The sequence below is a fragment of the Nannobrachium achirus genome (genome assembly GCF_963921795.1).
Source record: "Nannobrachium achirus genome assembly, chromosome: 23".
NCBI lineage: Eukaryota > Metazoa > Chordata > Actinopteri > Myctophiformes > Myctophidae > Nannobrachium > Nannobrachium achirus.
This window is the reverse complement of record NC_137830.1, coordinates 22,930,757-23,002,845: the sequence shown is the minus strand read 5'-3', so window position 1 is coordinate 23,002,845 and position 72,089 is coordinate 22,930,757. Positions and strand designations below refer to the sequence as shown.

The window sequence follows — 72,089 nt, the reverse complement described above, 5'->3', positions numbered from 1 at the left end:
ACCCCATTTCTAGTAATCACACCATGCAATAATGAGAATCCTAAACCAGTTTGCTAAAAAAAGAACAGATCTATAAGCTAACAACAGTAACACTGCATTTTACCTTCTTTCAAGTAATGTTGGGGGGTTGCTCTCGGGCACAAACCTCTTATCTCCATATTTAAACAGTTTTTTGTTTGTAAGTTTAAACCCTACTTTATACTACAGTGTAGTACAAAAGAATAAAAAGTAACTGGCAAAAGTGCTGGATGATTACAATTCAGGCATTTAGCAGATTTTAATCCAAAGCGATTTACAATAAGCAGGTAATATATCAATATAATAGGATAATGTCAGTACATCAACAACAATATAACAAATGCATAGGAATATCAATCTAGAAAAACAATAACATTTAGACCACGCACCTAATCAGTAAAAAAAAAAAAAAAACAATGCGATCTAGCTTCATGTATGGTCAATGAGGGAAGGGGAGTGTTACAGTACTGCTATGTGTTTTAGTGGAGTTATGTGGATTCAGTTTGTTTATGAGTTTGTCTGAATAAAATATATTCTAGTGATTCACACACTTCACAGTTGTAAGTACCCAACGTTTGGTTGCCTACACTAGGAATCAGAGGGTATTATCATCATCATCATCATCATCATTTATTATAGCTCACGTTACATCATAATTACTGTGCAGCCACTGGGGGAGGGGTTGTTTGTCGATTCATATACATTATAATACAGTCCCCTCTGTTGACTTTTATCTCACCACTTGTGGGTGCCCCGCACATTTACATTAATGTTGGAACCGCAATGCTGTTACAGGCTAAAGAGTAGCATCGCTAGCAATAACAATAGCCTAAAGGTAGTCCTACCTCTTGAAAGAATACACCTTGATATGAAGCCTCTCCACCCATTAGATGGATGATTCTAAAGACAAGAGATGACAACACAATAAGTGTTACAAACATGAATCAAGTTGCAACCTTTGCTTGTACATTATACATTATGTTTCGTAGAGTGGCATTTTAATTCCAAACATACAGTACATACCTATGTTCTGCTTCTTTTTACAAGGCAGCAGTTGTCCATTCACCGTATTTGGGGGAATACAGATGGAACCGCGTTCTCCTTTATTGTGGTCTTTGTTTTCTTAGCTTTGCATTGTGTCCATCAATCCTGCCATTACATCTCTGTGCAGCAGCACCCGGGGCTCGCTCCGTCGCTCGGCTTCATTCAATCATCACACCACGGTAAAACAACAATGCCATGTTGTTTCACCGACACAGTTGCACACGTTTCAAAACTTCTACAACTGCTCAGCATCACTGCGGTCATAACATCCCATCTTCTTACTACGTGACTTCCAACCAACAGCAACAGCACAAACAAACTAAAACAGCAACGCAGCGAGGATGTTATCATGGTTACGCTGTTAGCTTAGCTTTGGCTCTCGTCTCTCTCCAAGCGCTGCTTGCGCAAAGGATTATGGGTGCTGTAGGAGGTGCTGTAGGAAGTGAGGTCATAGCTTCGCGTTTCCAAAAAAATGTAAATGTACATCCAAAATAAAATTCTTTTTTGTTTTCCAAGTTCGAATATCATATTATGGGATTACAAAAGCCCTTGAAAACGACCGGAGCTCCCCTTTAAGTACAGTACTTAAGTAAATGTACTTAGTTACTTTACACCACTGATTTTCGATATGTTCACCAAAAGGCCCTTTTAGAAATGTCAGCCCCCGCCTCTCTAACATTCTCTGCACGTTCCTGCTTGACATGGCAAAATGTTACTACTGGCAGTGGTAACCAGTGGTGGAAAAAGTATTCAAATGTTTTACCTAAGTAAAAGTATCAATAATGCGAGGTAGAAATACTCTGAAATTACTCTGTAACAGTAGTCTGGAATGGAATTCAACTTCTTCAAGTACCAAACGTAGAAAGTAGATCTGCTATTTTCAAAAAATGTAATACATTTTATACATTTGAAAACTTGTGACATTCTGCTTGTACAAGCTCACAATGTGTCGCACCTCGCCCGCTTTGTGGGCTTGTAGATGGGCTATTTTCAAACGGCCGACATGTATATACTGCAGGGTTGAAGTGGTTAATGTAAGTTTCGTAATAATAATCCAAATCTACAAATTAACTAGTAACTAAAGTTGTCAAATAATTGTAGTTGAGTAACTAGTACAATATTTTCCTCAGTGGCGTAGAATTAAAAGTATTAAAAATTTAAAGTAAAGTAAAAAGTAAAACAATCCTCAAGTTTGTACTTACTGTATGTACAGTATTGAATACATGTACTTAGTTACTTTCCACCATACATTATTGGTGCATGGCGGCACATCGTCACAAGAATTTTATAATGCCACTATCCATCTTTTGTCGTTGGTCGTTTTGCTATCGCGGCCCCTTTACTCATGTCGCCTCTCTGCTGTTTCTCAGGCCCTTCTGGTCAGGTCGCGCCCAAGCACCTTGTGGGCAGTGTGTTATGTGCAGAAAATGTACTTTGTAATCAGTGGTGGAAAAAGTACTCACATTTTGTACTTAAAGGGGGCGTGACACAGCCAAAACAGCTAATTATGGCTATCAAATTAGCAATTTTTTTTAATGATGTCATGTACCCCCATGTTAAATTACCCAATCAAATTAATTTATTGTAGTTACTGTACTGAAAGTAGTACTTTCTGTACAGTAACGGCAATACATTAATTTGATTGGGCTAATATGGGGGGAGGGGCGGAGACTCGCGGAGTCGAGTATCCATATCATTATCTTTTGAAACTGCCCCAAAAAAAGCTGTCCGAGGTGTGTTTCCGACTTTCTAAACCAACTTTAAAACTATCAGTTCTAGGGGTAAAAAATATATAGCATTCGCTATAAAATCAATGGTTAGACCGATAAAAAAGTACATGTCTTCTTCAAAAAAGGTGTCAAAAAAGGTGTACGAGGATCAACACGCTTCTCCCCGTCTATGAGACGGTTTTGTCGGCCATACCCTGCTGTCTCTTACCCTAACCTGACTGGAGCACCCGGGACACCGGAGCAAGCGTAGAACGACGAGGGTCCAGCGATCTCCTCCTCCTCCTCCTCCGCAGAGGAGGTCCGTGGCTCATACACTCTGTGTGTGTGTGTGTAGCCTGTGTGTGTGTGCTTTCGCGCGTGTGTGTGTACACACAATAGCTCTTGCAAATAGCCGTGCGGTGCAGTTCTAGCCGGGCTACACGCTAACAACAAGGCATCTCGTTGTGCGCGGCACCGCACGACGGACGAAGTATACATTGCGCGGCACCGCACGACGGACGAAGTATACATTCACTACTAACTGATACGGCCCCGCCTCCTTTTCAGACTGTTTGAAGAAACACCACGTGACCTACTGTATCATAATGTTAAATTTCGGCCGGTGTCGCCACTCCTTTAAGTAAAAGTATCAATAATGCCCTGTAGATGGACTCCGTTAGGGTGCCCACACACCAAAATATGGTCGGCAGCAGATAAACTCTTTTGGTGCGCGGATCGTCAAGTCCCTCCCAGTGTTGTTTTTGACAGCAAATTTTGATTTAGTTTTAGTCATAATTTAGTCACCTGAAAAGTTTTTGTTTTAGTCTAATTTTAGTCGACTAAGTATCATAAGATTTTAGGCGACTAAATCTACAGTTGATTTAGTCAACTGAAATGCATTTTGGCAGGCCTTGATGACATTGTAATGGCTGATTTTACACTTGGTTGCATGCTGAAAATAGCCGATCTACAAGCTCACAACGTGTCACGCTGTGACGCGTTGTGAGCTTGTAGATCTGCTATCTGCGGCGCGCAGCTTGTAGATCTGCTATCTGCGGCGCGCAGATATCCTCCACTGACATGAAACCGCCCCTTTCTCATTGAAATGCATTGGCGGAACACAGATTCCACTCTCATAGGTATTTTGGTGTGTGGGCACCCTTACAAGTAAATGTCCAGAATTCAAAATGTAATTAAGTAAAAGTATGAAAGTATTTGCGTCAACATGTACTTAAAGTACCAAAACAAAATGTTTGAAAATAGCATAGCAATAGCTATTTTCAAATAGCCACGGTATAAAATAGAGCTAAAGCGGGTTAATGTGTGTTTTATATATTAAAATGTACACCTGCAAAGTAACTAGTAACTAAAGTTTTCAAATAAATGTAGTGGAGTAAAAGTACAATATTTGAATCCAAGATGTAGAGGAGTAGAAGTAAAAGTATTGGAAATTGGAAATACTCAAGTAAAGTACAAATACCGCAACATTGTCCTTAAGTACAGTATTTAAATGAATGTACTTAGTTACTTTCCACCACTGTTTGTAATCCAGACGTATTTTTAAAAATCAGGTACATTTGCATACTCTCAGTTCTATTGCTCAAGTACAAATCTGACTGAGCAACTTTCACTTGTAGTCGAGTAACATTTGACCAGGAGTATCCATATGGTGTCCACCACTGCTTATGTGGCTTTGACCAACTGCCAAAGTTGTCCCTTTCCCCTTCTCCCAGACCCAGGGGTGTCGCACCAAATTCTGGGCCCTGGGTACAAGGATTCATTGCGGGCCCCCCATGAATGTTCTTCATATGGTGGAGGGGGGTTTTACCCATTTAGACTGGGAACGCATTATTACGCATTATTTTGTGCTTTAACTGAAAAATCGTGAAGATTTGTGCAAGTCTTTGAATATTTCAATTCCTTCTGAGGTTTTTGGAAAAACCTATGTTTTCTATGTCAGTGGCGCTCAAACCTTTTCATGCGAAGAACCCCCAAAATGATATGTATTTGGCCACGGACCCCCATCTCAAAATATTTAGTTCCAGGGACGCCCCAGAAGCAAAATTTGAGAAAAAATACATAAAAAAAAAAAAACACATAGGCCTATATTCAAAGATTTGCACACATTTTCACGACTTTTCAAACATAGCAGATCTACAAGCTTGCAGAGCGCTGTGAGCATGTATATCTGCTATCTTTCAATATACAAAGTATAAAATATTTAAGGCCACTCCACCTTGGGCCCTAGTAACTCAGTCCCACTTTTCCCCCCCTTGTGACGCCCCTGCCCAGACCCCCAAACTCAGAAACCCACCCCCCCACCCAGCGGTAATAACTTTCTGATTCATATAACTCCTTGAAAGGAAGAGTGAAAGTTAACATAAGTGCACTACCCACCTATTACTGTTCAAAAAAAATAAAAAGAAATGTCACTGTCCATCGCGGGGTTCAAACTAAATCTGAAAACCCGAACCCTGGTGCAACGAATGCTTGTGACGCTGAAGGACAAACAGGACTGATCTTAAAATCGAGTGACCGAAGTTGTTCTCGACTTCAATCACCTTTGTGTGTGTCTACGTGTGTGTGTGTGTGTGTGTGTGTGCGCGCTCGTGCATGTGCGCATGTCTTTGCTTTTGGCTATCTTAACTATGAGGAGTGGACTCTGTCACCTCGTACAACCCCCCTCCATTGCCGACCCCCAGCCCCCACCCCACCCCATCCCGCCCCTCCCCTCGTCCTGTGCGCGCGCACGCACAGCGTCACGGACCCCGGCGAAGGAAGCGCGCCGTTCACACGCACCGTTCTCCCGTTTCATCATCAGCTGAGCTCTCTCTCCTCCACTCACAGCCCTCTCTCCTTCTCCCCCTCCCTCCCTCTTCTCTCTCTCTCTCTCTCTCTCTCTCTCTCTCTCTACTTTTTCAAACCCTTCTCTCTCCCTCTCTCTCTCTTCCCTCCCCTTCACTCCTCTCCCTCCCCTTTCTCTCTCAGTTTCACTCTCCCACATGCGAGAGGGTACGCTAGGACGCTGCTGCAGTTCTGAAAGAGAGAGAGAGAGAGAGAGAGAGAGAGAGAGAGAGAGGGGTAGAAAAAGAAAGGACGGGTTGGGTAGGAGGGGGGGGTGCACAGCGCTCTGCTGCTATTTCTACAGCCCGGGCCCTCCCCTTGGCTCGCTGTGTGCCAGAAGAGGGAGGTTTTTTTTACTACTGCCACAGTCCTGGGATTTTAACCCTGTCTCCTCCAGCCTCCCTTCTGCTCGGCAAGATCTATTCCTCAATATCTCCCTGCAACAAGTGGCTCCATCTGCCACCGCTTTTTTTCTTCGCATTTTTTTTCTTCTTCTCGATCTTTCCCCCGCGCCCCTTTCCCGGAGACACTTCTCTGGGAGCTTTTTTTTCTCTCGATAATCTACAGATATTTATGTGTGCATGAATGTTTCTTCTTGTCATTCGGGCCGAGTCGATCTTCCCGTGTCGATTTTCGGAGACTTTGAGTGTTTAAAAAAAAAGAAAATCTCAGGCGTTGGTCGGCAGCCCTAAAAATCGGCCGGGTAAGATCGGACGGTTTCGATTTGTTTCTCTCTCTCTCTCTGTGTGTATTTTTTACCCCCTTGTGTCTCCATAACGACGTTGAAGGCTTTTCTAAGATGCCGCCCCTTGACTCGTCGCCACGCTTCCCTTCTCTCCGGCAAAGTGACGAGCGTAGCCTCCCCTAGCCTTGTGCTCCAAAGGACGAAGACGAGACAGCGTGCTCTCAGCACGCTGTACGGCTGTGTCGCAGCTGTCTCCATTTCACGTTACCTGTTTCTCTATATGTGTGTGTGTGTGTGTGTGTGTTGTCTCGATTTCTGTCTCTCTCTTTCCCTAACAGCCCTGGGATTCACAGACGATTTCTCCGGCAGTTTGCCGTGTGTTCTCTTATCTCACCGTCTCCTCCCTAGCCTTCCCTTTGCTCTATCTGTCCCTCTTTTTGCGTTAATTCCCCCACCCTCTCTCGCTCATGTTCTCTCTCTCTCTCTCTCTCTCTCTCTATCTCTCTATCTCTCTCTCTCTCTCTCTCTCTCTCTCGTGGGCTGTCTCCAGTGAAAGGGGAGCAAGAGGGCGGTGGGGTTGCATGGCTGGTTCTGGGACAGGTGCCAATTCTAAACAAAAGACACAAAAAAGCCAAAAGAGTGAGAGATGATGCCTCTCAACCAAAAAGAGCGAGAGAGAGAGAGAGAGAGAGAGAGAGAGAGAGAGAGAGAGAGAGAGAAAATATGTTGCGTGTCGAAACTCAAGAAGTGATTTGCAGCGATTGTGTGTGTGTGTGTGTGTGTGTGTGTGTGTGTGTGTGTGTGTGTGTGTGTGTGTGTGTGTGTGTGTGTGTGTGTGTGTGTGTGTGTGTGTGTGTGTGTGTGTGTGTGTGTGTGTGTGTGTGTGTGCACGTGTGCGGGTTAAACTGAAATATGCAACAATGTTTCCTGTTGCTGGACTTTTTATTGCATGAGTGAGTAGTAGAGACTTTGAATTCTCTGCCTCTCTTTTTCTCTCTCTCTCTCTCTCTCTCGCACCCGTGAAGGCATTTCTGAGCTTGGAGCCGGGGAAAGAGAAGGAGGGGTGGGTTGGAGAGGACGGAGAGGGAGGTGTACAGTGGAGGGAGGAGGCGGGGGGGGGGGGGGGGGGGGCTCAAGGAGGTGGAGCCCCCCCCACCTCTCCGCCCCCTTCTGGTTCAGTCTTCTGCATTATTCATGTGCCCGGGCCCCGGTGCCGAGCTCTGACTGGCTGGCTGGGCTTAGCATTCACCCCACATTCAGTGGCCGTGTTTGCTAACATTCCTCATTCAAAGCCCTGTTAACTGCCAGACGGGAGGAACACGCGACACCATGGGAAACCCGCATGGCCTCCCTCCCCATTGTGGCGGGCCCTGACAGTCGGGGGGGGGGGGGGGGGGGGGTGTACAGGGAGAGGGAGAGAGAGAGAGAGAGAGAGAGAGAGAGAGAGAGACATGGGTTTGTGAAGGCGACAAGAACCGGCATTAGGGTTAGACGGGCTCGCTGAGAAGCCGGGGGGGTGGGGGGGTTCGGCACGGCAGGCAGGGAAGTGGGCTTGCATCAGCGACAGAATGTGTGGCACAGACTCGGGCAGACAGATGCCAAGTCAGACAAGGCGTTCTCGCAGACAGACAAGGAGGCTGGCAGATTCTGCAAGGCTCTGTGTGCTGTGCTTTTTGGTCCGGGGCACCCGCCTACTACACTCTGTGGAGCTGTGTGACTTACTGAGCGCTCTCTCTCTCTCTCTCTCTCTCTCTCTCTCTCTCTCTCTCTGCCCTTCTACACACAGAAAGACAATATATGGACATACCGTTTGGAAGTACTGATGGACCCAGTGCAACGGAAGGCCAGGATTCCTTTTTTTTACTTGGAAAAGCTGCCAGTTGAATGGGGTCTCGGAGGCGGGTAAGTCCCAGATTATGTGCGGGTTAAGTGTGGATTTTGTGTGCTGTGAGTTGTGCACACATGCATGTCCGTGTGTGTGTGTGTGTGTGTACGTGCATATGGAGGACGAGGGCAAAAGAGAGAGAGGGGCGCATGCATGCACTCAAACCGCAAAGCGATGCGCGACAACGAGAGAGTGTCCATGTTCGACTGGGGGCCCTGATACGTTACTGTGTGGACGTCACAGCGGGTGTAGCTTCATTTCATTCTGGGAACGCAGCCGCCCAGCATGAAGGGACTAAACTGTGTATCAGCAAACCAGTGTTTCCAAGTCTCGGCTAAAACAGGACTAATCCCCTCTTCCAAATACGTTTGTACCTGCAGTTTGGGCTGAAACTCGGCCTTGTGTGTGCGCTCGTGTGTGTGTGTGTGTGTGTGTGTGTGTGTGTGTGTGTGTGTGTGTGTGTGTGTGTGTGTGTGTGTGTGTGTGTGTGTGTGTGTGTGTGTGTGTGTGTGTGTTTGCCTGTGTGTGTCTGTGGGAGTGCGCATGTGTGTGAGGGTTTTGGAGGGAGCTTAGAGCTGCAAGTGCTGTAATTTTGGGATGGGAGCCAGACTAGGGCCTGCAACACAACGCCGTTTCCCCATTGCAAATACCACTGTCTCTTTCTCTCTCCCCTAAACCTGGGTCAGCCGGCAGAAAATCTATTCCAATGTCAACGTCGCTGAAGTAAACCGGTTTCACCGAAAGCATCGCAGGCTATATAAGAAAGAACTGAGTGAAATCCGTTGTTCGCAGACACTCGGCCATCGATGGCTTTCGGCATTAGTTGTCCTTTTGCAAGTACAGTCTCTCCTTCTCTTAATGGTCTAAAAGTAGTGGTACGTTTTAATGTCAACGACCACCGTATTGATATGCATTTGTCCGCGGACCCCGCATCTGAAAAAGATTTAGGGACAGGGACCCCCCATAAGAGAGAGAAGACTCGCCTGTGGGTCCCCGGACCCCATTTTGAGAACCGGGTTCTCTAAAGTGGATACAAAAAAATTAACCTTTCTAACCATCTACTGCACTACTACTGTCTCGAGCAAAGAATCACATTGACAACCGTCTCACACGTACGCCACGAGACCGATGTTAACCATTACAGACACTAAGGTTGCACTCCTTTTTGATTGTACCAATATGTCGTCGTGGTCGAGTGGAAACCTTGTAGGTCCAAAACCTTCCTTTTCTTTTTTTGAAAATAGCCGATCTAGGGGCGCCCGCTGGCCTGGTGGTCAAGGCGCGTACCATATACTAGGCTATGATGCCTGCTGGCGTCGCCGGTTCGATTCCCGATCCGGACGACCTTTGCCACATGTCATTCCCCATCTCTCTCCCCATTTCCTGTCAGTCTACTGTCCTATCGAATAAAGGCATAAAAAGCCCAAAAACAAAACTTTTTAAAAAAAAAAAAGAAAAAAAGAAAATAGCCGATCTACAAGCAAACTTGATTGTTTGCTTGTAAATCTGCTATTTTCACTACTTTTGTGCGACAATTTTGTATGATGTAGCAGGGCTTTAATTTACGAAAAAACATACAAATTTGAAACTTGGAGATACGAGGTTTCTGCCTGACAGTGACGATATACAATTCTCTCTTTCTCAATCTCTCTCTTTCTCTCTCTCTCTCTCTCTCTCTCTCTCTCTCCTCTCTCCCTCTCTCTCTCTCTCCCTCTATATACAGTATATATGTATATACCGGTATATATATATATATATATATATATATATATATATATATATATACACTCAAATGTATTGTTATATTCCCAATTTAATCACAAGTGTGCAACCGTGTTTAACCCATTAAGCCACAAGGGCCGATTCTACAAATGTCTTCTAAATCAGTACTTCTCACATCGCGATAGTGACGTGCCGCCAGCTTGTTGTATATCTGCTATTTTCGAATGGCCTATACCACTAAGATCTGAAATGACACGGATGCTGTGCCGGGTTTTAAGGGGTTGAAGGTTTTAACCAAACATAACCCTGGTCTTCGCACGCGTTTCAATCAACACGCAAGGTGTGAGCTGCTTTCATGTTTGCGTTATAATCTTCCAGAATGTTCACCGCAAACTCATCCACCTCGCCTCTACAGTATGTGACAAACAGTGTTTGCGTTCAACAGTTTATTTCTTTGCTTTTTTGAGCCATTGTGTTATCCAGTATGTATACAGTGGCACGCTGGGCACGTCGACCCCCCCACCCCCTTCCCCCCTGACCAATAGGTAGGAGTGGAGAGCAAGAGTGACTCATCCCAGAGATAGCTGTAGCCGTTCCGCCTACGTTCCGGCGTTCAACAGCCTATTCAGCCACCACACACACACACACACACACACACACACACACACACACACACACACACACACACACACACACACGCTCTCACACACACGCGCACGCGCGCACACACACAGTATGCACACCACAGGATCTGAGTAGAGTTCCACCGTTGATGACTTCTCCTGGGCGGAAAGCCCTGAAGTCGACTCTAGCTCCCCAGTGCCAAACAGAAAAGTGTCCCAAAGAGGCTGGAGGTGACGATATATTAAGTAATGTCATGGCAAACGCGCAGCTAATGTGTCTGTGTGTCTGTCACGTGGCGAGGACTGGTAAAATGGAGGATGTAATTCTATTCTATTCTATTCTATTCTATTCTACACAGTAAAATCGCTGTTAATTTATCATTTTGGAACTCTGAGCTTGTACAAATGGAACCAAATGGACCCGTAATGGTCCATTTGGTTCCATTTGCACACACTCAGAGTTTAATTAACAAAGAAGATATTATTGTGTTCTCGTTCTGCTCCGCTACGTTCTTGCTCCATCGCGTCGGAAACGCACGCAGATTGAAATGCACGATAATGTTTTGCGGGGCGCTTTATCGACCTTCATGCTAAGCATTTGAGGCATACGGCACTCAGGGGAGACGGAGGGAGACACCGCTTAAACCAAGCCTTTCTGAAAACCATGGAAAACTGTTGATTTCATTTGTACACTTTTTTCCCTCGTTGGGTACTCTACATACACTAGAGTACATGTACCTGTGTGTGTGTGTGTGTGTGTGTGTGTGTGTGTGTGTGTGTGTGTGTGTGTGTGTGTGTGTGTGTGTGTGTGTGTATATATATATATATATCCACGACTTTCCAACGCCCCATGGTGCATTGCGCAGACGCTGTACCGAGCTTCCGGCGCCGCAGCGAGTGAATTTACAAGCTCACAACGGTTGCATCTGCGACGCGACGTGAGCTTGTATGTCTGCTGTTAAACCGGAAGTGTGCAAACAGGTCCAAATAATCTCCAGTAAACTCCCGCGGAAACAGGTGGATATATATATCGTCACTGTCAGGCAGAAACCTTGTATCTCCAAGTTCCAAATGTGTACATTTTTTGCAAAGTAAAGCACTGCTTCATCACATAAGGCCGTCGCACAAAAGTAGTGAAAACAGCTGATCTACAAGCACACATGCCTTGCGTGCGAGGCGTTGTGTGCTTGTAGATCGGGTGTTTTCACTAGTTTAAATCATTTTAAAAATGATAAATATGAAACAAACGGTTTGGGACATACAGAGTTTCCACCCGACAATGATATATATACACACACAACACACACACACACACACACACACACACACACACACACACACACACACACACACACACACACACACACACACACACACACACACACACACAGTATATACCTACCCATACATATACTGTACATGTTTCAGACGGTGGCCTGCGTTGCTTGTAATGCTGTTTGAGAAAAGCGCATTTTAAACAAATGGAACTCCTACACAGTGGAGGAAGGCAACTGAGTACGTATACTCATGTACTGTTAAGTTAAGTTTATTTGGATGGGACAGTGCATATTAATGAATGTTGTAATGTTGTAAACAGATTTAGCAAGAATTTTAACTTCCATCCATAGTCCCCACGAGGGATGGGACGATATGAAAATGTCATATCACGATTATTGTGACAAAAGAAATCGCGATTTACGATATTATCGTAATAATCAAAATCCATTATCCTGGGGTGGAAAATTTGCCAAAACTAAAAAAGACATTTGATAGAGACTGAAAAAAGGCTGTATCAAGTGCATATACGGTATATTATAAGTACCTTTTACCAATTATTGAGGGTTTAAGTGGTACCGGATATGCAGCTCAGCAAATAAAAGGTGAATTGATCCCAGTGCATGACGGAGGACGATATCACGATAAATTAAATGTGTTTTTTATCACGATAAACGATAATATCGCGTATCGTCCCATCCCTAGTCCCCATGCAGAAAACAAGCAACATTACATAAAGGGCACATATAAACATTACTGAAAGGGTACAAACAGGTACTTTATTTTATTTGAGTATTTCCACATTTCAATACGTTAAACTTCCGCTCCACGACATCTCAGAGGCAAATGTTGTACTTTTCTTTTTACACCACTACATTTATTTGACAACTTTAGTTACTAGTCACTTTGTAGATTTGGATAGTCAATTAATAATTAATACAATTAATAACAGAATCTTCACAAAAATCTAAAAGTTGTAATAATAGCCGATCTACAAGTCCCGATGCAATGCATTGTGAACTTGTAGATCATCTAAGTTTGAAAAGGCTAAGTATATAATAGGGCTTAATTGGTTCATAATAATTATATATCAGTAACATAATTATGTAGCCGTACATGACTCAAAAATGGGAATTCTACATAAAGAGTATTTTTACTTTTGCTACTTTAAGTGTATTTTGATACTAAGACTTTTGCACTTTGTAAGTACTGGAACAAGGTGTTTTTACACTGTGGTATTGCTACTTTCCTAATAAAAAGGCATAGGATTGCTTTCCATGAGAACGTAAATCAGCCTCTCGGCTGTGATTTACTTTAGATAAGGCAAGGAGGGATGATTGTATGATGGAGAACTGAGTGTAGAGATTGGAGTGACCTTCAGACACTCGCACACACAGAGTACGTTTAAGTATTACAATTCTGAGGTACTTTTACTTGACTTGATTGATTGATTGAATATTTTATTAGACAAAAATGGAGAACAGTACAAGTATAGTCAATACAATAAAAAATGTAATACAGCAAAAGTATAGTTAAAGGAGCATCCAAAATCAGTCCTTTGTGTAACATTTTCAATACTTTATACTACCTCCACTACATCTCAGAGGCGAATATTATCCTTTTTACTCCACTACAATTATTTCAAAACCTTAGTTACGAATTACTTTGCAGATTTAGAATACTATTGCAAACCATACATTAACCAATTAAACTCTATTTTATACTTTGTCTAATCAAAAATAGCCGATGTGAGCGTAACGATCTGCTAATTTCAAAAGATTTTTTACAATTTTTGAAAACCTTTGAAAGCATGTGTGAAATGGAACATTCTGAGGTATTTCTACATTGCATCGCTTTTACTAAAGTAACACACACACACACACACACACACACACACACACACACACACACACACACACACACACACACACACACACACACACACACACACACACACACACACAAATACAGACCCACACAGTCACATAGAGGCAAATATCCAGACACATTTGATGGTGGGTGCCCCACAATGGACCCTGGCTCCTGAGATGAATGGGGTTCCCACGCCTCTCTCAAGGAGCGCAGGGCACTCCTCCCTCCTCCCCTGAGCACACACGCGCACACACACACACACACACACACACACACACACACACACACACACACACACACACACACACACACACACACACACACACACACACACACACACACACACACACACAGTTTTGGTCCCCCCACACAGTCCACAATTAATATCTGAACAAACTAAAAACGTGCTTTGGCTATGAGGGTAGAACATGTTTATTCTGTGTGTGTGTGTGTGTGTGTGTGTGTGTGTGTGTGTGTGTGTGTGTGTGTGTGTGTGTGTGTGTGTGTGTGTGTGTGTGTGTGTGTGTGTGTGCACGCGCGGGCATGCGTGCGTGTACATCTGTTATTGTTTTATGCCCCTATATACTATATATTTCCAAAATAACATAAATGTTCAATGCATAATAGATATTATAAGATTATTATTATTATTATTTTTTTTTTCAGAGCTCACTCACTTTCAAAATGACCCGGTCTATTTTCTATGGCCATACTGTACATAGAAATATATTTGAAGCTTTGTGCTGTAGGCATTATATTATTGTAAATAATTTAAATCATTAGTTAAACATTTACATTATGAACAGTAATAGAACCACAGTAGAGCCGTGTTATACAAAATGTAATGCCTCAACTCTTAGTTTAGTGCTTGTCAGGGTGGGGTGGGGAGGGGGGGTCCCCAGTTCAAATATGATTATTTTGTGGGTCGTGGCCTGAAAAGGTTGAGAACCACTGCTCTAGGTTGTACATCTGCCACAGTATTTGGCAGTAAAGAATTATTATATACATGGCTTAAGTGGTTGACTGCATGATCTAATGGTCCATTTTTATATTCTCTGAGTTAAATTAACTTTCCAGATTTGACGGTGCGGGACAAATTCTAATCATTCTTATAGAGCAACTTCTATTGTTTAAGTTTCTTGGTTTTGTTTGTTTGTTAGTTTTCCCCACCAACAAGACCTTTACAAATATGGACCAAATGGACCCTTACAGGCTCATTTGGTCGTATTTGTACATTCTCAGTCATATCAACAATTCAGATTTTTGCGGCTCGCTTCCAGCAGACCTTTCCTGGAGAATCATTGCATCAGCAGTCTCGTGGAAATCCTCTGTTCATTTGTACATTTGTAACTCTTGAGGGGCCGGTACAAGTAAGACCAAACGGAGCCACAGTGGTGCGTTTTAACACTCAGGGGTTTCAGTGTGCTGGCTCCTGGTGCATGGTAATACAGTTAGGGTAATTTGGGGTACAGTATTCAGAGCAGTGGTGATCACTTTAGCATATGGTACCTCCGCTCTAATGACACACTGAGGCAGACACACGGAAACTTACTGTACACCAGTCCACGTGGACACCTTGGCGCGCGTGCACGCATGTGTGTGTGTGTGTGTGTGTGTGTGTGTGTGTGTGTGTGTGTGTGTGTGTGTGTGTGTGTGTGTGTGTGTGTGTGTGTACGTGCTGTGTTTTTTCGGGGTGGCACATATTCTGTACGTGTGTTCTGTGGACATACTTGGACGAATGTATGGCAAAGCGTTGGTTTGTATGCAATATGTAATGCATTGTTTTTTATGTAAATGTTTTCATTAGCCAAACAGTTATATTTATTTGTCTTCATTCACAGGCTGATTGTTTGGGGACGATGCTGCAGTTCTTCTGGACATTCCTCGACTTGTCTGAAAGGTTAGTGTAACTATTGTATAGTTTTTTATTTCTAACCACTAATACTCTACCATAGTGTTGTTGTATATCAAATATTTCATTAGCCTTCTGGCTTTGATTTATCCCAGTCAAAATCTTTCCACTCTCTTTCTGCACACAAAATCTTAAGTATTAAGTATTTAATCTAACCATGTCGACCTTTACAAACTTGAGTAACCTTACAAATGTGTCTAACCAAATGGACCCTTGGTTAATTCAACAATCAAGATTTTACTGTGTGCTTTGCAGGCAAGATAGCACAAATAGAATACAATAGAACAGAATAGAACGCTTATCATCTGGAAACCAGAGTTGTCAGAAAATAAATAAAGTCCATTGTAATTCAGTGCACTTGTCAACATTCACACACACACACACACACACACACACACACACACACACACACACACACACACACACACACACACACACACACACACACACACACACACAAATTAACACTGTGCATTTGACCGTGTAAAACAACACATATAGCGGCCGATAATGAACTCCAGTCGAGTGTCACCTCAATTTGACGAACTTCAGCTTGTCAAACTGTCAATCCAGTTTGTCCCTGTCGAATGCCACCACACTCACGCCGTTCCCATGGCAGTATAGTGACACGTCCCATCAAAAGCCTCTCTGTTACATTTATACCCCCCCCCCTTTTTTTTTTCTCTTTCTTTTGGTGTGGTGTCATCTGAATCAGCAGAGTCTCTACTTCGGCTCAACAGATGATCTCCTCAAAGGAAATTAGTCGGAAAACGGGTGGAAGAAAAGCCTTGAGCCTAAAGGTCAAATGAAGATTAGCTAGAAACAGTACACGGGTACGCCGGCTGCCACCCGGAACCAAACAAAGGCAGCATTGTCATGGGGAGCCTAAAGCTCAGAGCGCGCACGCATTCGCACTCACTCACTCGCACGCACGCAAGCACGCACACACGCACACACACATACAAAGACATTGACACACAGTCCCTGTGAAAGTGCACTTGGGGAGACATGCCACCTGTTGGAGGATTTGGTCAACTACAGGCAGGATGAATTATTGAACATTTTGGTCTTCAAACACACAGAGATCGATCCTTTGTCCGTGTTTAGTTTGTGGATCTGCCAGAAATAGCAGGACCATAAGCTATTTTCAGGCACGCGGCAGTGTGTTGTATGCCGGCGTAAAAATTAGGTGCCGAGAGACAGACGTGCAGGTGCACTCGAGGTGTCTCTCTGCCACTCTCTGCCTCTGTGCACTCTCTTAAAGCTGCAGTCCGTCCATTTTATGTCCGTTGTCTCGCTCTCCCGACAGATGTCGAGATATCTGCAGTGATGTCCAAGTTCACAATTTAGTTCTTCAATAGGGGGTCCCGGGACCCAGAGTTACTACAGGGGGGGCCACTAAATCTTTTTGTGATTGGATTTTTTTTTCTTTGTTTACATTAACCACTGTAGAAGACCACCTGATTTAGCTAAGGTTCCATTTGGTTTCTAAAGATCAGTAATTTCGCTGGGGCTGGTGTATACAAAAACGCTGCTCTCCGCTTGTCCTCCCTTGATGAAGTCATGTGAGGACACATGTCCAGGGTGTCACACCAAATTCTGAGCCCTGGGTACAAGGATTCACTGCGGGCCCCCCATGAATGTTAACTATTGAAAAATAGCAGATATACAAGCTCACAGCGCGGCACTGAGTGCCGCGCTGCGAGCTTGTATATACTATTTTTTTTAAATCGTGAAAATGTGTGCAAGAAACCTATGTCAAGGACCCCCAAGATGATATGTATTTGGCCACGGACCCCGATCTCAAAATATTTAGTTCCAGGGACCCCCAGAAGCAAAATTTTAGTCAGAAATGTTCGCTTAAAAAAATACATATATTCAAAGATTTTCACACATTTTCACAACTTTTCAAAAATAGCAGATCTACAAGCTCGCAGCGCGGCACCGCGCTCGGTGCCGCGCTGTGAGCTTGTATATCTGCTATTTTTCAATAGGTAAAGTTATTAGGGCCCCTCCTCCACCTTGGGCCCCAGTAACTCAGTCCCACTTACCTACCCCTTGTGACGCCCCTGCACATGTCCATGGGTCATTCAGTGGCAGTAGGACGTCTGTCTGCCCCGTCCAAGATACTATTATTATCCTACCGCTGCTACGTGCAACACACCAGCAGCCGTCCTATTGTGAATCCTGAAACAGCTGAGTAGTTTGGATTCAAAATGACATATTCAAGATTCATTTATTTTGTCCCGAAGGAAATTTGTCTTGGACATGCAGGCTGCTACATAACATACAACAGGACAAGACAGACAGAAAGTAAATTACAATGAATAGTGCACAACACACAGTGCTGACATACAGGTCAAGTGCATACATTACACTACATTACACCAGAGTCATCACCCCTACTAACGGCCTGAGTTTAGCAGATTAACAGATATGGGAATGAATGAGTATTTGTATCTGTTCAGATGTCTTTTCTTGTTTTTAACTGGGACTCTATAACGTCTACCCAAGGGTAGCAGTTCGTATTCTGAATGCAGAACATGAGAGGGGTCAGCAATTATTCTCTTAGCTTTCTTAACTACACTTTCCTCAAATATTGCTTGAAGGGTGGGGTGCTCCCTCACACCCATCACCTTCAATGCAATCTGAGCTAGTCTATTAATCTGTGCTTTTGACCTCACAGTCAAATTACCAAACCACACACAAATTGTATAACGGAAAATACTCTCGATCACAGCATGATAGAAAAGCAACATCACTCTCTGCTGGACACCAAACACCCTGAGCCTACGCAGAAAGTGAAGTCGAATATCTGTCCAGATATCCACTTTGAGAGGGGAAATCTCTTCTCAGGATGCCCAGGACTTAAAAAACCTTTTTAATACCTCAAAAGAATAAAAAAAAAAAAAAGAAAAGACCATTACTGCATCAAAAGTAATCAGCAAACTGTACTAATGATGCCAAATGATATAAGAAAGAGGCAACAATTGTGAAAATAGCTCTTTTTATTTATTTATTTATTTATTGGTTAAAACCAAAAATGTATTGTTAAAATCTTGATTTGAATTTGATTTTGAATACACGAAAATGTATTCTACATTTACCAAAGAGCTGGAGAGAAAGGGAGATAATATAAATATAAAATAAAAAAGAAATAGCAAAAAATGGCAGATCAACACGTTTTGTCCCTGTAGATCAGATATTTTTGCTACTTAAGTGTGAGACACTGTAGTTTGACGAAAAAAGATTAAAAAGTTAGAATATGGAGATATTAGAGGTTTCTGCCAGACAGAAACAGAAACATTTTTTTGTTGTTGTGAAATGCATTTTTCAGTGCAAGGAGAGAGAGAGATAGAGAGAGCAAGGGACCCATCCGAAAATAAATACGAAATGGGCTGCAGTGTGCAAATGTGATTGACATAACGTGAGGTTGATTTCTTTATTTACGTGCTCCGAAATTCGCTCCTATATTCGGCCAAAAAAACGCAGCAGTGTGTACCTTAAATATTTTAGTTGTGTGAGATAGAGAGAGAATGTGCTGTGTGCTCAGGGCTGTCGATTAATTTTCACTCAAATGATTGCGAATAACGATTTGTCATTGAATATCGGAACATTATGATTAAAAATCACATTTGTTTTTGTCTTTTAGGCTTTGTTAACAAAGGTTTAACAGAGAAGATTATGACAAATAGCAGACATATTTAATTATTTTATACTTTCAAAACGAGATGAATTGTGGAAATAGCCGATCTACAAGCTCAAAAACGTAGATCTGCAATTTCCACTATTTTTGAAAATATATGAACATTCTTAACATGGCAATGATTATGATGTTTAATGTAATAATAGTGACAGGTTTTTCTATGTGCGCTGTCTGCTGTCACAGGCCGGGCTGGAAGTCCATGTGTCAGTAGTTGAGATTGTGTTGTGTCCTCGCAGTCAACACAGATTCGGGTGGCATTTATAGGATCCCCGACCTCTCGTAAATCTGCCGCAAAGTGGCGTGCGTGCACAGTGGGTTGGTTTCGGTGAGCAAGATGCCGCATCGGTTTGTTGTTGCGTGTGGAGAAATGTTTTGGTGTGCGCGTGCCATCGTGTGCGTATGTGAGACCTGCTGTGTGGTGTGCTGCTGAAACATGTGCGTGTCACACACACACACACACACACACACACACACACACACACACACACACACACACACACACACACACACACACAGCTAATGGCTGTGGTAAAAGTGTGGTACAACAGGGTGTAAAACTCTGTTGTGCCGCACTGTACCTGGCTCAGTGTGCAAGTGCATGTGTAAGTGTGTGCGCGTCTGTGTGTGTGTGTGCGTGATGGATCATGGACACTGCAGAGGATTCTGTCAAGGCCACGGGCAAACACATCCTGCTGAATAATACAGAGACAATAATACAGACACACTTTTTGTCTCCGGCAGCTCTGTACAGGCTATACAGACTCACACAAGACATACAGACATACAGACATACAGACAGACAGACAGACAGACAGACAGACAGACAGACAGACAGGGGAAAATGTGTTTGTCATGGCATTACAGCAATTATAAAAGACTAGACAGGTACAGAAAAAAGACAGGTACAGGAAAAAAGGCTACAGCTAGGAAAATCAAATACTGTAATATTACAAATAAAAAGGGTCAGGAGGTAGTAACACACAGGGGTTAGGCTATAGTTGAGGATTATCAGAAACCAGGTATACTACAGAAATCTTGCGTTGCCCTCAGCACTTGGACTGTCGGGGAATATGAATGTCAAAAATATACAATGTATACCTGGTATACTCAGTGTGTAAAATATCTATTCTACATATATAGAGATATCATATTGTTAAAAAAATAGCTAAATCCAGTCTAAACATAAATATGGAATGTCTCGCATGGCCAGACTGTTGACTCCCACGATTTGGAAATGCTCCCGTCATACAGTCTGGGGTAACGTAAGAAGAAAGATGAGTATCTGGCTAAAGCGGAAGTGAAGCCTCCTCCCCACTTCCGTTTTGTTTTTAACATCGCGCAAATTTATCCTAATATAAATACAAATCATGTGAGCATATTTAGCTTGCTGCTTATCAGAAATGACATTTTATGAACAGAAATGCCAGCTTCCATTACTCGCCGTTCAGGAGCTGTAGTTCTGGACTCTATATAGCATTCGGAGATTGTAGAATAGTTGTATGGCAAGACTACTCCCCATCTGTCTCTCCTCATTTCCTGTCAGCCTGCTCTCTTATCTATAATAGATGCATAAAAAGACCCCAAAAATGTATCTTTAACACATTGGACGCCATCTAACTCAAATTATTTGGATATTCGGTGCCACCATTCACTTACACTTTATTTTGAAGAGCCCCGGAAGCTTTGTGCGAGAGCACGTGTGTGTACTGTGTGTACCATCACCGCGATGTAGTCTTTTAAAGAGAAAGAAAACTACAACATTGCGTCATTCGCCACGGTGAAGGGCTATCAACGCAAACCCCGACATCTCTCCTCTATTTTTACCTTCAGACATCTCCCTGATTGGTCGATCTTGACCAATCAGTTTGCCCCCTGGTTTCAGAGGCACAGAGGCGCGGTGATAGGACTTCACCGTGAGTCCGTGACTATGATGGCCTCCACTTGTTATCACATTTTTAGGTGATAGCTTATCACCTAAAAGTTGAGGTGATAGCTCTTCACCTCGGACTATGATAAAGCCTTGACTCTCCTCGTTTATCTTCATGATGATGATGATGATGATGACACCTGACTCTCCTCGTTCAGGTCAGGGAAACCGCAGGAAGGAAGAGTTGAGTGACCGCACAGCGTGACTGGACCCATCACCACAGAGGAAGTGACACACAGGAAGTATCTATTTTCATAATTATTCCACCTGATGTTGTGTTCTAAACTATGCTATGTTGTATGCTGTTTTTATTCCCCACCCTGAACCCTCATTTGTTTGACCTGAGTTCACAGACACAGGCACCCAAGCGGGACCCCCCCTCCCCCCCGAGAGCCCCGTGGTGGCTAGAGATGAACTGTCCTTTGGGGTGAGGTAGTAGGTTGTATAGTTTTAGGGTTATTCCCAAGCTGTCTGATGACTATACAACATACTGTCTTTCCTGAAGCGACGGTGATTTCGACGTGATTGGAGGAAAGTTCTGAAAACGGGAAAAGAAAGCTCTGGAGGGGAAATCACCCCTTATTTGTTGAAGAGGGAATTGTCTCTTGTTTCCAGTCTGTCTCGGAGCACCAGGTCTGAAATAACCACAATACTTTAAAACATTTGTGTGACTATTTTGGGAACAGATACATTATGCGTGTTGAAACCTGTGCTGAGAGAACATATTCTATTAATAACATGCTGTACTGAAAAGTAACATCTGATCTGAAAACTTTTTTTTTTTTAAGCGGTGAAAGCCGCTTCCAAGGAGTGGCTTTGTCTGTCCCGTACATGTTTTTTTGAGGATTCCCATAGATTCTCAAGGAGTGGCTTCGTCTGTCCCGTACATGACCTGTGCATGCAGATTGGTCAAGCTTCACATGACAATTTGGCCCTCCAGACAAAATCATTAATTCATTCAGAATTCATACAAATATAGAACTGAAGCACATAGAAGGTATAGATCTAGAACACAGAATGTATAGATCTAGAACACAGATTTCATAGCTCTAGAACACATAGAATAAAAATTCACCGCTTCACTTCGAACCGAGGTTTGATTTTTTTTTTGGTAGATCAGTGCATAGTTTCATGCCCGAGACGAGTTAAGCTTGATTTATACTTCAACTATCTGACGAAAATGATTTTACTAACTGTACTGTTAACAAATGAAGTATTCAATCATTCAACCAGACTTCTTCCACCGCTGGTGGGAGGCTACAGCGCTTCATGGTGTTCGTACAGGGTGAGGTAGTAGGTTGTGTGGTTTAAGGGTTGTTATTTGAACCCCGCCAGGAGTTAACTGTACAACCTACTGCCTTCCCTGGAGGGCAGCAACTCATCACACTACCGACACGCGTCACCACCAGTGGTGTCAAGTCACTGAGTACATTTATCCAATTACAGGTACTGTACAATTTTCAGTGTAACTCTTTCTACAATGTGGTATTGGTACTTCTACTCCTTATTGTTTACCACCAATAGATAGATAGATAGATACCTTTATATAGGTGAACACCACTGTCCCTTCTTCTTTTGCATGGCAGGTCTTTTCTCTGTGAAAACAGAAACATTTTAATACTCAACTCATGAATAAATTATGAGATAAGAAGATTGATATTTTAACAATTGGCAAAATAATGCTGAATATATGTGTTTCATCTACTGAGTGAGTATATCTAAAACACACTCGCACACAAGCATTCACGCACGCGCGCGCACACACACACACACACACACACACACACACACACACACACACACACACACACACACACACACACACACACACACACACACACACAAACGCACGCGCACACACACACACACACACACACACACACACACACACACACACACACACACACATGCACACACGCATGCACAAATTTGTTTGCAACAAATTGACTGCTCATTTAGCACTCGACACTTATTTACTTATTTATGAATATTAATGGCAAGATGGGATGTGTTAAGAAGAATCTGAATGAGATCACATCATACTTTCATTATGTGTTATTGTAAATTGTGAACTATATTAAAGACCAATAGCAATAAAATAAACTGCCCTAACAAGCTACAAGTGGAGTTGTTTTTGTTTTTTCATTCGGTTATTGTGTATTATACTGTAAATCATTGGTTCACAACCTTTTCTGGATCAAATCTCAAAAGTGTTCGCAGTCCACTCATCTTTGCTGGACCCCCAAATAATTGGCAACACACTAACATTTGAATGATAACATCATGACATGTAATATTTAAAAAACAAATATGTTGTGTAAATGTCATGGTAGGCTACTTTTTCTTTACAATCTTTGGGGAAATAGGGTTTTCATTGTGATGCAGGTCAATAGGAACTTAATGTCAGTTTGATCCCACTCTATAACCACCTAAACCCTAGCATCCGTATTGTGGGGAAATCTTTTGCAGAATTATAGCAGGTCGACAAGTTTACAATGTGTTGTGCTGCGAAGCATTGTAAACGAAAAAAAATATCGATCGGATATTTTGTGCAAAAGCTTTCCTCACGGGCGCTCGGGTGGTGCAGTGGTAAAGTCCCTGCCCACCACCACCACGGAGGTTGTGGGTTTGAATCCCCCGTGGTGCATCTGGCTTTGTCTGGTGACTATGCAAACACAATTGGCTTGTGTTGGGAGGACGGAAGCCAGGTGGGTTGGGTGATACTGGTCATTGCACGTACTCCTACAGGCTGGGGGCGGCACCTGTCACCAGGGAGTGTTGGGCGGGAGGAGTAGTCCTCCTGGTGGGGACTCCTCACTGGCAGGTGAGTCAGTAGACACAACAGCAGTTACAGCACAGGAATGTGTGTGAGGTGGAATTAATTGGCATAACGACTATATTGGGGAGGAAAGGGCGTTAAAATATAATTGGCTATTCTAAATTATAGAAAGGAAAAAAATCCCCACACTAAAAACACAAACAAAAGGTTACTAGCATACAGCCCTGAGGGACTACGCTCAACCATATGGGGTTTAAGTGGTTAACAGTTCCCGCATATGCATGTCTCCCAACTTAAGTAACGTGAAGTTAAACTATTACAATTGTATCAATCTTTTAGCCTTTTGCTATAACTTTTGTCACATCATATTATAAAAAAATGAATCTTATCATATTTGAGCATTTTTGGCTACAATGACGGGACTAAAAATATGCTGGGTTGAAAGTGGTTGTCTTTATGTTTTATTCACTTATTTAATGTTATGTTCTAATTAAACAATTCTACAAAGAATTGTCATAGTTTGGAATACATGGACAAGTTTAATGCAAAGGCAAATTTCACTTTGTACATTCGACAGGTTCAAATAAATATTTTCTCCATTCAAGAGTTATCTAAGTCAGTGTTTCTCAAAATGGATTCCAGGGACTCTGTGGGTTCCTTTAGGGGGGTTTAAATGGACCCATACAAGTCTGTAACTCTTGACAGTATACACATGGAACCATTTGTAATGTTATATACTGTCAGAGTTAGAAAATAAATTGAGAAACACTCTAAATCATTTATTTATTTATGCCCACATAAAGGCTATTACAACCAAGGTACAGTAGGTGGCAGCAAATTACTCATGGTGTGTAGACAGTTTTAGGTTGAGTCACTGGAGTCGTCTGGACTGGACTAACAGATAAAAAGAAAACACATTTTAATTGTATCCCTTGACACAGATGATGAGACTCATATGTGTTAATAAAATAGTGAAAAACCCCCCAGTTTAAATGTGAAAGATAAAAATGTGTAATATAAAAGGTATAATTCTGTGTAGGACATATAGTTTCAAATGGCCAGGCCCATGTGAGCTGCAGTGGTGGAAAGTAACTAAGTACATTTACTTGAGGTAGTCTACTTTGGAGTATTTCCAATCATCAGTAGGCCTACTTTTACTTCTACCCTACTACTACATCTCAGAGGCAAATATTATACTTTTACTCCACTAAAATTATTCGAAAACTTTAGTTACAAGTTACTTAGTAGATTTTAACCACTTCAGCCCTATATACAGTTTGGCCATTTGAAAATAGCCAACGTAGGCCTACAAGCTCACAAAGACAAAGTGTCGTGATATGACGCATTGTGAGCTTAATTGTAGATCTGCTATTTTCAAAAGATTTGTATACATTTGAAAACTTGAAATGGGACATTATGCACAATGAGTAGCCTACTTTTACTTGTAAGTATATTTTGATGCCAATACTTTTGAATTCCAAACTTTTACTTGTAACTATGTTAGTAGGCCTACTTTTTCCACCACTGGCTGTTGTTGCATATTGGGTGCGTTCGGAAATGCGCACCCCGAACGCACTCACATATTAATTGAGTTACTCCTGTCTCTATTAATTTGTATTGGCCAGCCCAGTGCGCTCAGTGCGGTATTTCCGAAATCCGAACGCACCCTATGTTTAATATGCATAAATGCGAATGGGGGCGTGACGTCTCAGACCTGTGAGCGTTGTGATTGGTTGAAATCATAGGTGTGTCAGGAGGTGTGTGGTCTCCGTTATGATGTCGTTTCCGAAAGCAAGCGCATTACTTGTTTTGACAAGTTTTCAGTCCCATAGTCTGAAGGAACGGCCGCACTGTGATTGGCTTATTAGTAATGGTTGGTTGGTTAAAACTTTTTCATGACAAGGACCCCCAAATGGACACTTAGCCAGCGGACCCCATTTGAAAAGATATGCCAGGGACCCCCTTAAGAGAAGTTTCTACGGCTCTAGCAGTGATCCCCGGACCCCACTTTGAGAACCACAGTCACAGAGTTATCAGGTCTGTGTCACTGTGGTGGTGGCGGCACACAGAGCAGTGGTTCTCAAAAGCCCCTTTTCCACTGGCCCAGCACCAAACCACACCACACCGCCCACTTGTGACTTGTTTTCCACTACAAGGACCTGGGTAGAGTGGTGTGAAAGTGGTACTAAATGTGGTACTAAAAAGTATCCAATCTTGTTTCTTGTTTTATGTGAGGACAACGGATGAAATTTAGCTCTAAGCTAACTCCGGCTGGTTTACACTGAGATTTTTGTATGTTTGTAGCCTAGGCTATTTATTATGCAACATGTCAATGTCAATGTGTCCATTAACTGGTACTGTCCTGTCCAAATAAATAAATAAAGTAAGTAAATAAATCTAGAGTAGGTCTGAGCTAGGCCAAACAGGGCCAAACACTAATGACTGATCACTCACTGACTTTTCATTTAGACCACCAGGATATAGTTGTAATACATGATAATAGATTCTATTGTGTTATAACCACTATTATAATCTATTATAGTGTAGGGCAGGCCTAAGTGTAATATTATCATAGTAATGCATTCATACTTTATAGTGTATTATAATCACAGTTCTAATACATTATAGTGTATTATAATTTAGGATAGTAGTATACAAATTTATATTGAATCATAATCACAGTTAAAAGGGTCAATTTGTTTCTTACCGGTAGGGGTACTTTTGTGTAATGGAAAATGTAGATATTTTTATGTGGTGCGGTGTGGGAAGGTGCAGAGTAGTGTGGTGTGGTGCTAAAGCTGCAGTCGAAAAGGGGCTAAAGTGGATTTCAGGGACTCTGTGGGTTCCTTTAGGGGGGTATAAATGGACCCATTCAAGTCTGTAACTCTGACAGTGTACAAAATAGAACCAAATGGACCCTAACGGTTCAATTTAATTGGTTCCATTTGTACACTGTCGGAGTTAAGGGGAGACCTTGAAATTTGAAAGTAATGAAGTGAAGAAACACTGACAGAGTTAAAATGGGTGGTGGCAGGCTGTCTCCCGTGACAACCACCTAGCCAATCACAGTGCGACTAGGTCGCCCCGGGCGATGGGATGGTATCCATCCAGTCCAGTCCATTGTTGACAGACTGGGAGGGAGTTGTGCTGCTGTACTTTAATAATATAATGTGCTTCTGGCTGACGAGACACTGTCCACAGGGAAGATTACTATTACTGTTACAAATAAACAACAGACACCTGATGACTGACTGACAACAGCTGGGACATCTTGGACGGCGCTCACTGCAGCAGGTAATTGTAAGATAAATGTATACACATCACACTCAAACACGTGCACGCACGCACGCACTCATGCACTCTCTCTCTCTCTCTCTCTCTCTCTCTCTCTCTCTCTCTCACACACACACACACACACACACACACACGCACACACACACACACACACACACGTAATTATTTCAAAACAATGTTATGTAATAGTGATTATAAGGATTTGTCGTGCCCCCACCCAACCCTTTGTCTTATGTTTGACTAACTTTACACTGTTTATTTATAACAGTGTTATTATTACTGATCAATAACTACCTTTAAAAACAGAGAAGTTGGATATCTTGTTATTGTTTTAGGCTTTGTTTTAGTTAACTTCCTCTCGTTTTGAATCGTTATCACGCCGAGCAATAGCCCTAGAATGTCTCTGATTTTCGGTCAATTGACACTTTGTGTAATCCCTCATGAAATATTGACAAAGTCTATATATGATCACAGACATTCTAGGGCTAGCCGAGCAAGTGCTGTTGTGTTTATTCATGTCCAGTTGAATTGTTAACTGCATGCAGTTTTGGAAAAAGTACTCAAATGTTTTATATCAATAATGCATTGTAGAAATAGGTGTACTTTGTTACAAGTAAGTCTGGAATTCTAAATTTACTTGAGTAAAATACAAAAGTATTTGTAAAAAATGTACTTAAAGTATCAAAAGTAAAAGTACTCATTATGGAGAATGTCCCATTTCAAGTTTTCAAACGTATAATGTATAAAAATCTCTGAATAAAAAAAATTGCAGATCTACAAGCTCACAATGTGTGTGAGCTTGTAGATCTGCTATTTTCAAATGGCTGAAATGTATATAGGGTTGAAGTGGTTAATGTATGTTTTGTAATAATAATCAAACTCTACCAAGTAACTAGAAACAAAAGTTGTCAATTAATTGTAGAGGAGTAAAAGTACAATATTTGGATCCAAGATGTAGTGGAGTAGAGAAGTGAAAGTATTGGAAAATTGGAAATAGTCAAGTAAAGTACAAAATAGGCCTACTTACATAGGCCTACAGTACTGAAGTAAATGTATTTAGTTACTTTACACCACTGTCCATTACATTTTCCTACCATTAGAACTTGACCTGAATGCACCTTCCCATTGTTCTCAGCTGTGAACTCCACTGTGGAATTCTGAAAGTCAACTTAATAAGGGTACATTTTTTTGGTTCCATGTGTAACACCATCAGAGACACAAATGCCTATAAGTTAACACTAAGAATTGACTGTGTTCCTTGCCAACACCTGTTTTTATCATAAAAACTCTTATGCTAGCAGACAGTGGAACGTTCCCATTTAGAACCTATTTTGCTTTCTTTTTTATCCCCACATTTTCTGCTCTAATTCTTTCTTTTCCATTTCCAAGCTGTACTATAGAGCCTGATGGATGTTAATAGCTCACTGCCAGACAGTGTACTGGACTTCCACTTATTTTCGCTGACATTAGAAGTTCCACGCTGTAGAACTTGGTGTCAGCAAAAAGAAAAATAGAAGTCGCCCACAATACCTCATAAAGCCCCAATCCATAGCCTATACCTAAATCCGCCTACATGTTTGAATCATCACATTGATTAAGAGTTATTGTGGGCTCGCTTTTTCCACCACTTTTTTTATTTCTTTTGCTAGAAATTTCATTCAAACTTATTTCTTGAGATTTAAAAAAAAAAAAAAAAAAAAAAAACAGTTTCCCAGTAAATTCCTCTGGGAAATGAATTCTGTCTTACCATTTACAGTATATTACTGCTTGGGCTTGAGCTGAATTGAAAGTCAGTCAGAGGAGGGATGTGTACATTTTCTACTGTACATAATATACTGATTGTTTTCAGAGAGCCCACATAGTTTCTGCAGGAACTGCTTTTCTAGTTAGTATAATACTAGTAAGACGCATCAGGTCGACAAGTGACCTCGAGGTTGCGCCATGTCCGGTATGCTGTCAGTTATTTGTTATGTGAAAATCCTATGACGTCTGACATCATAGATACAATCCCTTTTATGTCCATACATGGAGATCACTGTCTGTACTAGCCAGTAGCCACACATATATGGGCTGTCTTCCTCCATATATGGGCATTCCCATATGAAGTCCTGTTAGATATGGGCTTAATATTGATGACATCAGGGATCTCCATATACTCTATGGGCATAGAGTTCCCATGACATCACAACATACAATCCCTTTTATGCCCATACATGGAGATCCCTGTCTGAACCAGCACCACTGTGATGTCACCTGTTTATGCCCATATATTGAGATCCCTGCTCTAAGTATCTGACATCACTGTGATGTCACCTATGATGTCACAGTGATGTGTCAGGGGAACCACAGTGTCAGGCGTTACTCGTACGGACGGATACGCCGGTTCAACTTCTGACCGTAAACTGCGACCCACGGTCGCAATAAATATATTGAATACATAGTTGATAACAAACAGTAATGATTTGGCTATATTAAATGTAACTAATGGCACCTTTGTGATTATAAAAGTATTAGCTCATACCCGGGTATGATACTATACTATGTGCGCAACCTAACTATGCAGACAAGAGACTTGGGACCACATGTACTTCAGATCCTTATGCCCGTGACAACATTGCTAATAAACAGCTACAGTACATTTGATTTGGGAGAAGTTAGAATTCATTTTAAGATACCGATCTACTGAGGAGAACTACAAGAAAGTCTCTGTTAGGGTGCCCTCACACCAAAATACCTATGAGAGTGGAATCCGCGTTCTGCCAATGCATTTCAATGAGAATGGAGCGGTTTCATGCCAGCAGAGGATTTCTGCAAAAAACACTCCACTCTCATTGAAATGCATTGGCAGAACACGGATTCCACTCTCATAGGTATTTTGGTGTGAGGGCACCCTTATGCAGTGGTGGAAAAAGTACTCAAATGTTTCAATACTGCAATGTAGAAATATTCTTTTACAAGTAAAAGTCCAGAATTCAATTCAAAAGTATTGGCATAAAAATTTACTTAAAGTACTAAAAGTAAAAGTACTCACTGTGTGTATATATATATACTTAGTTACTTTACACCACCGCTGTTATGTCACTTTACCACGTTGAGCTCTGTTGGCTGTTAACTTGCCATATTATGCCAGTGGTCATTGCCCATACACAAGTTTAGATTGATTGGTCAACACACTGAGGACAGTCTTAACTAGTAATGGTCTAGTTCAGGGGTCTTCAACAGGGGGTCCGTGACCCTTAGGGGGACCTCAGATTTACTAGAGGCGGGCCGCCAAATCTTTGTGATAGGATCATTCTTTTAAATGAACAACTTGAACCCTCGCATCCCTATTCTGAGGAGAACTTTAGCCAAAAATAGCAGATCTACAAGCGTTGAGAGCTTGTAGATCAGCTGTTTTCGGCAAATAGGTTTGGTGTATAGGTAAAAAAAAAAAAGAGCAGACCAAAAAGACATAGACTGATGACAGTGCTGTCAAACAAGTCTATGAATCTATCTCTACCGGTGAAAATCCACATCACACATTTATACAATATGTAGAGGGGGTCCCTGCTTCATCTCTTTCTCAGCTAAGGGGTCCTTGGCCTGAAAAGACCCCTGGTCTAGTTTATAGTTTTATTGTAGGATAGTAGGATTACTATATAACATTTCTGGGTGAGTACACATTTTGAATACGAGTGTACATAGAGTTGGGTCTGTTGTCCTCAGTCACTCCCTTCTTGCTTCCTCTCCTCCTGTTGGCCACAGATAAAACTGTCTGTGTAGGATTATGGTTCCACTGAGATTTACAAGACAATGTCCGGGGAGACACAACCCAGCTTTCCTTCCTCAATGGTCCATCGTAAACTTTATCTTTATTTTAATTTTTTATTTATTTTTAAGTACACTGCAAAATCCCCAGGGTTGATATAGCAAACAGAGTGTACGAAAACAAAATAAGCCCACTGCAAATTAAACATGCAGTAAGTAAAAAAGAAAAAGAAAAAATATGCTACTATTTATTTTTATAATAATGTTTTGCTCTATATTACCATACTAATCATTGCAATAGAGTATTTCATTGCTATAGTAGTATTTTATCGGTAAGAGGGGTCTCCCCCTCTTTCCAGCCCTTTAGAAAACTGAAAATAAATGTTCAGGTTGGGATAGCAATCAGGAGAGAGAGCTCAACTGGAACGCAAGCTAGTTAATGATCTTTGTGGGGTTCCTTCACCTTTGGATGATGGGATGAAATTAAATTTGTAACCCGAATGAAGCGCTGCTAGCTCCGCTGTCACACTGCAGTTATTCTACGTAGGTGGTGTGCCTCTTTCCCCTCCTAGCTGTCTAGGGTTGGTGCCCGCCACCAGTTTCAGGTGTCCCCCCCTTAGAGGGTATCATTGTCTCCACCAGCCGAAGGCATGGGGTAGAGTATGTTTTCCCCTTCGTCCGTCCGTGTGTCCGTGCGTAAGTCCGTCCGTGTGTCCTCGCAGTTTGTGTGCACCTAATCTTCAGTCGCTGTTGGCCCGGTCGCTGCCAAAGTGAGCACACACATTCCCTGGATGCCAATCTAGAACCTCTGCCCTACATTTTTCAAATGGGCCTTTTCTAGCGCTACCTAGTGGCCGATGTTCGCAAAACCCATTTCTGTGCACTACTCTTACAGATTTTGTCCAAAAATCCTACAAATCGGTAGGCAGTATCTCGACAGTCATGTGATCGACACAGATCTGTCCGATTTTGCATATTCCATCCTGATTGGCTAAGATTGGCTTCCAAAGTTTGTAGGATTGAGCCGTTTTGAACAAAATGCCTCAAATCCCAAACGCAAAGTGCAATTATCATGAAATTGCGCACACACGTTCCCACTAGGCCGAGGAAGAAATGCAACTTATTTTTTTTTTAAATCAGCCTCATGGTGGCGCTATAACAGGCCGATTTGTGGTTTTACCTATAACTCCACCGATCAGTTTCAAACTTTGTAAGCGCACTCCCTAGAGGCTAAGGATAAACCTTTGCCCTGCATTTTTCACATCAGCCTTTTATAGCGCCACCTTTGGGCTTACTTATGTAAAACACATTTTTGGATATTACTCCTTGAGATTTTATCCAAAAATCACGCAAATCGGTACACAGTATCTCTATAGTCATGTGATCAAGTCCGATCCGTCTGATATTTCATATTCCATCCTGATTGGCTAATATTAGCTTCCAAAGTTTGCAGGATTGCTCCGTTTTTGAACAAAATGCCTCAAATCATCACATTGCCACACATATTCCCACTAGTAGTCGGAGACGTTAGGGAGATGACATGGTAATGTCGTGCTAATTAGTCTAAAAGCGCCAAATTTTGTACAGATGTAGCCCAGGGTATGCTCTAATGATTTAGCTAGGGCGCCCGAGTCTGCGACATTCGGGGTCGCCACAGCGGCCAAATCAAGTTGGGCTCCCATCGACTTTCAATACAGGAGGAAAATACCCAGAAAAACACTTTTTTTCTGGGTATTTAAGTAGGATGTGAGGGGTCTAACTAGGGGTTTGTCATGATGCTGAATCCATTGCAAGCATTTGTTTTGCACAAAAAACATTCCTTGGGCTAGAAATGGCCTCAGAAAATGATGCATATATGGGTGAGCATTCATGTTAGTCGGAGGCCTTAGGGTTTTTTTTCTCGTGCTAATCAGTCTAAAAGCGCCAAATTTTGCACAGATGTAGCCCAGGGCATGCTCTAATGATTTAGCTAGGGCGCCCGAGTCGGCGACCTTCGGGGTCGCCACAGCTCCAGAAAACACCCACAAAACTCTGAAAAGTGATGACTCATCACTTTTCATCACTAAACCATCATTTTATGGGACCCCGAAGGTCGCCGACTCGGGCGCCCTAGCTAAATCATTAGAGCATGCCCTGGGCTACATCTGTGCAAAATTTGGCGCTTTTAGACTGATTAGCACAAGAAAAAAAAAACTAAGGCCTCTGACTAACATGAATGCTCACCCATATATGCATCGTTCTCTGAGGCCATTTCTAGCCCAAGGAATGTTTTTTGTGCAAAACAAATGCTTGCAGTGGATTCAGCATCATGACAAACCCCTAGCTAGACCCCTCACATCCTACTTAAATACCCAGAAAAAATGTGTTTTTCTGGGTATTTTCCTCCTGTATTGAAAGTCGATGGGAGCCCAACTTGATTTGGCCGCTGTGGCGACCCCGAAGGTCGCCGACTCGGGCGCCCTAGCTAAATCATTAGAGCATGCCCTGAGCTACATCTGTGCAAAATTTTGCGCTTTTAGACTGATTAGCGCGAGATATCCTTAAGGCCTCCGACTATAGGTCAAGGAACAAATGCTACCTTTTTCACATTGGCCTGTTATAGCGCCACCAGCAGGTAGACTTTAGCGAAACACATTTTTGGAACACAATGCTTCAAATCATGCATGCAGCGTCCGATTGCCATGAAAGATCTATGGTGAAGAACATATGCCACCCTTTTTACATTGGCCTATTATACAGTAGCACCACCAGGACGCACGGCCTGGTGGAGACCTGTACTCGGAAGAGCACTGCTTCTAGTTTCTGATGTGGTCCTTGCATGTAACATGAAGTGCCATTCGCAGCATTCTTAATGCATCAATAATTAAATATGATGAATTAGTATTCAGGGCGCCAGTGTCTCAGGAGGTAGAGCAACCGCTTGGGAACTGGAAGGTTCCCTTGTTCGATCCCGGACTCCCTCAGAGTTAGTGTCGAAGTGTCCTTGAGCAAGACACTGAACCCCTAATTGCTCCCATTGAGCCTTGCATGGTTTCCCTTGCCGTTGGTGTATGCATGTGTGTGTGTGTGTGTGTGTGTGTGTGTGTGTGTGTGTGTGTGTGTGTGTGTGTGTGTGTGTGTGTGTGTGTGTGTGTGTGAATGCCTGGGTTAATGTGATGCACATTGTAAAACACCTTGGATAAAGGCACCATATAAATGCACCATTTAACATTTAGTATTTTATTATTCTGAAATGGAACATTCTACTACATGATGAGTACTTTTAGTTGCTCAAAATGCGATGTGCCTTGCTGTGAGCTGCTAGATTGGGTATTTTTTTAATCTTTTAGTAATTTAATTAGTCAATTATTATATAAAAAAGGGTTGAATCGTTGATGTATATACCTAAATACATACATACAGTATACAGCAACACTCTTTACTGCTGTGTGCCTTGTGAATTCCTTAAACTGTGAGGTGTGAAATGATTTGGCTGTGTTGAGTCAGTCTGCTGGGGGACACATTGTGTTGCTTGGCAGAACCAGTTAGACAACCACTGCATGCATGTTTATACAGTATTTCTAATTCTATACTTCAGAACATCAACATTTTAGGACATTACGAGCTACAGTTCAAAGGTTACAGGCCAAAGCAAGAAGCATAGGCCAAAGCCGATTCGCATCGTGATTCGTGACGTGTTGTGAGCTTGTATATCTGCTATTTTTGAATAGCTGAATTATAAAATTAGGTTCAAGTGTTTCAACTGTGAATTGTCTGTGAATTGTGATGCTATATGAACACATTTAGCTGGGGACCCCGTGGAACCTCATTCAAGGACCCCTGTGGGTCCTTGGACCCCACTTTGAAAACCTCTGCCAAAGAAGTCCCTTGATGGCTTCATCTTTATTGTCGGGGGTAAATAAAGTTTATTAAAAGTTTATTAAATTGACTCTTATTTGACATTATGCAATCAGAGCACATTTCTTTTAATGTCACTGAGCGCCAGAAAGACATTTACATGTTGGGTTAAGTGGGTTTTGCTTAAGTGGTGCTGTCAGGACTTGCCTCCCAAGAAGAAAAAAAAACAAAACTTAATAAACACTCCTCAGTGTTCATTTGTCCATTTGAAACTCTGAGAGGGTACAAATATATGCTCGCGGAGCATCTATTTAAGGGAGGTTTCGTGGCAACGTCCATAGAGGTAAATGGCCATGTCCCGCCCCCAAACACTTTATATTATTATTTATTTATTTGATTGGTTAAGGCTACGTCGCAGCACAATGACGACGCTCCAAATGCCGACAGTATTTCGCGTTGTGTTGCTCGCTCGCGTGCTGTGAGGACGCTCTGCATCAGTAAAGTCCTCTGAGGCATTATGTAAGAGCCCAATGCATGCTGACTGTCAGTCAAGAATATCAGGAGGCAAAAGCAAAATTGTCCATGTTATCTAACTTTCCCCCAACACTCGAGCTTCCAGATGTAGGCAGCTGTGCAAACTCTCTCTCTCTCTCTCTCTCTCTCTCTCTCTCTCTCTCTCTCTCTCTCTCTCTCTCTCTCTCTCTCTCTTTACAGTGGAATGTATGAGTTCAGGAAAGTCAATGTACTTGCTTGGGTTATGTAAGGACTCCGGGACTTGAGACTTGTTTTCTGTGTTTCTGTATATCAGTTACTCTCAACCTTTTGTTAGATTTGATTTGTTCCGATCAGTCATTTGGTCCAGAATAACAGTCAGTTTTTCTGGACAGAATGACAGATCGGAACAAATCAAAGCTAACAATAAAAACAAGTAACACTCCCTCAGGTCGGGTAGCGACCGCAGAGAGTACTATATTAAAATTGGCTAATGGGAGGGTGGGCCGGCCCGGCTGGCGGACTTCTGACGTCACTTTCAGCCAGAACCATCATTTAGCTGGGGACCCCCTGGAACCCCCTCAAGGATCCCTGTCGGTCCCCTGGACCCCACATTGAGTACAACTGCATGTAGATCAGTAATTCAGAGGATTTTCAGTTCACGACACAATTAAATCCATAAATCGCAATTATTTATTTTTCTATGACAATGAATCGTCAACTAAAATTGCATGAATGTGATATTACATGATGAGTTTAACAGATCTCCAACCCGCGGTGAACATCTGGCAGTTCCACTGAGAACTCCTAAATGGTAAATGGTGCATTTATATAGCACTTGTTTTCCAAATAGCTTTTACATAGAGTTATGGTGGTCCTTGAAATTAAAATCACACCCGTGTGAAGTGGAGCTGTGTGTGTGTGTGTGTGTGTGTGTGTGTGTGTGTGTGTGTGTGTGTGTGTGTGTGTGTGTGTGTGTGTGTGTGTGTGTGTGTGGATCATGTGTACCGATTTTTGTGACATTTGAAGAAAATATGTAGGAAAAGGAGCAAAAAGTGTGTTTTGGAGAAAATTCAAGATGGCGGAAAATCTATCATGGCGCAAATGGGGGTGGCCCTCTCCAAGTCTTGAAACTCTAGCCCCTATGGTTTGCGAGAGACAAATAATTGAATGTGAGTTTTTGCAATTCCCATTATAAGTCAATGGGGAAAATTAATTCACTAATAAATTAATATCAATTAAACTATTGAACCTTTCTCTTAGCAAGTTACTAGCCCACGATTCCCGAGTAAGCCGGTCGATTTGACATATGGCGCGAGTGTGTGGTGGCAAAACTGTGGGACTAGTAGCGTGCCGAAGTTTAGGAAGTTCAGGCTACATACACACAGACAGACCCACACAGCCACGTATAGGGAGCCTGTGTTTCACACAGCTCCAAAAAAGTTTGAGAACCACCGGTATTGTAGTTGTTCAGCAGACGAGACGTGAAGTCCACATACCAGCTCTGACAGTGTGATAAATCGGTTCCGGAAACGGTTCCAAATGTAATGGAACCAATACCAACCCATTCTGTTAAGAGTTGTTCCCTAGCATGATGTCAGAGCAACTTACTTTCACCCATATTGCGTATACTATAGTGTATTCCGATGGTTTTTCTTTGTTCATTTGACCACTACTGTGCCCCCTTTTCTCTCCATCCTCCCAATCTTTTCTACCCCACCCCAGTCTGATGAGGGAGGGGGCGTCCATGCTGGCCTCCCGTCCTGGCCCCAACCCCGGAGGTCCCCCAACATGGTAGACATGCCTGGAGACTGTGTCCCGTACACCCCTCCAACCCCTCTGGGGGATTCCAGCCTGCTGGACAGCCCGCTATGTGAAGACCTAATGGAGGACTTGGACGACATATCGTGCTCCATAGGGGACGAGGCGCTGGTGGGACCATTCGTGTTCCCCGGCCCCGAGTACCAGAGTGCCGGCTCCGGGTCTGAGGGCTCCCTCAGCCTGGGTGAGTAGTAGGGCTGGGCATTGCTTACAACCTCACGATATACACGTTGAATGACCATGTCCTTAGCCAATCAGGCTGGAATATGACAAATCAGGACAGATCTGTCTTGATCACATAACTATAGAGATACTGTATACTGATTTGCGTGATGTACAGGTATGAACAAAAGTTGTAGGTGTAATATCAAAACATTTGTTTAGAAAAGGTCTGCCTCCTAGTGGCGCCATAACACATTGACGTGAAATATTTGGGGGAGAGGTTCTGCTCTGACCTCCATGCCTTCGGCCTTGCAGAGACAAAAATAGCCGGCTTTATTGTGTAAACAAAACACATTTTTTTACCAATTGCTCGAATGCCCCTGCCCCCCAATTAAAAATCGCTATAATGATAGAAAGCAATGAATGAAACACTTTGAAGACTCATATTTTAATTGTTATCAATACAAATTAATACAATTATCCTTGTTGTAAAAAAACAAAGTTGTCCTTTAAGTCGGTTATTCTAAATGTGGGTTTTGATATATTTCTGGTTAATTGCCCATAGCCTTAGTTCCATGCCCCCTTTAACAGCCTCTGTGCATTCCCCCCAGCACAACACTCCAACACACCAGTTGCCTCCTGTAATTTTAGAAAGACACATCGACCCAAATTCCTTCCGTCTGTATGAGTTGGTTATGCAACTCGCTCCTGTGAACTGGGGCTCAGGGAAGAATGCCAGTCCTGAAGTTAGCGCAACAAAACATCCACCTCCAAAGAGCATCTTATCTGGACAGCCAAGGGTGTGAGGCCTAAGAGTCAAAACACATTAAGGACAAAAATGTGTTTTTATAGATGCACAATATATAATATTTATTTTATAAATATTTTTTATTTAATTTTTTTTTTTTTATAAGACATAACAAACGGTTATCAACAAGACATAACAATAAAACAAACAAACACCAGCCTATAATGAATGATAAACGTGAGTAATTAACCTGTCATGGTGCGGCATTAGGCAACAACAGTTGGATGTTTAGCAGACGCTCTTAGGAAAACACGAGGTAATACATCAAATGCATAGAAATAGTAATGTAGGATCACAGGTAAACCAAGGACCTATCATCAGTCCAAACACTAGAATATCAAGAAATCTATAATCTGTACATTGAAACTACACACTAAAGGTCTAAAAATGACCTGACATCTGTCTGCATAACATGCTAGTGTTATGTAAACATAGTATGCTAATCTAATTACATTTAAGCTTTTCTCAGTTTTCTGAAAAACGTCTTAAATGACATAAACACCCCGTAGGCGATATACAGTAACATCACGTCCCTCAGCCAAAGGTCTGGTTTTGGGGTTAATCGTCATCATGTTCTGTCCTCCACTGCTGCAGATCCGTTGACCCCGGCCTCCAGTCCCTCCTCAGGGGTCAATGGCGGGGGTCCCACCCCAGGACCCGAAGACACCCTCAGCCCCTTGAGCCTGGAGTGCAAGGTGTGTTCAGACAAGGCCTCCGGGTTCCACTATGGGGTACACGCCTGCGAGGGCTGCAAGGTAAGACATGAGTAGTGCCAAGTGGGAATGCTAACGATAGCATTACACAGCCACACACACAGGTGCAGAGTTGTGCAACAACTTATGCCTACAACAAGGGTTCCCAAACGTTTCAGGCCGCGACCCGCCAAAATAATCATATTAGAACCCCCCACCCCCACAAATGTCGGATTTCTCTTTTGGGTCTTGAGCTAAAATATTTGTGAACCACTGCTCTACATCATGTGCAAACAAACAAACATACGCACTCACACACACACACACACACACATGTGGGTTCACACACACACACAGGCCTGTTACAATTATTACATAATCGTCTAATCGCAATTATTTTACATACCGGTAATCGCAATTATTTTACATAATCGTAATTATTTTACATAATCGCAATTATTTTGACATAATCGTTTCCATGTTGAAAAATGTTAATATATTTTCAAACATTTTCAAAAATAGTGGAATTAGCAGAAATAGCATATTTAGGTTAGGTGTCATATCTGCCATGTCAATTCAAAGCCTACAAGCCAAACAGAAATGTAATTGCCAAAAACAGTTAAAAACAATTAAATTGTTAATCGCAGTTATTTGAGTGACAATGAATCGCCATGTAAAATGTCATAATCGTAACAGCCCTACACACATGGTACACCCATGAAGATGCCTGACATGGAGGTGAGTGGAAAGTTAGGCCCTGATTTATACCTTGTTGCGCAACTGGGTGTTGCGCGCTGGAAATGGGCGATCTACAAGCTCACAATGCATCACTCTGCGATGCATTGTGAGCTTGTAGATTGCCTATTCTCGGGCCTTAGTGAGGTATGCAGCGGTTACATCATGTGAGGAGGGGAGTGTGTTGGACGACTGAGTTGTCATTTCAACTCTCACCCGCTTGGCACAGCGCCTGGCCAGGGTGACGCCAACTCAGGTATATATATAAATACTATGTGCGCGCGCACACACACACACACACACACACACACACACACACACACACACACACACACACACACACACACACACACACACACACACACACACACACACACATACAGTACACATTTGGATAAATGCATGAATAGTGACCTGCACACATGGTTCGTGTGTGCAAATTATACACCCACATAAATGACAAAATCCAGTAACAGTGAGCTCTCACAAATACCTACTGTACTCTCTCTCTCTCTCTCTCTCTCTCTCTCTCTCTCTCTCTCTCTCTCTCTCTCTCTCTAAGGTGACATAAGACCCAATGCTACGACCCAAACACTTGTTTGCCAAAATAGGGATGCCAGGTTGAAAGTCAATTGAAAAGTATTATAGAGCTTGTGACTAATTTAGACAATCCATTAGAACAGGTTTTTATTTTTTCATTTCATGAAAATGAACGCTGTTAAAGATGGCCAAGAATTGGCGTCTTACTAGTAATAATAATAAACTTTATTCGTATAGCACCTTTCATGATATGAAATTCAGCTCAAAGTGCTTTACAGAGCAAAAATGAAGTGCTTAACAGAAAAAAGTACACAAGATTACAATAAAGCATAAAAGAAAAGTAAAAACTTAAAACAACATTAAAACAGTGCAGACATGAACAACTAGGGATTTAAAAATCATCTAAAAGCAAGAAATAGGTCTTGAGCTGTGCTTTAAAGCTATCCAGAGAGGCTGCCTGTTTTAGGTGTGTGTGTAATATAGGCCTTGCCTCAATGACCTTACAGGCTTATGCAAAGGCTAACATGTTATGTAGACAGATGCCAGATCATTGTTGACCTGGCATCCTATAATATAGGCTAGCACAGTGGTTCTCAAATGAAATATCACGAATGAAAAAGTAAGTACAGTATTTTCTGGACTATAAGGCGCACCTGACTATAAGGCGCACTGTCAATGAATGGTCTATTTTCAAACTGTTTTCATATATAAGGCGCACCTGACTATAAGGCGCACATAATAGACGCTACCGTTGTGTTATGCATCCAACAGATGGAGCTGTGCTAAAGGGAATGTCAATGTCAATGAATGATCCATATATAAGGCGCACTTGACTATAAGGCGCACTGTAGTTTTTTGAGAAAATTAAAGGCTTTTAAGTGCGCCTTATAGTCCGGAAAATACGGTAAGTCATTTAATTAATAAATGTCAAATGACAAATGTCTAATCTCCATTTTGGGTCTCTCGACCTGAAAAGTTTGGGAACCACCAGTTTCAAAGTACAGATTATTGATTTTTCAATGTCATTTTACTGTCTCTGCTTTCAATGTATTACCTTGTGTTGTCCTTGCTTACTGTAATTCGCTCTGGATTAAGAGCGTCTGCTAAAGGCCTGAATTGTAATTGTAAATTGTAATCCAACATCTTCATCTTCATCCTGTACTTCTATCTGTTCAGTGGTGTAAAGTAACTAAGTACATTTACTTAAGTATTGTACTTAACTAAAATATTTTGGTATTTACTTGAGTGTTTGTTGCGACTGTCAGGTCGCAAGTTACTATGAAAAGCTCCACCGGCTGTGTGTCTGTCAGTCAGTCTGTCCGTCACGTCACGTCACGTCACGTCACGTCACGTCACGTCACGTCACGTCACGTCACACTTTTGCCCCTACTCTTACTCTGCCACCGTTGGCCCTATCAATGCCAAACTTTGCACACACACTCCTTGGATGGCAAATCACAACCTCCGCCCCTGATTTCTCACATGGCCCTCTTCTACATGGATCTGTCCCATTTCCCATATTCCCTCCTGATTGGCTACGACTGCCTTCTAAAGTTTGTGTATGCGACGTGGCGGTCACTTATCTCCCGATTAGGGAGTCTTACTGGTATATGGAGTATATACAAGTTACACATGTATAGTTATAGGCGGATGGAGAATTGAGCCGCTTCATTGGCTGCCGTGGGTTCCTCCTCCCTTTCTGCCCACCCCCCCCCCCCCCCCCCCCTCCCCTCTGTCCCCTCCAGCTGGAGAGAATCTCACTGTCTTCTGGAACCTCTCAGTGTACTGGGACACCAACTCCAGCCTATAGGAGACAGGAAGGGTGGTGGTGGAGGGGGGGGGGGGGTAGGGAGTGAGAGGGATGACTGCAGATAGAGAGAGGGAGACAGAGGGAGAGAGAGAGAGAGAGAGAGAGAGAGAGAGAGAGAGATGATCTGAGGACATGGTCAGATAGATGAGAATGCTACATTCTTCAAAACTTGTACATTTTGTATTTTCAGTTTGATTATATTGATTATATTGATAGCAGCAGGTAAAAGATTTATGCAAAGATCCTTGAAAGGTAGTGGCGGGGCGCCCGTTGGTCTACTGGTCCAGTCACTATGGAGAGTGACTCTCCCCCCATTTACTGTCAGTCTACCTGTCCTATCAATAAAGGCATGCCCCAAAACTAATCTTAAAAAAAAAAAAGAAACATAGTGGCGATGACATTTTCGCTTTGCTTATGGCCCAGCGTTACAGGTCTGTGTGTGTGTGTGTGTGTGTGTGTGTGCGCGTGCGTGCGTGCATGCGTGCATGTGTGTAAAATGCAGACCAGCAGCTGCCCACAGGGCTCCAACATAGTATGACGTGTTTAGCACACGGCGTGACGAATGCAAAGGAATTTGCACCATTGACCAAGTGCATGTTTGACACTGCACATGACAGGGTTGCTAAGAGATGTATGCACATGTGCGCACATGCACATCTCGCCATAAAGTCACACACTGTGGATTGTGCAATACATACATGCGTCACTAAGATCTCATGTGTTGATGTGAGAAAGTTACAGAACCTGTTTCCACCATGCCGGGGTGACCCCCGGCTTTCATGGTCAGTGCCTCTGTTGAAGAACGGAGTGCCAACAGTGTCATGGCGACACTGGCCGTCACATTGACACTGTCACTGTAAGTACAGTATACCAGTGGTGGAAAGTCACCGTAAGTACATTTACTAAAGTACTGTACTTAAGTACAATTCTGAGGTATTTGTACTTTATTTGTATATAGGGCTGAAGTGGTTAATTAATGCATGTTTTGTGATAATAATCAAAATCTACAAAGTAGCTAGTAACTAATTTGAAAACTTGAAATGGGACATTCTGCCTAATGAGTACTTTTGCTTTTGGTTCTTTAAGTACATTTTGACACCAATACTTTTGCACTTTAACTCAAATACATTTAGAATCCCAGACTTTCACTTGTAACGGAGTATCTCTACATTGCAGCATTTATACTTTTACTTAGCCTGCTTCCAGACCATAGACCCCGCCCACTCTCAGAGTGGACTCTTTCTCTGGTCTGGAGCTGAGTACATGAATCGGGATTTGTTTTCGACCCGTCCAATGAGCGCGGGGGGTGGGGTGGGTCTAACGAATATCCAATCCGCGCAGCAGTTGAAACGATTCAAACGAAGTTCACACACACAGGCAGGCTGAGGAAGGCACGCGCGCGCTGATTTCACCAAGCTGTTAATGTTGATTACATGTTTCTGGTCGCAGTTCTGTGTGGAAGCAGTCACTGGCACAGAGAGCGACACACACACAATCACCCACACACTCCGCGACCATGCGTCGCGTCCACCGTGCGTCTCGATCACCGTGCGTTGCGATCACTCGCTCGCGGATGCGTGCGTGCACGCTCGCAAAAAAGTCCCTCCCCCGTAGATCGCTCAGAATAGGCACAGTTTCAGACTACTGCGTGAGCTGAGTCTGAGATCAGGCTAACTTTTACTTACAGGAAGTAAAACATGAGTAAAACGTGAGTACTTTCTCCACCTCTGCAGTATTCATGTACATGTGTTAGGGCATTAACAAAAAAGTCGACTCAGTCGACTTCATTACACAAGTCGACTCCCACCAGAGAAAGTCGAAAGTCGAAGTTGAAAAAAATTAAATAATACTTTCTGAGCATGTAGATCGGCTATTTTCACAATTTCTGCCTCTATATATTTGACAATTTGGACAATGTTTAATTTGTCATTTTAGAGGTATTAAAAAGTCCTTAAATTGGCACTTTAGAAATGTGAAGATACCCTCTATACATTTAAACTTTGTGTTGGTTTGTTTACAGTTGAGTGAGAAAACAATGGTTCACATTAAGTTAATCATCTGGGGACCCCCCAAAATAATTGGGGGATCGTGTGTGACGTGATGAAGTCATCAAACGATAAAGTCGACTTCAACTCAACTTTTTACTGAGTCGAGTCGACTTGCAAAAATCACAAGTCGTTAATGCCCTAATATAAGCTGTAGGGCTAACTGAGACACCCAGTAATGTAATAATAATACAACATTAAAATGTAATAAAATCCAATAATGAAATACTATTAATAAAACAAAAATATAAAATGATCCGTTGGGATTTATTCACATACAAGAGATACACACATAGCACGCATACACATGCAAGCACGTTCAATAACACACAGACACATCTGTTTTTTTAGTCCCTAGCTGTCATGCATTGTTGATGACTATCACATGGGACTGGAGTTTATGTTTTTGGCCATCAAAAGAATCTTGGCAGTGCCATATCCAGCAGGATTACGGCGGGTCCTCCTACCCACGGAACCCACCACACGCTTGTGGCATAAGAGCCAAAGGGGGAAAACAACAAAAGTGCCATAAAGTTTCTGTGTCAGGCTCAGCTCCATTTGATGGACGACCCATGAGTCTCAAAACATTTGTCAGAAGAACTACCCGATGCTGCCTGGTAGTAGCGTGCCTCTACGAACCTCTACAGGCCATAAATATAATGGCGCCATTTCTTAGATAGTTTGTGGAATCCACAAGCAAAGTACTGAGAGAATGCTTAGCATGCTATGATTTATTCACTTGAACCCTCTTGTTCACCCCTGTTTGGGTGAAAATGTTTGGCAGAAATAGCAGATCTTCAAACTCACAATGCGTCACAACGCAACACGACTAGATTGGCTATTTGAAGAGATTTGGTTGGTGTATAGCAGGAAAAAGTAGCGGATTGTATAGACTCTCAACTACAAGTGTGTAGGATTTAAGAGGTTACCGGCCAGAGTTGGAGAAGACAAACATATCTGCCGCCATGCACCAGCATCGACCAGTGTTTGGCTGGTGGGTGTGAGCTGGCTGTGTGTGTTGTCGTTGCAATCTGTTCTTTATAACATGCTCGTATCTCTGTCCATCCACCAGGGATTCTTCAGGAGAACCATCAGACTGAAGCTGGACTATGACAAGTGTGAGCTCAGCTGCAAAATCCAAAAGAAGAACCGCAACAAGTGCCAATACTGTCGCTTCCACAAGTGTCTGTCTGTCGGCATGTCTCACAACGGTAAACCTGTACTCCTCACACCCAAGTGCTTCAGTGCACTGGTTCTCAACGTGGGGATTCGGGGACCCCCAGTGGGGGGCTTTTTTGCCTTTATTGATAGTACACAGTGGAGAGAGATAGGGAGTGACGCGCAGCAATGGTCGTCGGGATCAGAATTCAAACCTGCGGCGCGCTGTCAGGTTTCAATAGAGCCTATATGTGGTATGTGCCTGGACCGTTAGACCAGCGGGAGCCCCAAGTTCTTTTTCATTTAAATAAAAAAGGTTTACAATCACTCAGACTTCAAAAGATATCAGATAAAAGTTGTGAAATGGAGCTCCAATAATTTAGGGCAGAGCCACCTTTGAATACATTTGAGCAAGTTTTACTTTTGAATAGTTAAAACAAGCACCTTGTAAAGCTTCTCCCCACTGCCCCTCTTTTATGTCCAATGTCTGAAGCATCCATCCCCTTCTGACTCTGAATAAATCGTTTAAGACGTTGAATTGTAGGATATAATAATGTGTCCAGCTGTCCACAAATAGAAGCATTTAGAGCTTTGTCTGAAATGCTCTAACCTAATCTATGGACTTGCATCAATGAGGACTGCAGAGCTCCTCTTGGCTTCAGTCCAGTGGTTCTCAAACCTTTTCATCTCGAGGAACCCCAGTTTGATATTCATTTGTCCATGGACCCTCATTAAATAAGATTTGTATCTCCACGAACCCAATCTAATCAAAGATCGTGTTAATTTAACTCTGAGAGTGTACAAATTGTCCAAACAGGACAATGTAAATGTCTTTGTGTGTGTCAATCTGTGCCTATTATCTATTGCCCTTTACACTCATTTCATTCATTGATTGTTTTAATCGCATCACATGTCTCTGATTATACGTCCTTTGGATGTCTTTATGTTGACACACATTATGTTCTTATTTTATTCTATTTTATTATTCAATATTTACGGTATACATCTTTCAATAAACCACAAACTGACAACAGCAACACAGAAAATCAAAATGCAGCAAGACATAAAGAGATAGGAGCAAATCTATTTCCAGCACCCCAGCCAATTCAACCCTTATGAAATAGACATGGGTGCAAAGACGAATAAATAAGAATAGATTTTGACCTAGGAGTTGCACCATTCACACGCATTCCATGCACAAATAAAGTCATAAATTCAAGGCACTGTATTGTAATTGTATGAGACTTAAACGGTTCCTCTAATTATTGCTGCAAAAACCTCACATAAAGTGTATAATTTTAAGGTCATGCAGTGCTCGGCCATAAAATATTTGAACAGTTATGTACACACAAACCATGTAGTTGTAGTTTGTACTGTATTACTATATTATGTATGTGTTCATGAATCATAGAATCCTAACCACAGCCACAGTGGTGTCACAAGGGGGGGGGGGGGGGGAGTGCGACTGAGGGCCCAAGGTGGAGGAGCCTTAACTATTTTATACTTTAGCTATTGAAAAATAGCAGACATACAAGCTCACAGCGCGGCACCAAGTGCCGTGCTGCGAGCTTGTAGATCTGCTATTTTTGAAAAGTTGTGAAAATGTGTGCAAATCTTTTAATATGTATTTTTTAAGTGAACATTTGTAATTAAAATTTTGCTTCTGGGGGGTCCCTGGAACTAAATATTTTGAAATGGGGTTTGAGCACCAACGACATAGAAACAGGTTTTTCAAAAAACCCTAGAAGGATTTTGAAATATTCAAAGACTTTTATTCAAAGACATTTCCAATAAGTGCCGCTCTGCGAGCTTGTAGATCTATTTTTCAAGAGTTAAAGCACAAAATAATGCGTTCCCAGTCTAAATGGGTTAAACCCCCTCCCCCTATGAAGAACATTCATGGGGGGCCCGCAGTTAATCCTTGTACCAAGGGCCCAGAAGTTGGTGCGACACCCAGCTGACAGCCATCTCGTGTGACACAGAAACCACACATCTGTCACAAGGTGCATGCATTGCTTTAGAAGAGTTACACCGCAGTAATTTAACTCTGAGAGTGAACACATGTAACCAAATGGACCTGTTTGGTTACATTTGTACACCCTCAGAGTTACACAATGCACATTTATGAATTAACTTGTTAATTAACTCATTGAGTGCCTATCCCGAATTAGTTCGGGATATATTATCGCATCCCAGAGTGCCTATCCCGAACTAGTTCGGGATATTAAAAAAAAAAAAAAAAGAATTGAAAATTTTTAAAAAAAATTTTTTTTTTTGGACCCCATCAAATCTAGTGAACATGATTTCAATCGCGATTTTGCATGTTCCACCCCCATACAACCCCATCTAACATACAGGGCAGCCATGTTTGTTTACATAACATGTAAAACATAATGGCGATTATCTCAAGAATGCCTGAACGGATTTCCAATCGGATTTTTTTGTTTGAAAGCTGTGAACAAACAGCACAAATCCACTCCAATGCAATCCAGGATTGCATTGGATTTTTTAGAGCTCATTCTTCTCTGTTTTTTTCCCATGCATGAGGTGTGCAAGGTTTAATCATGGCTAAGTTGACGAAAATAAGGCTTCTAAAATGCTTGGTAGCCAATAGCTAACTTCAAGCTAACTTCATCCTCTTCCTGTACATGCACAAAGGAAAGTGTTCAGGCAAGTCATGGCTGCAGGGCTTCTGCATATACCAGCATATCTCTATGGGATTTTCTATGGCCACTGGGCGCCCTCTAGTGGTGACTAGGGTGGCACTTAAGTTGTTTTGCTGTGTACACTTTTATTTACACTCTAAACAACATTGAAAACAAAGTTTTAAGAAAGGATTCGAATATATGCATTTAAGCACAAATATGAAAATACTGAATTAAAGCTGGTTAGATAAACAAAAAACAAAACAAAAAAAGATGTGTTGAGCTACAGTTCACAGAATAGCCACAGCCCTTTCACGACAATTTATACGTATTGTCTTGCCATTTACGGAGCGAGGCCAACACGTTTACAATTGACCAGGGTTTTTTTTTTTTTTGTCGTCTTTTTAATTAAAAAAAAATAGAACAATGTCTTGGAACAACCGCGTCGACCCGACTGACTTTTTGGGGGAGCGCACGCAGGCCCGTATAGCTCCACACATCTGGTGCTGTTATCTGTAATGACTGCCACAAGGTCAGTGGGTTCACCAAGATGGCCGACCGCTGTACAGGATAGCATGTTTCCCTCGGACCGGTTAAACCCGCTGACCTCGTGTATAGGAAGACATGTCACAGCACGTGTGTGTCTGTGTGTATTTGTGTGCACACGTGTGTGTGTGTGTGTGTGTGTGTGTGTGCGTGTGCGCGTGCGCGCGTGTGCGTGTGTGTGTGTGTGTATGTGTGTGCGCGCGTGTGTGTGTGTGTGTGTGTGTATGTGTGTATACTATACAGTATTACTAAGCTTGTGAGGGCCAAATGTCCCCAGAAGTATAGTACAGTGCTTCTCAAACTCTTTCATGTCAAGGACCCCCAAATGGACACATATTAGCCTGTGGACCCCCATAAGAGAAGGTTTTTGCAGCTCTAGTAGTGATTCCCAAACATTTTAATTTCAAGGACCCCCAGTTTGACATGCATTAGGCTACGGACCCTCGTTTAAAGGAGTAGTTCACCCCCAAAAGGAAGAATGTTCTATTGATTACTCACGCCATGGAGACTTGAGTTCAATAATATTTTTGGGTTTTTGTTGCATTCCTAAGACAATAATTTGATTTCGGATGGGGACCCAAATGCATTTGGGTCCACATCTGGAATTAATGGGGGCAAATTTACTATAAGTACATTTCTTGTCTTAGGAATGGGACAAATACAAAAACATTATTATTGACATCAAAATATACTAAATAAAATATAGAAAATAGGGCGAAAGTAATTCATGTATATTCTATAATATTATAACAAAAAAAATTAGTTGAGCAAAAGTATAATTTGTCTGCCACTTTGGCAGGTAAACAAACATCCTTCAGATGTCATCTTCTATTTTTAAAGTCCTCAGTACCTTGTAAAATCCCGCCGGTGAAGTTTAACAATCTATTAGTCGCTTTCCTGCCCTACTTTTGCTAGTAGGAGAATCTTGAGTTTCACCTTTTTCTGCAGGAACTTCTTTTAATGAATGAAACCTTATTTTAACCACGTTGTGTATGGTAGAGTACAAGCAAGGGATAATTTATGGCTAGCCGGTCATTAGTGAGGAATAAAACCTGACGCATAGTAGACAATCTTTTTGGACACAGAATCAAATATTTGATGGTCATGATTCACCAGGTGCCTGGATGGCTTGGTTACAGGCTTAAAATAATTTATAAAAATATTTTCAGAAATCTCTATGGGAAAAATGAATGGGCTTTCCATCTGTGGACCCACAAAATGGCCGCCACTGCTACTCCCTATTTGTTGTACTTGTACCACAATCTGGGAACCCATCGCCAAATGAAAAACAACACCCTCTCTGTTTTGTTAGCATCAGATAATCTGTCTTGAGAGATTAGCTGTACCCTGGAAATATATGTTTTTGCAATGTCTTTTTCGTTTGCTTTTTCTTTCTTTTTTGTTATTATGTGTTTTGAAACATGATTTATCTGTCTGCCGAACCCTCCAGCTATCCGCTTCGGTCGGATGCCACAGTCGGAGAGGCTGAAGCTGAAAGCGGAGAGCCAGACGGGGGTGCTGGAGTCAGCGGGGTCCCTGCAGGAGCAGCACAGAAGCCTGGTGAGACAGATCCAGGAGGCCTACCAGAAGAACTTCAACATGAACAAGGCCAAGGCTCGTCTCATCCTCAGCGGGAAGACCAGCACACCCGTATGTACACAGTGAAGACCTTTCCATTTAAATTTACAACAAGGGTTCATATTTTAGATTGTAATTAGAGAAAGGAAAAGATGAGTGTTAAGATGTTTTCATTTACTTTTTTTTTACAAATATTTTAAGCTTTTCACCTTTAATGACTTTTGGGGGCTGATTATTACAAAGAAATGTGTTTGATAAGTGATTAAATTGATTAGTTTGCTTGCAGCCCTTTGTCATTCACGACATGGAGACGTTCCAGCAGGCAGAGAGGACCCTGGCCGTACACGTGCTGCACGGGTGTGAGTGGCGCCCCGCCCAAAACCAGCAGACCGAGGGAGGGGGGGCCGGGGGGGACAGGGAGGCGGAGGCTCGGCTCTTCCACTGCTGCCAGAGCACGTCTGTGGAGACGGTCACGGAGCTGACGGAGTTCGCCAAGGCTGTGCCGGGATTCCAGAACCTAGATCTGAATGATCAGGTACCGAACTGGATGGATGGATGGATGGGTGGGTGGATGGATGGGTGTTTGGATGGATGGATAATAATAATAGTTACCTACTCCTCCCACGAGGGAAATTCAGTATTTGCAGCCCAACCCAGCTGCTTCGCAGCCCACAAGGAGCGTGTGAGCAATTAGGGGTTAAGAGTCTTGCTCAGGGACACACATCGACATTGCTATCCTGGCCGGGAATCGAACCAGGGACAACCAGGGGAACTGGCTCCCCAGGCAGGCTCCCTAACCATTCAGCTATGGCCGCCACCTAAATGGATGGATGGATGGATGGATGGATGGATGGATGGATGGATGGATGGATGGATGGATGGATGGATGGATGGATGGATGGATGGATGGATGGATGGATGGATGGATGGATGGATGGATGGATGGATGGATGGATGGATGGATGGATGGGTGGGTGGGTGGGTGGGTGGGTGGGTGGGTGGTTGGATGGATGGATGGACAGGCAGAATAATACATGGCACAGTCATGCTAGCCTGGAATCAGACGAATCTGCCAGTGCAAAACACAGAGACACCAAGTATAAACAGTAAAAGTATCAATACTGCAATGTAGAAAGACTAAGTAAAAGTCTGGAATAAAAAATGTACTTGAGTAAAAGTACAAAGGTTATTGGTATGATAAATGTACAGTACTTAAAGTACCAAAAGTAGAAAGTACTCATTATGCAGAATGTCCGATTTCACAGGTTTTCAAATGTATAAAGATTTTGAAAATAGCAGGTCTACAAGCTCACAATACTTTGCCTCGCGACGCAACGGGGGCTTTAGCCCCCCCTGGTGAAGGCTTAGCACCCCTAAGCCCCCCCCCACCCCACAAACCCAATTGTGATGAAAAAAATCAAACCTCGGTTCGAAGTGGAGTGGTGAATCTGAGCAGCTATACCATGTGTGTGCGTGCGTGCGTGCGTGCGTGCGTGCTGAGTGTGCCTGGCCTGCTAAACAGCACCCCTCCTTTAACATGTGTGTTGTGTGTGGCCACTAGAGGTATTGCCAGGCTACAGACATAGCCAGCCAGCCAGCCAGCCACATAGCCAGCCACCCACAGACATACCTGTCTATTGGGAGTGCTTTCACCACTCCAAATATTTAACTTGACTTCTATGTAAACCATACTATAAAATCATACTTTTTATGCTGGAAAGCATCTTCAGCCTCACAAAACCCCTATCCGATCACCTACAGTCCTCAGATTTGGAGCTGCCAATGATCTGATCTGTTCAGTTATCCATACCCCAAGCGAGTGAATCTTGTTTGTCAGATTGATTTTGATTTGGATCTCTTTTAGCCATCGGCTACTCTTCCAAGAGTCCAGTACACAATACATTACAGCATACATCATACAATAATTACCGGTATGCAAATATGAGTTACATCATAAAGATCAAATATATTTCTATTCACACACACACACACACACACACACACACACACACACACACACACACACACACACACACACACACACACACACACACACACACTACTAGACCTATCGCCCTAGTGGACTGTGCATGGCAGTTTTTTGCCAAAATGAATTAGCCCCTTCTCTAAAAAAAGCCAGCTCTCCCATAGCCCTCCCAGTCACAATTCTCTGGAGCCGCCGCTGTATAGATCGTCTATTTTCGAATGTCCGAAATGTATACAGAGCTAGTGGTTAATGTATGTTTTGTAATAATCAAAATCTAAGTAACTAGTAACTAAAGTTGTCAAATAATTGTAGTAGAGTAAAAGTATAATATTTGCCTCTGAAATGTAGTGGAGTAGAAGTAAAAATACTGAAATTTGGAAAAGAGAAATTAGACATTCACCCGGGACCCAAACTAGTGAAAACAGCAGATCTACAAGCTCACAACGAATTGATTAACTTAATGTGCAACATTGTTTTCTCACTCAACAGTAAACAAACCATCATAATGTTTAAGTGTATCCACAAGTTTCCGCGGGAGCCTACTGGAGACTATCGGGACCAAACTTCCGGGTTTAACAGCAGACATACAAGCTCACGTCGCGTCGCAGATGCAACCCGTTGTGAGCTTGTAAATCGGCGGCGGAAGCTCGGTGCAGACGTCTGCGCAATGCACTATGGGGCGTTGGAAACTCTTGGATAGAGACTCTATACACTCCCCAGGCCCCAGTTAAAATCTGATTATTTTGGGGGTTGCGGCCTGAAAATGTTGAGAACCACTGCTTTACACCACTGATTCATTAAACGGTAGGCCTTGACATGCCATGTGACCGTGCAGGTGACGCTGCTGAAGTACGGCGTGTACGAGGCCCTCTTCACCCTGCTGGCGTCCTGCATGAACAAGGACGGCCTGCTGGTGGCGTGCGGTGGAGGCTTCATCACCCGCGAGTTCCTCAAGAGCCTGCGGCGGCCGCTCAGTGACATGATGGAGCCCAAGTTCTGCTTCGCCGCGCGCTTCAACGCCCTGGAGCTGGACGACGGCGACCTGGCGCTGTTCGTCGCCGCCATCATCTGCTGCGGAGGTAGGTAGCGATGGGACGATATGAAAATGTCCCCATAACCATTATTGTGACCAAAGAAGTCGCGATTTACGATATTATCGCGATAATCGAAATATATCCCCAACATCCATTATCCTGGGGCGGAACATTTGCCCAAAAAAATAGCAGATCTACAAGCTCACAACGCGTCTTGTAGTCTTGTAGTCTTTAAAAGACTGTATCAATACGTATTTTATAAGGACGTTTTACCAATAGAGGGTTTAAATGGTACTGGATATGCAGCTCAGCAAATAAAAGGTGAATTGATCCCAGTGCATGATTGAGGACGATATCACAATAAATGTAATCTCCACGTTAGGATTATCGTGAGTGTTTTTTATCACGATAAACCATAATATCGCTTATCGTCCCATCCCTGGAGGTAAACCTGGACGTCAGGGGTGTCCGTGGCAAGACTTGGCCTTGCCCGTGGCAAATTCGAGATTACATTTTTACACACCATTATAATGTTCTTATTTTGATCATAATACCAAATTAATGAATGTGACAGGTTTTCTTCAGAATATGTATGACACTGATTACTATGACACTATGTATGGCACAGTAGATTGCACTAGGACACAGGTTTTCAAAGTGGGTGACAAGGCACCCTGGGGTGCCGTGACAGCAGTTGTCATCATCTTATAATAATTAATAAACAGTCTAACATTTATGATTAAAAAAAATGGTTAGATCATGCTGTTATGCTAAAGGCAATAGTAAAATATGCCATAAATATCAGGTGCTGGGAGTGAAAATGATGAATATAATGTAATATAGGGGTTCCTCAGATGAAAAGAAAACCTATAGGGGTGCCCTGAGCCCAAAAAGTTTGGGAACCCCTGCACTAGGACAGCGGTTCGCAAACGCTTTATTTTCAAGGACCTCCACTTTTTATTTTAAAAGTTTAACCAAAGAAAGTCACAACTTCTCATCAATTAAAACAATTCCAACATTTTTTCAAAAGCATTTCATGAAAGAAAAAAAAGAATACTTGAAAATAACAGATCCACAGCTTTTCTCACTAGTTTGGGCCCTGGGAAAACATTTAAATTCCCTTTTGGGTCTTGAGCTAAAACGTTTTGGGAACCACTGATCTATTGCACTCTTAATTCAGTCCATCTTCCCTCCCCTCCCCTCCTCCAGACCGCCCAGGCCTGGTGGACGCGCTGCCCGTGGAGCGTCTCCAGGAGAGCATCGTCCAGGCGCTGCGGCTCCACCTACTGGCCAACCACCCGGACGACGGCTTCCTGTTCCCCCGGCTGCTGCAGAAGCTGGCCGACCTGCGCCAGCTGGTCACCGAGCACGTTCAGCTGGTCCAGGACATCAAGAGGACCGAGGACACGTCGCTGCACCCACTCCTACAGGAGATCTACAGGGACATGTACTGATAGGTCGCCATGCAGTCGTGTATGCAGGGACACGTATGAGAGGTTAGAGTTACTGGACATACATATTCAGTGTGTATATATATATGGTTTATATACTGTGTCTATATATAATATATATGTATATATGTGTGCATAACATGCATAATATATTACACAAACACACACACACACACACACACACACACACACACACACACACACACACACACACACACACACACACTGTGTACATCTCCTTTCCAGAGCTCAAGGACATTTAAAGGGGCATGAAACCTTTCTTTTGTTCAGCTTAAAAAACTACTGGCAGATTAAAAGCTTGTATGCAACACAGCTGCGGCTAATAAACATTAATATTGGGTGTGTTAGATTGAGGTGTGCCCAGACTGAGCCATGGGTGTGCCACATTCACATTCACACACCTAAATCTACCTCACTCATAATTAATCGTACTGTATTGGCTGTGTTGCTTACTTCACGGTGTACAATAAGGTCAGGTTTTTTTTTTTCCTCTCTTGTCTCCCCCAATTTATAATTGTTATGCCAATTGTTTCCTCCCCTCACATATTTCTGTGTTGTCACCGCTGTTGTATTCTACTGACTCACCTACCAGCAAGGAGCCCCCACCGGGAGGACGCAGAGCCTTCGTCCGACTCCTCCCGCCAAACATTCCCTGCTGACAGGTGCTGCTCCAGCCCTCCCGCCCGGCTTGCCTCCCCCGAACGCGGGCAAATCGTGTTCGTATAGATGCTTGACAAAGCCGGATGCGGCCTTGGTGGATTTGAACCCACGACCTCCGCGGTGGTGGGCAGGGACTTTACCACTGTGCTGCCCGAGCACACTAGATTTCTATAGTTTTGTAACCCATTTTTTCACCCGGTGCCAATTGTCTAATTTAATCCTTGGTGCTACACTCCCTCTGCCATCCTGGGGAGCGCTACGGACTGACCTCATGCTTCCTTCTATGCATGAGGAGTCCAAGCCGCTTCTTTTCACCTGACAGGGGGGAGTTTCCCGGGCTGAACTTAGCGTGTGGAATGAACACTTTTTTCCAACTAGTTAGTTTCCCTTCCATCAGGCGCCCCGGCTATAATTTTTAACCGGAACTGAAAATCAAACTACACAATCAGTGTAGGGTTTAATTCCCCTTTAACTGTATACACAGGACCTGAACAAACTGTAAAAACATAGCAATAGCAGACTGTTGGAACAAACAACATTCTTTATAAAGAGATCATTTTATAAATAAATAATAGGTTAAATTGGTATCCTACTAAAGAGCTGGAAAGAAAGGGAGACCCCTGTTACTAAACCCTGGTCTATAGAAATGATTACTTTGGGAATATTATATAGGGGGGCAGACCTCTATTCAGAAACACCCCTACTTAGAAACATCCATTTTCAGATATATTTTAACAGAAAATATCACTTATACCCCCTTTAAGACCTGAAGCAGATTCTTAAAATATTAAATAAATAGCAGAGCAGCAATGCTCAGAGTTCCTTTTTCTTTTTTGTCAGAGCGCTCTATGCGCCTCAAGCAGAAAATATTTCACTTTTGGAGTGGACTGCTGCTCATCAATTTTGATCCTCCTTTTTTGGTTATTTCTTTTTTGTTTCCCATGTAGGGACACGTGCAATTGTTGCTGTCAGACAGGAACTAGGTCTGTCACGTCACGATTATGACATTTTACATGATGATTAATTGTCACTCAAATAATTGCGATTAACGATTTAATTGTGTTTTTGTTGTTGACAATTACATTTCTGTTTGGCTTGTAGGCTTTTAAGTTGCACATGGCAGATATGACACGTAACCTAAATATACAAAGACAAATATTTGACAACTTTATACTTAAAAAAGAACAGTGTGGTGGAAATAGCCGACAACGCGTTGTGAGCTTGAGAAACTGGGATAATGTTTTTCAACAATCTTTTTCACCAGAAGATTCCCTTTGATGTAGCACCTTCCCTACACTTTTTTTTTAACTTCCGAGCACCCAGACGAGACCCTTTCTTTTTTCTGTAGATGTTATTTAGTCACCAGCGCTTGTTAATACTTTTCATTGGTTACTTTCTTTTAAACCTACAGACACACCTGCACACTCACGTGTCACATTGCTATTACTGTCTTGGTGACTTTGCACGACACTACTGTACAACAAAGTACTGAATTAATCTACAAAAATAAAATAATAAAATAATGACATCATATGGATGGACATTCCCATACAAGATTTCCACCCAACTGTGACAATATGTATATAACTGTCTGTAAGATGACATACTGTAGAGAACTGTTGGGAATTATGTATGTATGTACTGTACTTTATTTGTGTCAAATGAATCACATCTTTATCTGTAGCAGTAGCACTGATTATAAGCAATAATGAATCATGCAACAACTAACTACCTGGCAGCTCAAGGTGACCTTTTGGCCTAAAGTGAGGTGGCCAGTTGAATTAATATTTTTTCAGTAAATTAATCTGGCAGTATACTGATGGTTACGGTCTTCATCTCAACCTCATTGAGTGTGATTACTACTAATCGCTAGTCATGTTGTCGTTGTCCATAGATTTAACACTGCACATGCTCAGGACCAGTGGTTCTTTTATTTTTATTTTAAGAACCCCCATAACTCCTGAGTGTATAAATTGTAACACTCTCAAAGTTACAGACCTGCATACTGTAGGTCCATTTGGAACCACCTGGGGGTTTGAGAACCACTGCTCTAAACCGTATTTAGCGTTGTTTATTAGATTCTTTTTTAACTCCACTTGTATGTAATGTAAATAATTGTGTCAGCCTATGTCAACATTAGAATCCGCCTTGAACTGAAGACTCACCTCTTCAGACTCCACCTAAACCCATAGCACTACTGTAACACTCCCCTTCCCTCAATGACCATACATGAAGCTAGATAGCATTTTTATTTTATTTGTATTTTTTAATAATTTTTATCCCACGGTTTTGCAACCCATTTTCTCACCCAGTGCCAACTACCTAACCTGTAGTCCTGGTTTCCGCTATCCACCTGCCACGCCAGGGGAATTGGGGAGCACCTGGCTGGCTAGGGGGAGGTAGTATAGAAACCAGGACTACTGCATGTTTTTGTGAGGGCATCTACCCTAGGAGACACGGGGAGAACATGCAAACTCCACACAGAAAGGCCCTTTCTGAGTTTTTTTTGGTCTACCTATGTTATTGTTTTTCTAGATTGATATTCCTATGCATAGTTCTATTGTTGTTGATGTACTGACATATTAACTTGCTTATTACATTGATGTATTACCTGCTAAATCGCTTTGGATTAAAAGCGTCTGCTAAATGCCTAAATTGTAAATTGTAGAATTACTTTACAAAGAATATTTCATTTTCACTCCAAATAACTATAAATGAATATAAATATATACAAATTAAAATAAATTTGTATTTTCATACAATTGTTTTTATTGTGTTACTGTGAGATATGGCATCCATTCCAGAACAGCAACATTACATAAATATTCAGAACTATCACATTTATCTCGAAGAGTGAAGACATTTGAAGAAAGCTGTTGCTATAAGAACACATGGCTTGAAACCCACAAGATCATCCTATGTGGATGCATCCTTCAGGTGAGCTGGTTTTCTTGGTTTTCTGTGTCCAAATGCATCTCTTTTACAAACTGCAATTCATTATAACTTGTTATTATTTAGATATGCTTAAAAAAATAAATGTTATTATTTATAGTTTATAATAGACACTGATACAAGTGGTAACATCTGAATTGTATTCATTTGCATTTGAATCCTATGACCTCATGCACTGCTGGGCCTTAACAGAGCCTTCGCTGCCATCTATGGTCATTTTGACAAAAGCACAGCACCTTAAAAGCAGACTGGAATCCAGACTGATTTACCGGTACTAGGTTCATCATTTGGGTTGAGTTGTTCTCCTCCATATATATTGGTGCCAAAAAACATCTGCAGCACCGCTGGAACCAAATGGACCCTTGTTTGGACTTTAGATGTCAAATATGATGATGCACTAAGGAGATATTTATAATAATCTGCCAAAGAGTATAGGCTATAGGCAAATACCTTCTTCACCTACTATTTATTATTCCACAAAAGGCCACTTGCCCTGTATCAGATTATTATTATTGTTTCAGATTGTTTTCCTCTGCAATGCATTTTGAACTCCCTCAAAGAATTTTGAATTTTTTAGAAAAGTTCGAAATTATCCCCAGCTAAATGATTGATAGTTGGAAACCAGTTGAAAAGTACAATATTTGCTTCTTAGACGTAGTGAAGTAGAAGTAAAAGTATTGACAATTGGAAATACTCCAGTAAAGTAAAAAAAAAGAAAGTACTTGAGTTTTGTGTTACTTACTGTAAATACAATTTATTTTTTATTTTGTTTTCCGACTGTCTTATTATTGATATTTTCTGCATAGTAGGCCTACTGTTGTGTCTGTCATTAATATTGTATGAGTTTGAGCTGTACAAAAACTCAAAAGCTTTCTTGTGGTGTTTATCCTTTTAGTTGACCTTGTATCAGTGAACTGTACTGTCCTGAACCTTTTCCTATGCACACTTAAAGCACACTTCCAATGCACTAATAAAGTATTCAATCAATCAATTAACAAAACCCCACTAAAAACCATAGACTGTAAAAAAATAAAAAAAACATGTAGTTACTGCTCTTTGGCTTGTATGGCAGTAGGTGGCGGCAGAGCTCCATAAAAACGGGAAGGCATAACCATAGAGTATATATAAAAGGGCATAACTATGCAAGGGAAGCAGGAAAAAGTCTCGATCCCATAGTCTGGAAGGTTGACCGCACTGTGATTGGCTGTTTGGTTGTGAACGTTGTCTTGGGATAGCCACTCACAAGCCACACTGTCTCGGAGTGTCTCCAGTCTGTCTCTCCGGGCCATGGGTTCGACACTATGACAACATGTCGCTAGGCTAACTCTGTGACCCTGTAAAGTTTGAAGATACACATTTTTTTACATAATGTATCAAAGTGAGCCTCCTCCACAGCAGACCTTCGTGTGTCAGTTGTGTCAGTTAGAGTTAAGCAGCCCTTTCACTTACTACGGACAGAAACCACCCAACACCAGAGCTATCGTGTAAGTTAACAGAGAAAGGACTGGAGTGCTAGATGTTGCTAATAATAATGCTAACATAACATGAATGTTTGTATCAGTGGTTGTTGTCAAGAACAGTGGTTCTCAAACGTCATGTTAAGGACCCCCAGATTGACACTTATTTATTAGCCCGCTGCCCGCCGACCCCCATTTGAACAGATGTGCCACAGGGACCCCTAGAAGAGAAGATTTGTAAATTTTGTACAGCTTTGGCAGTGATTCTCAAACATTTTAGCTGGGGACCCCCTGGAACTCCCTGAAGGACCCCTGGGAATCCCCAGACCCCACTTTGAGAACCAATGCCCTATAACTCTTGAGAGTGTGTTGTTACGGGTCCATTTGGTTCTATTTACACTCATTCATAATTACAGACCTGGCTGTAAGGGTTCATTTGGGACCCCCTCAAGGAACCATGGGGGTACCTGGATCCCACTTTGAGAACCACTGGCTTATATAGCACTGACTGATTTTAAGAAATAACTGTTGTTGATTGATTATTATCATGCTTTATGATAATAACAATGCTGTAACTAAGTTATCATCCGTTATTTCTTAAAGGAGTAGTTCACCCCCAAAATGACTTTTTTCTATTGATTACTCACGCCGTGGAGACTTGAGTTCAACAATATTTTTTGCATTTATATTAATATAGTAATGTACCCCCATTGATTCATTTGGGTCCCCATCTGGAATCAATGGGGGTACATTTATTGTAATCAAATTATTGTCTTAGGAATGCGACAAAAAACAAATATATATATTATTGAACTCAAGTGGCGTGAGTAATCAATAGGGAAAAAAAGTAATTTGGGACGTGAACTACTCCTTTAATTACAGTCAGTGTTGTTTTTGAAGAAGAAAAGAATGAAGAAGAAAAGAAAAAACATCTTAATCAAGGCTATAACAGTGTTAAATGGTTTACAGTCCTGCACTTAACACAGGGAGCAAAACACACACATAAAACAAAAATTACTCAAAATTCTTATTGTTATCTAGAACACAAGATTAATGTGTTTTTTGTTTCATCAATGTTGTAGCAGCAACAACAACAACAATAACAAAGACGTAATGAAGAAATAAGAATAGCAGCAGTAGTATTTATGGTATAATAGAAATTGCAAGTAGCCTATGGACATGCACATTAGCTGTACCATTTGAGGTGTTGGAAGGTGCTGTGTGTGCATGTCCCTACCTCTAAATACTATGTGCAGAGCGTATATAAATACCGATGTATTTGCTTATTCTATTTATGTGTTCGTGCATTTAGTAATCATGTTTGTGTGTGCACTGCACATATACAGCCTCTTACCAGAGCACAGGCCTTGTGGCTGCATCTTTTACAGACCAAGCTGTGTGTGTGTGTGCGTGCGTGCGTGCGTGCGTGTGTGCGTGCGTGCGTGCGTGCGCGAGTGTATGTTAGGTGTTCATGTATTGTCTAACCCTGTTATATTTGATTTCCTGTTGTTGTAATGTAATTTGAGGACCCAACTAAAGTGTGTGTGTGTGTGTGTGTGTGTGTGTGTGTGTGTGTGTGTGTGTGTGTGTGTGTGTGTGTGTGTGTGTGTTAGGTGTTCATGAATTGTCTAACCCTGTTTGATTTGATTGCCTGTAGTTAATATAATTTGTGGACTCAAATAAAACACTCACTGTGTGTGTGTGTGTGTGTGTGTGTGTGTGTGTGCGTGTGCGTGTGCGTGTGCGTGTGCGTGTGTGTGTGTGTGTGTGTGTTTGTGTGCGTGTGCGTGCGTGTCTCTCTCCACCAGGCTGCTGGAAGAGTGTTTTGTAACCAAGGATCCTTTCAGTCCAGACAAGGAGAAGTTTCTGGTTCTGGGCTCGAGCTGCAGTTTATGCAACATCCCTGTTTGTGTTGGAGCGGTGAGGTGGATTTGTTTTTTACACCGTCACTTAAAACAGGCTTTCATGGCTTGCATGGCATGCCACGGACTGTATTTAGCAGAAAAGTGCCAGTGCTTCTCAAAGTGGGGTCCAGGGACCCCCAGGGGTCCTTGAGGGGGTTCCAGGGGGTCCCCAAATAACTATGTTAATATAGCATCAAAATCAGTTTAACCACTTAAGCGATACATTGGTTATTAAATCTTGCCTAGTGTGACGTCAGCGGTGCTGTGAGCTCGCAATTTCCCAGTGAATTCCTATGGGAAATCAATTTTGTCTTAACATTTTTGGCACTTAAAACTAGTCCACATTTTTTGAGATACAAATTTTCAGCAAGCCCACGCAGTTTCTAGTTCTCTAGAAAGTGCATTTCTATGGTTTCATTAAACGTCCCACGTATCTTGGCCGATGAGCCAAGTGTGGGACATACAGTACATATACACACTTAAATGCAAACAGACAAAGCCAAATGTAGGAGCGGCCCAGAAAGAAACTCTGGGGAAATAAATTTGAATATTTTGAGTATTTATTGTGAACATGCATAAATAACTGGAGGGGTCTGTTATTGTTGAGGTTCTCGTATTCGATATCTCGTCTCCGATTCCTATTGGATTCAACACAGAAGATTTTGAGCGTGTGAGTGAGGCGTTTTACGGCAGAATCTCAACAACGAAGTAAGCCTGGGGTATAATGTTGTTGCCATGTCTATAATGTCTGCATGAAGGGGCGATATGAGCCGAAAAGATGGATTTTAAAACGATGTAAATAAGCGGATTTGCATAAGCCCCGCTGCTCCCGTTTTGTGGGCTGTGGTCGGTCGCCCAAAATGGACAATAATGCATTTTTTGATTTTAGACAAAAATAACAACAAAACAAGTTAAAAAAGCCATTTAGACCGGAATTCACTTAACATTTTAACAGATACATATTCATTTGGGGGCCCTTGAAAAAAGTTTGATAAGCACTGAAGTAAGAATGAAACGCCCATTGTGATGGCTAGTTGTAGTTGTGCACACATAGAATCCAGGATGGTAGGAAGCGAATAAGCGATGTTGTCATTCTACTCCTGGGGCTGATGACATCATTCTAGATTAGATAAGAGTGTGTGTGTGTGTGTGTGTGTGTGTGTGTGTGTGTGTGTGTGTGTGTGTGTGTGTGTGTGTGTGTGTGTGTGTGTGTGTGTGTGTGTGTGTGTGTCTGTGTGTGTGTGAGAGAGAGAGAGAGAGATTGAGGGTGTGTGACTGAGTGCGTGACTGCTTGCATGTGTCTATTCTAAGGTGCTGACTTAACATCTTGTTCCAAGAAATTGAGACATTATAGAGGAGTACGACTGATCATTTCAACTTTTTTTAATTTTGTATTCTTACCTTGAATAAGTTGCACGCAATCTCTTCTTCTAATACATTTTTGCTCAAGTTTAGGTTTTATACAAATACATACAATATACTTACATTTTCCACTTTTTATGCCCATACTCGGGAATTGAACCCAGGTCCCAGTAGTTGTAAAAGGGACCCAATTTAAAAGGCTAAAAGCTTTCTTGTGATTTATATCCTTTTAGTTGACCTTGTACCTGTGAACTGTACTGTTCTGTACTTTTCCTATGCAAACCTCTACTAAAATCTTCAATCAATCAATCAAACAAACAAACATATGTCAGCTAAAAGCTAAAAGTTCATTTAAGGTCGGTCAACTTGAACCTCTGCCTTAACTGTTCTGCTGCCCTTGACAGTCCTCACCGTCATTGAAAGGGTTAACACCATGGCGCCGTTGACGGTGAGGACTGTCAATCTTACTGTATATACAGTAAAGTTATTATTACTTACTATACGTCGATCCGCACCCGCCCGCATCGGTAATGTCCGCGATTTGTTTACCACGCACGTCGGGCGTGCACGCGAAGTGAACGTCCTCCATAGTAAATCCATTGAGAGGCCCATAAAGAGACTTCATTTACTCCAAAAGAGACATTTTGAGCCAGGTCTAATGTAAACAATACACACGGCTGGGCGCAACCATGTTTCTCTTCTGGGCTCACACTGTCATGTGACTAGATGACGTAATCGTTGCCGTCAAGTGATAATCCAAAAAAACAAAAACAACCCCCTTCCGGCCCTTCAAAATAATAGCGGCGGCCGACGGAGGAAACGGCGCGGCACCAAGGCACCTAGCAACCTTCAGATTAAAAGGCAGTAATTGTGTTAAGAGTACCACGAATGTGTTCATTAGCATGTGTGCAGGGAGGAAGCCCCAAGCTTTGCTTGTGGCAGATTTTGCATAGTACTTTTAACACAATTAGTGCCTCTTAATCTGAAGGTTGCTTGGTGCCTCGGTGCCACGCGGTTTCCTCCATAGGCCGCCGCTATTATTTTGAAGGGCTGGAAGGGGGTTGTTTTTGTTTTTTTGGATTATCACTTGACGGCAACGATTACGTCATCTAGTCACATGACAGTGTGGGACAAGAAGACGAAGATGGCTGCGCCCTGCCTTGTGCCTTGTTTACATTTAGATCTGCTGCAAAATGTCTCAAAATGGCTATTTTGTTTAAATGAAGTTTCTTTATGGGCCTCTCCATTGACTTAACATTGAGGAGCTTCACTTCGCGTGCACGCCCAACGTGCGTTGTAAACAAATCGCCGACATTACCGATGCGAGCGGGACCGGAGCGACATTAAGTAAGTAATAATATCTTTACTGTATATACAGTAAGATTCACAGTCCTCACCGTCAACGGCGCCATGGTATTAACCCTTTCAATGACGGTGAGGACTGTCAACGGCGGCAGAACAGTTAATTAACGCGTCAATACGTACATTTTATTCCCCTACTCGGGAATCGAACCCAGGTCTCCTGCGTGGGAGACCAATCTTGTATACCACTCTGCCCAGAGGGGAGCCCTGCATGACATGGGGAGACATTGGGCTTATAGGCTTGAGGCGGTGCTACTTTGTCAACCAGGAGGTATCACACGCAACACCAGGGTCTCAATGGAATAGTAGGGAGACAGTCTCAAACTGTCGGGCAGAAACCTTGTATCTCCAAGTTTCAATTTTGAACGTTTTCTTTGTAAAGCTTCATCACACTAGACTGTTGTACAAAACTAGTGAAAATAGCAGATCTACAAGCACACAACGTCTCGTGAAGCGACGCATCGCAAACTTGTAGATCTGCTCTTTTCAGTAGTTAGGGTCCCAGGCTCTCTTTTGGGTCTCAAGCTAAAACATTTGGGAACCACTGATCTAGAACCCATGAGCTCTGGGGCGCGCGCTGGCCTACTGGTCCAGGCGCATACCACTTAGGCATTGCCACATAAGCATGGATGCCTGGCTGCGTTGCCGGTTCGATTCCCGATCCGGATGACCTTTGCCGTGTGTCACTCCCCATCTCTCCCCCCATTTCCAGTCAGTCTGAGTCTACTGTCCTATCAATAAAGGCATAAAAGTCCCAAAACAAATCTTAAAAAAAAGAACCCATGAGCTCTGACGCTTTGCTTTTTTTTGTCTCCTCTCAGGACTGCAGTCTTTTCTACACTAAGAGGTTCTGCGTGCCGTGCGTCAACAAGCACCTAGAGCAGTTTCCTCAGCAGATTCAGACTGAGTTGGCAAAGAGGAAGCACAGCTCCAAGACTGCCGTCTCATGACCCCAACGGTGGTGGTGACCGGTCAGACCTTAAATGACCCGACCTTAAAGGAACTTTTAGCTTTTAGCTGACACTGTCACCCAGACTGTCTTACAATGAGTCAGCAGGTAGCAGGGGGGGTTCAGTGTTCTTGCTCAAGGACACGGTGACTGACGCTATCGCCAGGAATTAGACCTTTGCACAGGACATGGTTATGTGTTTCCTGTCTTGAATACAGTATTCATAAAACAGTGCTTCCATTTTAATTGCTTTGGTGTCACTTATCCGCATCCTGGAGTCCTAGACTAGTGCCCTGTTCTGGGCACATCGTAACAGGCAAACGTTTGGCAAACGCGGCAGATCTACAAGCGCACGATGTGTTGCCAAGTGGCACATTGTGAGCATGTATATTTGCCACTTTCGTGTGCAACAGTGGTTAAAATCAAGGCTCTGTTTTATGAATACTCTATCTCTATACTGGAGACATATTACATAAACATGACCTGTAAGGTCTGTTTCCTGCAACCGCCAACGTGTTTAGAATCTGAAACCATCATCCTGCATGAGCAACCGTGCTGTTGGTGACATTGCACTGTTTTGGTTAAATGCTGGCCAAAATTCCGGATAGGGCTGTCACAATTATTACATAATCGTCTAATCGCGATTATTTGACACAATCACGATTATTTTTCATAATCGTCATAATCGTTTCCATGTTGAAAAATGTTCATATATATTTTTTTAATGTAAAAAATAGTGGAAATAGCATATCTACAAGCTCACAAGTGAGCTTGTAGATCGTCTATTTCCACTATCAAAGTTATTTTTTAAGTAGTAAGTTGTCAAATATGTCAGTAATTTCTTTGTATATTTAGGTTATGTGTCATATCTACCATGTACAACTTCAAAGCCTAAAAGCCAAACAGAAATGTAATTATCAACGACAAAAACACAATTAAATCGTTAATCGCCAATTATTTGAGTGACAATTAAGCGTCATGTAAAATGTCATATCGTGACAGCCCTAATTCCGGATGGTGAAAAATTTTCATTGTGTCGTTTTTAGTCCCCTGAGAAGAAAAATGGCAATGGCTGATAGTAACTCCATAACAATGTTAATAAGTTGCTCAATGGCTTAATAATACTTATCAAAAACAAGTCATCTGCGAAATGCAAGAAATGAGTTGTCTCTGTGTCTTTCGGTGTTAATTTTGCTGACTAAAACTAGGACTAAATATATTGTCAATTTCGTCAACAATTAAAAACTAGACTAAATTGTTAGGGAGGAACTAGTGGGAGATCCAGTATAACTAATACAAATCATGTTATGTTTGGTTGCACTCTCCGTGACGCGTTGTGAGCTTGTAGATTGGCTATTTTCAGCATGCAACCAAGTGTAAAATCAGGCATTACGACACCATCAAGGCCCGCCAAAATACATTTTTGTTGACAAAATGAGCTGTAGATTTAGTCGGCTAAAATCTATTATATTTAGTAGACTATAACTAGACTTAAACTAAAATATTTCAGATTACTAATATATGACTAAAACTGAATGAAAATGTATTCAAAAAACGAAATCAAAAATTGCTGTCAAAATGAACACAGGAATGTGGTATCGTATTCCAATACTTAGTGTTGCCACCTCTTCTGCAATATACTGCAGTAGGCAGTAGAAAACTAAAAAACACTATTAGCCGTCTTTCTCTTTACTCAATCTCAGTGAAAAAAAAAAGAAAAAACAACAGGAGGAAGTTTGTGTACTTATTCTCTCTGTTTTCAAACTAGTTATAGTAGCAACTCAGTTTGACACATTAACTTATGCATATGTGGAGTTACAAGTTACTCAAATATGTGTTGGAAACAATGCATCCTTTTAAACAATGTATTTTCAAGTAATTTATGGTTGACACGGTCTTGCAGATTGCACACTGACTCCCAAGGACGGCAAGTCACGTGCATAAGAATTCTACCCTTCCAACTATGTTATTACTTTTACTCGGACTGTGACCTTTCTACATTGTTTTGTTATTGTTCCATTTATCCAGCGCATGACCTCGCTGTGTTTATCACGAGATACCGCTCTCGTCTCGGGGGTTAATTGGAACAGTATGGCTTTTTAAAGGCAGGCTTAGTGGTTTTGAATGGCCAGTGCAACAGCGGGTGCACACTAGCTAGAGCACTGGTTCCCAAGCACTGGGTCGGGATCCATTTGTGGGTCACAAGTGAATATCTCTTTATTTTTTGTATGCTAAATTTTGTCATTCATTATTATTTTTAAGAGAGAGCGAGAGAGAAAAATACTTTTCTGTTGTGTTTTTAAATCCTTTGATATTGGTTGTGTAGCTTGTTAATTCTACATGTTGATATATCGCTGGAGAGCTGATTTGTAGAGTTGATACTTTCCCTATTTTTAAAACTAAAGAAAAAGGGTTATTATACAATTTTATTGTCACAATATCAATTCCGAGGTTTTTGAACTAAAACTGTGATATTTGAACAGTCATATTGCCTATTTGCCTCACCCCATGAACTGTAAACGATGTCTTCTCAATGTCATGAGATTATGGGTTGGAGAATTCATGCAGCTTTAGTGTAGCTAAAGTGTAGTTAACATCAACAATAAAAGATAAACCCACACAGCACACACTGGCCAACCTGCATGGTACAGGAGGGAGCACAAATGTATTTAAAGTAGCAACGTGGTTACTTGAGGACGTTCACTGTATCTTTATCAAATGCTTTTTTTAATCTAGTTGTGCTAACCCTTTTTTACAGTCTTTAATGTACAATATGAAATTACCTGAATGTAAGCACAAACTAAATGCATTTCTTATGTCATCAAATCACTGCTTTTAAGTCTGCTTTTAAGTGCCCCACTACTGTGTGTGTGTGTGTGTGTGTGTGTGTGTGTGTGTGTGTGTGTGTGTGTGTGTGTGTGTGTGTGTGTGTGTGTGTGTGGTGTGTGTGTGTGTGTGTGTGTGTGTGTGTGTGTGTGTGTGTGTGTGTGTGTGTGTGTGTGTGTGTGTGTGTGTGTGTGTGTGTGTGTGTGACTCCCAGATACACACAAGTAATTACTACCAACCAAGCAAGGAACCAACCCCCTGGCACCAGTGCCAAGGTTTGACAGTGATAGGCACACTGCCAACAATGACGGAAGACCATTTTATTCTGGGCTGATGTCATCCTGGTTGCACTTTACACACAAGCAGTGGTGGAAGAACTATTCAGGTCTTGTTTTGTGTGTGTGTGTGTGTGTGTGTGTGTGTGTGTACACAGTACTTGAGTAAATGTACTTTACACCACTGCACACAAAAAGTGAGATTTCACCTGTGTAATCCCTCTCCTTGGAACCTGATCATAACCATCGACTGAGTAGAATTACGGTAAACGAATCGGTCTGTTCCCTGGCAAAATGTGTTTGTGACCATCTACAGTATAAGTGACAAAGAGCGTGACGTGAGCGTTTGAAGTTGGTTAATTTCACAACTTGCATAATAATCAACAACATTGCCATAGGCTAGAGGCCACTGCAAGACTTTTATATTTCAGTCATGTAAATGTATGTACAGCAGTGGTTCTCAAAGTGGGGGCCTGGGGTCCTTGAGGGGTTCCAGCCAGGGGTCCCTAGCAAAATGTGTTAATATAGCTTCAGTATAATAGTGTAATATAGCTTCAAATCAGTTTAACCACATTAACCCTATTTTATGCATCGGCTATTCATTAATGGCCGACACACATAGCGGCATAGCTGAATGGTTAGGGAACCAGAGCCCCTGGTTGTCCCAGGTTCAATTCCAGGCCAGGGTAGCAATGTCGATGTGTGTCCCTGAGCAAGACTCTTAACCCCTAATTGTTCACGCGCTCCTTGGATTGTAGGCAGCGAATCAGCTGGGTTGGGCTGAAAATACAGAATTTCCCTCACGGGAGGAAGTAGGTAACTTACATTTGTGAGCTTGTAGATCTGCTGTTTGTTATTTACTGTTATCTTAAAAGTTCTGAAATGTTTGAACAATGTTTTTAACACAAATCTTCTCGAACAGAGGACCAGGGCACAAAATAGTTTAAAAGTATGAGAACCAGAACTACTGATGTACGCTACAGCAGTGGTTCCCAAACTTTTCAAACTTCATTTACTATAATCATTTCTTTTTTTGTCTTAGGACTGTGACAAATACAAAATATTATTATTGAACTCAAGTCTCCATGGTGTGACTAATCAATAGAAAAAAAGTCATTTTGGGGGTGAACTAATCCTTTAACCTTTTTCTGATCTGATTGGACGTTATTGTCCAAGATGTTCAGCCTTACAACCTGGATAACATCACTCAAAAGGTTTACAAGTTTACAAGCTTCTCGTGACATCACAATACAGTATATAGTATAAATAGGCAACCACACTTGCAATTTCCCAGAATTGCATCTTTCTAGTCATTATTTTTAATTTGTGGAATTTATTAGATGTGTTCTAAAAAATGCAAAATGTGAAATTCATGGTGTAGTCCCTTTAAGAGCAAGGTCACACCAAAGTATATGGTTGCCAGCTGATAAGCGGATTCTGCCAATGCATTTCAATGGGAATGGAGCGGATATTTTGAGAAATCTGCAAATGGGAGATTTATGTAAAAACATCCGCTCCATTCTCATGAAATGCATTGGCAGATTCCGCTTATCAGCTGGCAACCATACTTTGGTGTGACCTTGCCCAAGTAGTATATTTTGATGCCAATACTTTGGTACTTTTACTCATGTAAGTTTTTGAACACAGGCCTTTTAGCTTTTAGTAGTCTATAAGAGCAAGGTCACACCCAAAGTATATGGTTACCAGCTGATAAGCGGCTTCTGCCAAATGCATTTCAATGGGAATGGAGCGGATATTTGGAGAAATCTGCAAATGGCAGATTTCTCAAAAAATCTGCTCCATTCCCTTTGAAATGCATTGGCAGAATCCACTTATCAGCTGGCAGCCATACTTTGGTGTGCCCTAACAGAGTATTTCTAAAGTAACAAATGTGAGTAGGCCTCCTCTGGGTGTATATGGGGTTAATGTTGTAGAGCTCAGGGCAGGGGTGGTGATGATGCAGCCACGTTCAACTCCGTCTTCAACTCTGCAGCAGCAGCAGCAGCAGCAGAGGGCGGTTCTCTCCAGCTGCGGCACCAATGAAGCTCGTGTTCCCGTTTAAATAGTCACTCTCTCCCCTCCTCACTCCGTAGTAGTAGCTGAGGTTCTCTCCAGCGCCATGTTGGCCGTGACGACTCGACTTGTTGTTTACGGAGTTTGACAGGAGCCGTTTGCCTTTTAAAACACCACACACACACACGCATCGTACTGCGGAGGAGGAGGCGGCGGTGGAGGACGACGTTTTTTTGTTGGAGACATACATTTTTGCACGGGTTGCGTTTGGATACGACGGCGCAGAATAATGCACGCATTAATCCACCTGTGATCTGTGCAAGTTTGAAGGATTATAACTGTTTTTTAGGGGAGAACTTGAGCGATCTTTTATCGTTCGATCTGTTGTTTTTTTTTTGTTCTTTTTTTTTTTTTTGGTTGTTGTTTTGTTCATATGTGCAACAAAATGTCAGACGTGCGCCTTTCGAACGCGAGTCCGACTTTGGAGAGGGTGGATCCGGCTCGGATCATCGGCCTGGCCCTGCAGGACGGCGCCTCCAGACCTCCGGTGTGCAGGAACCTGTTCGGCTCGCCGCCGATGAACCTGGACTCCCTGCGCGAGTGTCGGGCTCAGATGGCCGAGGAGGAGCAGCGAAGGTTCGCCGAGCGGTGGAGCTACGACGTGGTGGCCGACAGGCCGCTCGACGTCCCCGCGGGGGAGACGGGCTGCCAGTGGGAGGAGGTGAGCGACGCTCCGGACTTTTACTGCCGGGCGCCGCACGAGAAGAGGCGGCCTCGAACCGCGGACCGTAACGGGAACCGTAATAACCGGGGAGGAGGAGCCGATGATGGACGATCATCCGGGGATCGATCGCCGTGTCGCGGCGACTCCTCGCCCGATGGCAGCCCCAGGAGGAGACGCCAAAGAGCTCCAGGTAAATCGCCCCCCTCCAAACACTGGGTCGGGAACCATTTGTGGGTCGCAGAAAGATTTTTATGGGTCCCTTTGATTTTTTTTTAATTTCCTACATTTTGTTTATTATTTTATGTCATGATGAAATCAAAGAAAAATCGAAGAAATTCCATAAATTAGTAGTGAAAATAGACCATCTACAAGCTCACAATAATGAGCTTGTAGGTCTGCTGTTTTCACTAGTTTCGGTCCCAGGCAAACGTTTTGTGACCTTTAAAAGTTTGGGAACCACTGCCCTAAGCTGTACTGTAAATAACTCAAGAGTGTACGTTTGGAACCAAATGGACCCCATCTCAAAAGTTAATTCAAACGGATAAGGGTCCATTTGGCTGTGCAGATATCGCACATAAAAGAAAGAAAAGGCTTAGCTGTTACATTTCCTAAAATCTGATCTTTGTGGGGATGTGTACGGTGATGCTATGACACGAAGACATTTTTTTCCTCCAAGCGTCAACGACCTTTACTGAGGGGCGTTTGTGATTTGTTTATATATAATATATGTGTATCTTATCCCCCCCCTCCCCGCCAGGTCCTTGTTCAGATGACTCTCCCAGAAAACGGCTGCGCTACGATGATGATGAGGGTGACGAAGATGACCAGTCAAACTGCACAAGGGGTCAGACATTAACGTCTGTGGAAGAGACACCCAGCAAGGCGGACAGCAGGGAGCAACTGGGTTGAGCTGAGGTCAGAAACTATTCATTTTAGATGATTATTGTTGTTGTTATTATGTGTGTGTGTGTGTGTGTGTGTGTGTGTATAGACATATATATATATATATATATTAGTTTTACTAATCACCGTTTAAAGAGACATTCACAGTGAAACGTGTTTTAAAAAATTGCACCATGGAAATCCTAGAAAAAGGATCTTCTCAGCTGTTTACCCACTTGCACTAAACCCAGAGTACTTGAGGAGCACTTGTTTTCAAACCCACTAGGGCCCCTAATTTATACAATATACAATATTGTAT

At 42.3% G+C, this 72,089-nt stretch overlaps 3 protein-coding genes across 4 annotated transcripts in view; all 3 read left to right on the top strand.

Annotated features, from left to right (window-relative positions):
• The first annotated feature begins 27,190 nt into the window (after positions 1 to 27,190).
• On the top strand, positions 27,191 to 57,757 carry LOC308308399 (peroxisome proliferator-activated receptor alpha-like). Of its 2 annotated transcripts, XM_080753813.1 has the most exons (9): positions 27,191 to 27,295; positions 37,097 to 37,376; positions 38,757 to 38,917; positions 45,057 to 45,195; positions 49,784 to 49,983; positions 50,198 to 50,446; positions 52,734 to 52,977; positions 54,142 to 54,428; positions 54,997 to 57,757. In XM_080753813.1, the coding sequence occupies exons 2-8, from the start codon at positions 37,163 to 37,165 to the stop codon at positions 54,384 to 54,386; spliced, it is 1,452 nt and encodes a 483-aa protein (XP_080609939.1). In that variant the 5' UTR covers positions 27,191 to 27,295; positions 37,097 to 37,162; the 3' UTR covers positions 54,387 to 54,428; positions 54,997 to 57,757. The 2 variants fall into 2 exon arrangements, with proteins under 2 accessions (XP_080609939.1, XP_080609938.1); XM_080753812.1 differs by having other exon boundaries at positions 54,142 to 57,757.
• Positions 57,758 to 59,321: 1,564 nt separating this feature from the next.
• On the top strand, positions 59,322 to 67,744 carry cdpf1 (cysteine rich DPF motif domain containing 1). The gene is made up of 3 exons (XM_080754509.1): positions 59,322 to 59,500; positions 61,282 to 61,393; positions 64,923 to 67,744. Exons 1-3 carry the CDS (start codon positions 59,385 to 59,387, stop codon positions 65,049 to 65,051), a joined length of 357 nt encoding a protein of 118 aa, XP_080610635.1. The 5' UTR covers positions 59,322 to 59,384; the 3' UTR covers positions 65,052 to 67,744.
• Positions 67,745 to 70,202: 2,458 nt separating this feature from the next.
• Positions 70,203 to 72,089, top strand: part of LOC308308648 (uncharacterized protein) — a 3,268-nt gene continuing 1,381 nt past the window's right edge. Inside the window, exons 1-2 of the mRNA XM_080754089.1 lie at positions 70,203 to 71,078; positions 71,646 to 71,803. Coding sequence (XP_080610215.1) covers positions 70,598 to 71,078; positions 71,646 to 71,797 — 633 coding nt within the window. The 5' untranslated portion in view covers positions 70,203 to 70,597 and the 3' untranslated portion in view covers positions 71,798 to 71,803. The remainder of the gene's footprint in view (positions 71,079 to 71,645; positions 71,804 to 72,089) is intronic.

What these genes read in the sequence shown, in the direction of transcription:
- LOC308308399 (XM_080753813.1), top strand. Translation starts at nt 37,163, where the DNA reads ATGGTAGACATGCCTGGAGACTGTGTCCCGTACACCCCTCCAACCCCT. An exon ending in ACCTAGATCTGAATGATCAG is followed by an intron (nt 50,447 to 52,733) that starts GTACCGAACTGG and finishes GTGACCGTGCAG; the next exon opens with GTGACGCTGCTGAAGTACGG. An exon ending in CGCCATCATCTGCTGCGGAG is followed by an intron (nt 52,978 to 54,141) that starts GTAGGTAGCGAT and finishes CCCCTCCTCCAG; the next exon opens with ACCGCCCAGGCCTGGTGGAC.
- cdpf1 (XM_080754509.1), top strand. Translation starts at nt 59,385, where the DNA reads ATGTATCAAAGTGAGCCTCCTCCACAGCAGACCTTCGTGTGTCAGTTG. An exon ending in CCCAACACCAGAGCTATCGT is followed by an intron (nt 59,501 to 61,281) that starts GTAAGTTAACAG and finishes TCTCTCCACCAG; the next exon opens with GCTGCTGGAAGAGTGTTTTG. An exon ending in TCCCTGTTTGTGTTGGAGCG is followed by an intron (nt 61,394 to 64,922) that starts GTGAGGTGGATT and finishes GTCTCCTCTCAG; the next exon opens with GACTGCAGTCTTTTCTACAC.